Below are 72,089 nucleotides of genomic sequence, written 5' to 3'. Positions count from 1 at the left end.
AAACTTAAAATGATTAGAAATGTCATATTATTATTCGTAACATGTAGAATTGAACATTAATTATTGGAGTCCAAAACAATCAGACGTATCTGCATTTGCAAGGCAGAATATGAATTCAATGATTTCTGTGAACATTCAAATGAGAAGATATCAGATATTTCCTGTCAGTGTTGGATGAGGAATCATTGCTTGGTTTGTGGTTGTGTTGACTTGGAATAAAAGCTTCATTTTTCTTTGTAAAATTGGCAAGACGAAATAATGATTTCAATTGAAACATGAATCTCACGATATTTGTTACAAAACCTAAACGGAATTACTGTGTGATTGTTGAACTAACAATGAATTGGTAATCTATTTTAGAACACTGACACATTGAGTGATTCAATATTTCCAAATGGTTTTGCTGTGATTTTGATTACTTAATAATTCGTATCAGTGAACTGAGCATTAGAATGCTGGCATGATGTTTTGGAAAATACATTCGATATGCAGTCATTATTGATCGTTCAAATTCTCAGAAACTCCTGCAATCTGTACTTGCTGTCTCAGTTTTTCGTCTGTAAAAATACAATATATAATCCATGCAACTTTTCATGTCATCAAGATTCAGACATTTGTGTCAGCATTACAAAGAAAATAATTCAACAAGGAACATGGGTATCATAGAAAAAAACAGTCAACAGCACTTTTGGAGGAAATTTTTAAACATTGTCTCTGAGTGAACACATGAAAAAGTTTAATGGGGATCTGTTAGAATGTACTGAGCCGCAATTACATTTTTATCATTATGACTGGGGGGAACCTATCAGACAACTCGCCAATATTTAATAAAAACATTTTACTATCAGCATCCTTAGTCGTAAATAATGAAGTCCGATGAATTGGGTGGGAAAGATGTGTGTAAATTGTAAGAAGGTATCTCTTGCATATATTTGGGATGGTGTGAAAGTGTGATGTTTGCTGTGGTTATTCATCTTGAGAACAATACAATGCTGACAAAAAGTTTTGCACTGAACAGTAATTCGGTGGCCTTGAATCCCATCGTGTGGCTTTATGTGGCAGTGAGTAATTTATTTCAAGAGCTTTCAGATATTTTCCATGATTTATATATGATTAATAATTTTGTGACAAACATCCACATGTGGTCATGAGCTGGATTTAAAGAATCTACCGTATTGGTGTGAAAACCCTTCACTATTTACATTTCCAAGAGAGGTGTATAATGCTCAGGCACTGGCTGGAATTCAAGGTGTAAGAAAATCTGATTCATCCTGGAGCTGATTGATTCTAGCTGCTGTTTCATTGAGTTTGATTAATTTTGTATTTGTCCTGATTTCTCTGCCTGTAGGTGAATTTAGAACATCCAATTTCTGTCCAAGGGTCACTTCACATCACTGGAGAGTTAAAATATAATTCATATATTGCGATAACAATGACTTTTCAATTAAAGGTTGTGTTTTAACAAACAAAACGATTTGAAGTTTTCCGGGAATTTACACTGATATTGACTGGATATTTATGAAGATAGATAAACTGGGAATTATAATCTAGTTGCAGGATTGTTGAATTGTTCAACCACAGACTTAAGAGTTTTATTTTTTGAATGATTTGGAGGCGCCAGTGTTGGAGTGGGCTGTGCAAAATTAAAAATCAAACACCAGCAGGTTACTAACCAACATGTTTTTTTTGAAGAACTAGCTTTCAAAGCGCTGCTCGTTCAACAGGTGGTTGAAGGAGCAGCGGTCCGAAAGCCAGTGCTTCCGAATAAACATGTTGGACTGTACCCTGGTGTTGTGTGATTTTTAACTTTGTTTTTTTGGAAGGAATGTTTTCTTTATTCAAATCGACAGGCTATTCATGAATTCACCACGCCTTTCGTGATTTTCTTTTACAAACCACTCATGTATAAGTCATACAATTTTCACTGTAATCAGTATTTCACATTTCCATCAGATCTAAGATGAAAATGAGGACCGACAAATGAGTACTTCCATGAATGGAAAGCACAATAAATTCACTTTACAGAGGCAAGATTCAAATTTGATCTGAATAAGCAAATAAACAATTTGAATGGAAAATATCTGAAAATGCTTACATTTAAATTTGAACGAAGTCAAATTACTTTTTTTTGAAATATATGGCCTGAAAACGTGTTTGAAAACATGAACAAATCAAGACTATCAATCTGTCTTGCTGTCAGTAACCTTGGCCAATTGTCATAAAGAAAACATACCACTTTCAGCAACAAGTATAATGTGTAATTACTGAACTGAAAAGTAAGAGGATAGTTCTTGTAATTATTGGCAAGAATGATAACCAGATGTTTACTGTGGTTACTGCACTCAGTTACAATAAGATCAAGATCAATGGCTGTTAGAATCATTGGCCACTCGTAATGAAGAATAGACACTGCTTTGAGCAACAAGTATCATGGATAATTACTGAACAGAAATTTCAGAGGACACCCATTTTATTTATTGGTGGGAATGATGACCAGATGCTTACTGTGATGATTAATCTCAGGAACAATAAGACAATTACTCAGATTATTTCCTGATCAGTAATTAGATGGTCATGAAGATCATTGTGTGGCTTAATGTATCGTGCTTTGTGTGAGCATTGATTTTAATAACATTGTGATAGTATACAAGTGTGCAGCTGAGGTGAGTTGGCCATGCTAAATTGCCCATGATGCATGGATGTTTCAGGTTAGGTGCATTATATTTTGTTAGAGTGGTGCTGGAAAAGCACAGCAGTTCAGGCAGCTTCTGAGAAGCAGTAAAATTGACGTTTCGGACAAATGCCCTTCATTAGGAATACAGCCGGTATTCCTGATGAAGGGATTTTGCCCGAAACGTTGATTTTCCTGATCCTCGGATGCTGCCTAAACTGCTGTTAGTTCCAGCACCACTCTAATCTAAACTCTGGTTTCCAGTGTATGTAGTCATTGTTTTTATCTAGGTTAGGTGCATTCGTCAGGGAAAATCTCGAGTAATACAGCAAGGGAGAGTCTGGGTTGGTTGCTCTTTAGATGGTCAGTGTGGACTGTTGGGCCAAATGGCCTGTTTCAACACTGGAGGGATTCTATGATTCTATGATTTTGGATTAAATTGATAAGTGAGTGCTAAACATAATACTTAAGTCAACAAAATATTTTAAGTTTAGCAAAGTACATTGAAGCCATCACGAATGAAGTGAGATAAGTGAGAGAGAGAAAGACAAATTAAATGTTCAAATGAAAACACGCCAATAGTTTCACAGCATGTCAATCTTACGCTTAATATGAATAGGTGAATGGAAAATAAAAATAAATTCCTGACAATTCATGAATAAGTAATAAATAGAAAATAAATTTGATCTAAGCACATACCAGTATTTAGATGAATTGCAATATTTAGTTATAAATGTAAGTGATCAGCTGACCAATGAATAACATGAAGTTCCATTTGGTTATTTTGCGAAAGAGGAATTTCGACTGTTAATATTTTCCTCTTTATACTACCGGAGAATAAGTATTTATGTGCTTGAAACGTTTGAACCACGTTCCTTTAAACAGTAAAATAAATCATGATTACCATGTCTTAGACTCTTCCAACTTTAAGGTTGCAACATCATCAACTATTTTTCCAAGGAATATAGAACCAGCAGAATTAGATGCATAATTTTACTTATGAACTGAAGAAAATAAATAGGAAATATGGTGATGATTGAAATGCAGAAAAGATTGAAGAATATCTAATGTTGTTTTGAAAAGTAGTTCAATGTATACTCAGATATTTTCTAAAGAAATTTCCGAGTTGCTCTGACACATCTCCGCTGAAGGTGGAAATTGAAATCATTCCTCCTGATCTTGTCGTCGAGACACTGTCAGAGCTCCAGAAAGACCCGTCATAATGCTACCATCCGGGAAGGGCAGGTCTCCAGACACATGCTTACGGCGGCAACTCAAATGAAAATTAATCAGATGTTTCTTGTAATTATTTGAATGGGAATTAATTGCGTATTTCCTGTGTGTAATGAACTGACAAAATGAATTAGTAATTTACAGTAATGATGTAACAAAGCAATAAAGACTTTAATTAAATATGAATCTCGTGATTATTCATGATAAGAAAAAAACCTAATCATTTGATCAGTGTACACTGATGAACGAAACTCAATCAATCAAATAGTTCCATATGTTCAATGCTGTTTGTCACAGAATGATAAGAAAATTAATATGCATTTGCAACACAAATGATTAGGAAAATAAATGAATCAATCACTCAATGCGGCTATTCATCTAAAGAAAACTTCCCTTCTTTCCAGAAATGTTCAACTTCCCAAAGTTAAAAATGAACTGTGACTATTTCATGAAACAATAAAGAGATGTTATTTCTTTTGTTGCACTTCAAACAGTCACAAGAATTTTAAATGATATTGTTCCATGAAAAGTGATTAACTTGAATTGTGTTTATAAATACAGTCAATGTTAACATTGAAGTTAAACATAATTAAATCAATTCAACTGTTTCCATGGTCAAAACAAAAATTGATATTCACAATGACCACTGCAAAATCTTTACTTTATTTACTTTATGAGCCATAATTTCGTAGTCATACCCTGAACGATATTGAGCAATGATTAGATAATAGCAAAAATTGAATTCGCAAAATTATATCATTTCGTTTAAGAATACTGAGAATTCTCAGTTAATTATTTCACCGAGCAATGTGAAGAAACGACCAGGAATTATTCTAATGAATTTTAATTACAGTTCCCTGAATGTTTCAGGCTGAGATTACCGCAATCATTCAAATGAGGAATCATCAGATATTTACAATGAGGCATCGAACGGGAAGTCATTGGTTCCATTATGGGTTCGTTCACCTGAACAGTAAATTGATTTTTATGTTGTAGTGTTCGTACTAAGAAACAATTAATGCAATTAAAATGCGAATAGCACTATATTTATGAGAAAGACTAACTCAAACAACTGTGCAAATTATTGTCATGGCAGTGACTGGAAAGTTACGTTGTAATCTAAAAAAAATTCAATATTTTAAAAGCACTTTGTTGTGATGATGATTGGATATTCATTAATATCGGTAAACTGAGAAATTTAATATGGTAGCGAGCTTTATGGATTCAGAAAAATGAGCAATTCAGTGATTATTCAGCAGAATTGCTTTTGGTTCAAAAATGCAGGATTACAAGAATTACATGTTTCTATCCGTTGGTTTGCTTATTGAGATGTAGCTTTAATTTACAACTTTTTGTTCATGACCAATGTTTAGACATTCATGTCAGACGTACGAAGTAAATAAGTAGATAGTGAAAGTGCATATTGCAGTGAACATAAGATACAGGGAGCTTCCATAATTTTGTGATTATTGCACATTGACAAATAACTCGGGAGTAAAATATAATTATAAATCAACATGGAAAGCAGTTTTGTTTCTTATAACAAATTGAAAAAAATCCTTATGCGTTGCACATAGTTTGAAAACACATCAGTCACAAAAACACCAGTCAGAAATAAAATCAAGGTCATAAAAATCATCGGTTCATGACAATAAGACCCAATGAAGAGTATTCTGCTCAACAGCAGTTAGAGGACCTTGAACATCTTCATGTCGTTCTTGCAGAGAAAACTCTTTCATTATGCATAAAGAGTTAATATCGTAAATATTTTGACATGTGTATCAGAACTAGTAAGAAAATGAGAAGCAATTCACATGATTGTTTTCGTGAAAAAAGTCAAAATAAATTAAATTTACAGATCCACCTTTCAGTATTTTCTCTGAATAAGCAGGTAAAGGTTTTTAATGCGCACAATCAATAGGTTTTAGCCTACAGTTGTAGTAAGCCAAAATTAAATTATTTTGTTTTGCAATACTTCAACTGGAACCCTGATTGGCAAGCTGCTACATATGTTGATATTAGCATCCTCGGTCATTTGTAATAAATTTGTAATTTGTGTAAGGAAACCTTAAACGCATGTCACATAGTTTTTGATGCTTCAACTCTGGGAAAAACCTTCTGACCGTCAACACCATCTACGTATCTCATGATTGTAGAGACTTCCATCAAGTCTTCCCCCAGTCTCCGCCACTCCACAAAAAAGCAATCTGAGTTTTTCTCGCCTTTCCGAATCCAGGCAGCATCCTGGTAAACGCCCTCTGTACTCTCTCCAAATCCTCCATACCCGTCCTGTAATGTGGCGAACAAAAGTGAATACAATACTTCAAGTATGCCTTAACCAAAGACTTATAAAGTTACAACATGGCTTCCTGACACTTGTAACCAGTTCTCTGACCAATAAAGGCAAGCATACCATTTGCCTTCCTAACCACTTTCAGGGAGCCATGATCTTCAACACCAAGATCCCTTTGAATAATAAAGCTGTAAGGGTCCTGCCATTAACTATCTACTTTTCCTTAACATTTGAGCTTCCAAAGTGAAACACCTCCCACTTGTATGAATTAAACTTCACCTTTAATTACTCTGCCCATATCTGCAATTTATCTTTTTCCTCCTGCATTATATGACAACCCTCTACATTGTCCCCAACTGCACTGAACTTATTAACTCCCCCAATTCGATTATAATCCATTTCACTTCTATATAATTGTATCATAAACAGAAGGGTTCCAGTACAGGTACCTATGGAAAAAAGACAGGTAATGAGGGAAATGCAGAATTATTGAAGAAATGAGGTTTTTTCAATGACAGAACAATTCTGATGAATAATCTTCTAAGGTGTGATTTTTGTTTTTAAATTAATCCATTGTTTTAATTCTCAGTTTACTGATATTAATGAATATCCAGTACAAACTGCTTTGTTGATATTCAATCATTTTAAGTGTTGAGTTCTAACGTTAATTATTGTTTAATTGTTATTTCAATTCACACACCATCATGAGATTCACAGTTTAGTTGAATCCATTATTTCTTACTGCCAGTATCATAATGAAATATTAACATTCTTTTCAGATCAACTCACCTGCAATCAACCAAAGTTTTCTCATCCAACGTCTAACTATCTCATTCTCTTTCATTTGAGTTCTCATATTAATGGAGGAATCATTAAACAGTCTTATCAATTAAGAGATGGCTAACTATGTTTCACATAAAAATTTCATTTTTTCCAACATATTGCACAATTACATTGCAAAAAGGAGATTTCTCATCATTCTTAAATTTGTTATCAGCCATTTTAAAACTAATTATTGTCAATATCTAACCGGTAAACATTGTTGAAATCCAATATCTTCAGCTGTCGATGTGGATCTACGGTTCAATACATCAACTGATGTAAACAATATTGCACTCTGCAATCTCTTAATCTTAGCAAAAATAATTTTAAGTGTTTAAACTTAGCTGGATTGAATTGGTTGTGAGCAAAAATGCAGTCTGAAGAAAGGTCACTGGCCCAAAAGTATTTACACTGATTTCTCCCCACAGATGCTGCCAGACCTGCTGAGTTATTTTCCAGTAATTACTGATTTGCTTGTGCTTTCCAGCATCCACTGTTTTGTTTACATTCTTGTATTGATTGTAATTCACTTCAATTCGAACATTTCTATATACCTGATTATTACAATAAGAGCTAAGTATTTTTCATGTTAAACATTATTTGAATTTTCCGAGTTTCTTGTGTAAATAAACCAGAATTAACAAATGTTTGTTCTATGCTTTAACAATAAATCTTGAATTCTTAGCAATCCTAATTTTTTGAAAATGAGGAAAGTAGTCACATTGAATGATTAATGCTTCATTTCCATGTCATGTGCATTACAAAGCGTGTTAATTGTTATTTATGCAGATGAATAACTGCTTCAAACATATTGACTTACTTGATTATCATGAGATCTATGTTTATTTAAGATCATTGTTGCTTCGTTCCTTCATTATTAGAAATAATTAATTCTTTTTATCGATCCATTACACTCTGGAACTGTCTAATACAATCCTAGTCCAATTATAACAATAAATATCTCAGTAGTTTTCCCTGTGAATAAACACAGTAAGTATGTGATTATAGTCCTGCCCTTCCTGCATGGGAATATTAGGGAGTGCTCTGGTAATGTGTGTACTAGTCGACCAGGGGGCATGGGTTCAATTCCCACCTTGAACAGAGATGTGTCAAAACACCTCAGAGTTGATTAGAAAATATCTAAGTGTCGGTTGAACTTCTTTTCAACCAACATTGTCTCAACTTGTAACTGCTGTTCATTATAATGATCACAACATCTTGAATTTATTTGCTTCACATCACTGATTAAAGTATGAATGTTATTACACTGCTTCTAAATACCTCTCAACTTTTCATAACTTCGCAGTCTTAAAGATTCTACAGTATATATAATTTTTAAGGTGAGGGGGAAAGATTTAAAAGGGGTTTGAGGGGCAACTTTTCCACACAGTGTGTTTCACATATTTGGATGAGCTGTGAGAGGAAGGGCAGAGGCTGGTACAATTACAACATCTAAAAGACTTTTGGACAGTTTATTGGATAGAAAACGTCCAAAGGGTTATGGGACAAACACAGGGAAATGGGACTAGTTCAGTTGAGGAAACCTGGCCAGAATGCCAAGTTAGGCTGAATGGCCTGTTTCCGTGCTGTATCAGTCGAGCATTCCACAATTCAAACTTCACTGTGATTGGTAAAGGAAAGAACAAACGGGTGTTAATTCTATGTTGTGTCCATAAAAAAGTGACATGAATTTTAAATAATTTTGTCACATGAAATAGTTCGCTCCTATTGTGATTAAAAATACAATGCATGTGAGCATTGAAGTGAAATATAATTAAATCAATTCAACTGTGTTTCCATGGTTAAAATAAAAATTGATATTCACAATCATTGTGAGTTTGTACATTGTAATATCTTCACATTACTTCATGTACTGAGCCATTATTACACATTTATACCCCCAACTGAACTGAAAAATAATTAGATATTAGCAACACTCAGATTTTCGAAAATCTATCAGTACACTTCAAAGAAGGACAGATTCAATTTCGCTACATGTCTGCAATGCGCAGACATGAACAGGAATGTTTGCAGTGATAAGTAGTTACAGTTCTCTGAATTCATAAGGCTTAGATTACTGCGATTATTCAAATGAGCAAAAGTCAGTTTGCAAAGCGCGTTGGATGCAAAATGAATGGTTCCATTGTGGGATAGTTGACCTGAAAACAATAGCATTGCTGCAATGGATTAAATTAAAATATGGATTAAAATAATATATGGATCTGACGATACACGTTAGGAAGACAAACAAATTATTCTGCAAGTATTATAAGGATAATGAATTCAGAATAAATATTGTACTCTGAACAAATAAATTGACTCAATATTTTAAAAACACTTTGCTCTGATGTTGATTAGACATACACTATGATCGGTAAACTGAAGACTGAAATATAATACCTAGATTGATGGATTGAGGACAATAGATGAGCCATTCAATAGTTATTGAAAAGAATTTATATTTTTGTCAAAATGCAGACAATACAGAAGTCATGCATTTCATTCAATGAGTTTACTTGAAGAAACATGTGTTCTTAATTTATGAAATTTTATTCTGATCGATGTTCAAATATTTGTGTCTGAATTAGGAAGAAAATAAAAAGATAATGAAAGTGAATATGAGAGTGACCACAAGATACAGTCCATGACATTTGATAGAAAAAGGAATTTGCATAATCTCATGAGTATTTAATGTTAATAAATAATTAACTCCTCAGGTACTGAAGCAGTCCAAGTCCAAGTACAACAAGATCTGGACAGTATCCAGGCTTGGGCTTACAGGAGGCAAGTAACATACATGCCACACAAATGCAGGCTATGACCATCACGTGTAAGAAATAACCTAACCACCATCCCTTGACATTCGATGGTGTTACCATGACTGAACATCCACTATCAACATTATCCTGTGCATTATCATTGATCAGGAACTGAGTTGGTCTCACCACATAAACACAGTGGCTACAAGAGTAATTCAACTCCTGGCTCCTGAAATCCTGTCCAAACGCTACCAGGCACTAGTCAGGAGTGTGATGGAATACTCCCCACTTGCCTGGATGAGTGCAGCCCTAACAACACTCAAGAAACTTGATACCATCCGGAATAAAGCAGCCCGCTTGATTGGCACTGCCGCTACTGAGCATCAGTGGTGGTGGAGGTAGATGCTTGTGGATGTCCTAGCTGCAATCTCTGCTTCTTCTTATTAACAACGATAAAAGAATCTTACATTGCTCAACTTTCTCATCAAAACCAAGTACTGTATTCACCCCAACCCTCCAACCACAAGGGATGAACTCAGATTTATTCAGTTTCCTCATTTCTCCTCCCCCTACCTTGTCTCAATCAAATCCCTTGAACTCAGCACCGCCTTCCTAACCTACAATCTTCTTCCTGACCTCTCCACCCCACTCCATTCCAGCCTTTCACCCTCACCTTGACCTCCCTCCACCTATCGCATTCCCAACGCCCCTCCCCCAAGACCCTCCTCCCTACCTTTTATCTTAGCCTGCTGGACACACGTTCCTCATTCCTGAAGAAGGGCATATGCCCGAAACGTCGATTCTCCTGTTCCTTGGATGCTGCCTGACCTTCTGCGCTTTTCCAGCAACACATTTTCAGCTCTGATCTCCAGCATCTGCAGTCCTCACTTTCTCCTCCAGCCCTTATTATACCAACCAGCAGCATTTCCACCACCAATAGCAGCTCCTCTTAAAATATTTTGTCAGTAACTTGTAATAAACTGGTTACGACAATTACAACTGAAAATGTGTTGCTGGAAAAGCGCAGCAGGTCAGGCAGCATTAAAGGAGTAGGAGAATCGACGTTTCGGGCATGAGCCCTGCTTCAGGAAGGTCCTGAAGAAGCAGTGAACCACATTTTGAAATGATATTTCTAAACATAATATAGATTTTGTTAAAACTGAAGTAGGTGTTCAAATTGCTGAAAGGACACAGACAGTAGAATCTGAGGTGATCATGAGCAGGTGGAGGTGAATGTGGGAGACAAGCTGGGACTGTATTGGATTAGTCATGGTGCGAGGGAACAAATGCTGGATACAGGGTTTCAGCAGATGATGGACTGACGCTCAGGTGAGCCATTGGAAACTGAGCAAATGACCACCATCTAATAGGACAGAGAAACTGATCCATCAGCCTGAAACTGACTGACCACGTGGCTGTCAGTGACTCCAACACAAGTGAATGGAAACATTGCTCAGAGCCTGTTTCTGTAACATTTAACACAACCAGGAAATGGAAAGTGAATAATTAGCTGAAAACAAAGCCACTGCTCGGTTAGAGTCAAAATCATTCAATGTTCAGTTATTGAACATTATTGACTCAGAATATTCTAACCTGCAGAATCACAGTAAAAGGGGAAAATAAACAGCATTCTTGGCAAAGATATAATGAACCAACTGCTTGTATAAAAACAGCTCAGAACAACGGGGTTGAATCCTCTACAAACTGACAAACACAGATACCATTAGATTTATAGATAGTGATTGGAATTCTTTAGAAAAACACTTCCTTGTTTATGGTGTGTGGTAGAAACCATTCTCAGTGTGAACTGCCACTTATTTCCTTTGAAAAGAATCTCTGTTTCCCCTCAGAAAAGCAGGTGTGTCACGCACTTACAGACTGACGTACAGACAAAGGAACCCTGTTGTGAGACTCGCAGGTTAATTAAGCTATTAGTGACAGTCTATTGCACACAACAAGAGCTTAGACCACAACAGATTCTAGTGAAATCAACAATGCAATGAACAAGGTGAATTGGTTTTTATAATCTTGCAACTTCTCTCAATCAAATAATCCAAGTCAACATTCAAACATTTTAAAACTATTAATACAATGTGTACATATTTATTTACTTTCGTAATTTCCTCCAAAAATATATCAGATAATTCTCTTCAAAATATATTTGAAATGGTCAATTCATAATCACAATTCATTTCCAATTATTCTTAGAGCAGAACAAATTGCAAACTAAAATCGTTTTCACGAATCAATGACACTAGAAAATTTGATCTGTAGTTTAACCATATTTCCAAATATTGTTTTGGCTCATTATTGCAGTGAAGCTAAAATTAAACTGTATTTTTTTTCTCTGATATCCTTCCATTACTTTATTCCCTAATAACAATGTCCATGGTGCAATGGGTGACAAACATTAAATAAAATTGAATTTTCATTGCAAGAACTTGTACAAATAATCACATATTATTCAGTTCATTCATTGTCGTTGATTATCAGTTATTTTCACTGTATGATCACGTTAAATTCACTTAAATAATCACAGTACAATTTTCACCTATATAGATATGTCAAATGAATGTCAAATTATTCTTATTTCAAGTAAAAATAAATTCACATTTTGATCTGTTTTATTCCAGGAATGACAGGATGTGTTGAATTATTATGGGAAACAGGAACAAGTGAAGGTGGTGGCTCTCAGACGTGAGGCCTTAAAGCCAAAGGGCCAGGTGGTAGTTACAGTGGGGGGAGGTACCGAGTGCCCCGCTCTCCTCAGAAGGCAGTGAGGATGATGACAAAGCGGAAACGTATGGACAGAAGGGCGGCAATGGGTGGGATCACCCACCACCCTGTAAGGCCCAGTAGGCTATGTCCATGGCACCACTGGGCATCAAAGCTCAACTTGGACAGACAGTAGGGAGCAACAAAGGGAAGTGTCAGAAACCAAACATGAACAGTTCACCCGCTGAATGACAGATGTTGGTGAGTTAACACCCAGCCTGATAGAGAAATCGTAATAATGGGCCTTATTGGGAGAATATGGATGAATTAGTTGATGTACAGTATCACCGATGATGGTGTCAGGCCAAAATCTGTCAGGCCAGATACCCTGACGTGTACATGAGAACCTGTCCCTGCAATGAGAGGGTGAGGGTGTGAGCTGGTTCCCCCAGTGCACAGCCGATCAGTGTCTCCAGGCATTTACAGATATTACAGGGACACACTGGGGAGGGGACAGGCTGAATGGACTAAAATAACCTTGGTGTCTCAGGGAACAAAGGGTAATATCGAGGATCATACAGAGAGGAAGCCTGACGTGTGTAAGGACCATGGGGGATTACCAAACCCCAATCTGTGATGATGATGTCATTTTTTTGTTTTTAAACTGGGATCCTATATAACTGTAATTATATACATGGGACTCCCAGTGGGAGATCATTCTAACCACTTTCTGAATTGGACCATGAGAGCTGAGGCAAACTCAGAAACACAGGGGAATAGCTGCAGTACAGAGAGTGTAACCAGACTGGCAATGTTACAAGGGAAGCAAGAAATGTCACATAGCCAAGGAACGTAGGCAGAGAGAGGGAGATAGATGTTCACATTGTGTGTGTACCTGTGTTCACGTAGGCACATGAATATTCTTTGATGTTGTGTTTGCGAACCAGCAGAACAAATATTAATACAGGAGCATCTATATCAATGACTGATATGGATTTGCCCCTTTCCACCTCAATTACTAAAATGAGAGCAGTCGGAGAAGGAATCAAGGAAGCTGAATGAAATAAACTTCTCCCGACGCAGATCATGCATATGGAAAAATATATTCAGATGTCGGGTGTGGGAAACTGAGGAAGGGACCACTCTGGGAGTTGTCCGTTTCGAACAGTTAGGACCAACTATTGATGTAGAGACACAAACTGTAATATGGGAACAACCTGAACAGGCCTGGGACAGGAAGCAAAGGAGAGTCGACATCTCCAGAGTAGTTACCTTGCAGGGAGACTGGAACAGTCAGAGAATCTGGGGAGTTATAGCTAGGACCCAAGCAGCAGTGTGGGTAACTCAAACAGGAATGTGGGTTATTATTTGTAGATCCTGTAAAGATCAAGGGCCCTCTCACTTCCCACACAAACCGGATCCCATTAAAGCTGAGGAGGCAGTAATTGTGACAGTATCAGATTGACAAAAGCAGTGAATAGTCAGACCAACAGTATCCCAGACTAACTCACAGAAGCCGGTCGGCTCAACCCACCTCATTATTGATTATACCTCCCTCAGTGAATCCGCCACTAAAGAGTATCCTACATTAGCGAACCACACTACTGTATTTAATGGATTGAATTCGCAACAGGATATAGTCTCAGTCCTTGATATTGTGAATGGGTTCTGGTCCATACCTGTGGACCTGGAATCCCAGAATAGGCTGGTGTTTACTGGCTGAGGAAAATAGTACTCCTGGATCCAGTTACCTCAGGCATCCCACAATATTCCACTATATCCCACCAATATATGGCTGATGGAGTTAGTCACATTGATCTTTCCAACACCTCATGACCTCAGATATTAAACAGAATATAGGGTCAGGTCAGGCAGGCCGGGCTTAAAATTAACCCACAGAGACTGGAAAGGTAGGGAGAGATGTACCTGGGACATCACATCAGGGAGATCAAATCAGGAAGGAAGAGGGGACAATCCCAGCGGAACGATAGACCATGATTTCAAAATTATCCATCCCCACACCGTGAAGGGGGTAAGGCAAACTTTAGGATTGTTTAATTACTGTGGGAATTTTGTGGAGAATTCTCCAGAATTGGCAGAACCATCACAAGATGAAAATGTGTTGCTGGAAAAGCGCAGCCGGTCAGGCAGCATCCAAGGAACAGGAGAATCGACGTTTCAGACATTAGCCCTTCTTCAGGAAGGAGGAAAGTGTGTCCAGCAGGCTAAGATAAAAGGTAGGGAGGAGGGATTTGGGGGAGGGGTGTTGGGAATGCGATAGGTGCAGGGAGATCAAGGTGAGGGTGATAGGCCGGAACCATCACAAGCCCTGACAGAAGCACGGACATTAGTCAGGGGTCAGGGAGTCAACATGTACACAGACAGTCAGCATGCCTTTGGTATTGTTCATGACCATGTATTGGCCTGTGCTCAGTGAGGGTACATCACCCTGTCTGGGGGCCACATAGAGCACGAAGTACAGGTCAGAGAGATAGTGGGAGCAGCTAACTATCCCAGTGAAGCAGCAATAACGAAGATTAGAGCTCACAGGGAAGTAGAAACCCCACACCAACGGGGCAGTAAGTTTGTGGGTAAGGCGACTGAAATACTGACTGAAACAGGGCAGATATTTGGGGAAGTGGCAGTGGTAGTAACTGCAGAAGTGAGTAAGGAAAGTTTAAAGACCTTCATAAATACAGCCCCACAATTGAGAATAATTTCATCAATAGGCTTATAATTCTAGATTTGTATTGAAATCAAATTCCACATCTGCTGTGATGGGATTCGAATCAGGGTTCCCAGAATATGACCTGGGTCTCTGGATTAACAGCTCGGCAACGATACCATGGGGCTGTTACCGAGCTACCAAGGGACGGTTTTAAGGGTGGAAACCAAATCCTTGATCAAACAGGTAGAAATTAAGGAGAGCTGATAGAATGGAGGAGAATTGAAGGAAATGGGGGAAGATAATGACCAAGTTTAGGTTCAAGGCAGCAGAAACTAAAGCCACCAACAGGGAGGAGAATAAAAGAAGAAACACTCACACAGCTGGAATTGGATAAATGCAGATACCTCAGGGAGGGGTGGAACTACGCTGGGAGGACAGGGTAGGTTAAAAAGCAGTGAACCACATTGTGAAATGATCTTTCTGAACATAATACAGATCAGGTTAAAACTGAAGTAGGTGTCTTACACAACTTGCTGCAAGGACACAGACAGTAGAATCTGAGGTGATCATGAGGATGTGGAGATAGAATGTGGGAGACAGGCTGGGACTGTATTGGATTAGTCATGGTGTGAGGGAACAAATACTGGATGCAGGGTTTCAGCAGCTGATGGACTGACACTGAGGTGAGCCATTGGAAACTGAGCAAGTGACCACCATCTAATAGGACAGAGAAACTGATCCATCAGCCTGAAACTGACTGACCACGTGGCTGTCAGTAACTCCAACACAAATGAATGGAAACATTGCTCAGAGCCTGTTTCTGTAACATTCAACACAACCAGGAAATGGAAAGTGAATAATTAGCTGAAAACAAAGCCACTGCTCTGTTAGAGAGTCAAAATCATTCAACGTTCAGTTATTGAATATAACTGACTCTCAGAATATTCTAACCTGCAGAATCACAGTAAAAGGGGAAAATAAACAACATTCTTGGCAAAGACAGAATGAACCAACTGCTTGTATAAAACCAGCTCAAAACAAAGTTGCTGAATCCTCCACAAACTGACAAACACAGGTACAATCAGTTTATAGATCGACAATGAAATTCTTCAGAAAAACACTTCCCTGTTTATGGTGTGTGAGAGAAAACATTCTCAGTGAGAACTGCCACTTATTTCCTTTGAAAAGAGTCTCTGTTTCCCCTCAGAAAAGCAGGTGTGTCCCGCACTTACAGACTGACGTACAGACAAAGGAAATCTGATCTGAGACTCGCAGGTTAGTTAAGCTATTAATGACAGTCAATTGCACACAACAAGAGCTTAGACCATAACAGATTCTAGTGAAACCAACAATGAAATAAAAAAGGTGAATTAGTCTTAATAATCATGCAGCCTCTCTCGATCAAATAATTCTAGTGAACTTCCAAACATTTTAAAACTATTAATACCAATGTATACATATTTATTTCCTTTCCTAAATTTCCTCCAAAAATATATATCTGACTACTCTCTTCAAAATATATTTTAAATGGTCAATTCATAATCACAATTCATTTCCAATTATTTTTAGAGCAAAGCAACTTGCAAACTAAAATAGTTTTCATGTCAATAATGATACTGGAAACTTTGTTATGTATTTTAACCATATTTCCAAATATTGTTTTGGTTCATTATTGCAGTGAAGATAAAATTAAACTCTTTTTTTTACTCTGATATCCTTCTATTACTTTATTCCCTAATAACAATGCCCACGGTGTAATGGGTGACAAGCATTAAAATAAAATTGAATATTCAATGCAAGAACTGGTACAAATAATCACATATTATTCAGTTCATTCATTGTCGTTGATTATCAGAGTTATTTTCATTGTACGATCACGTTAAATTCACTTAAGTAATCACAGTACAATTCTCACCTCTATAAATATGTCAAAGTGAATGTCAAATTATTTCAAGTAAAACCAAATTCACATTGTGCTCTGTTTTATTCCAGGATTGACAGGATGTGTTGAATTATTATGGGAAACAGGAACAAGTGAAGCTCGTGGCACTCAGACGTGAGGCCTTAAAGCCAAAGGGCCAGGTGGCAGTTACATTGGGGGGAGGTACTTAGTACCCCGCTCTCCTCAGAAGGCAGTGAGGATGGTGACACTGACTGGAACGGGTTAGATGGTGAAGCAGCCACGTATGGATAGAGGGACGACAATGGGTGGGATGACCCACCGCCCATTAAGGCCCAGAAGGCCATGTCTATGGCACCACTGGGCATCAAAGCTCAAACTTGGACAGACAGTAGGGAGCAACAAGGGGAACTGACAGAAACGAAACCTGAACCGTTCACCCGCTGAATGACAGATGTTGGTGAATGAACACCCAGCCTGATAGAGAGATGGTAATAATGGGCCTTATTGGGACAATATGGATGAATTAGTAGAGGTACACAGTCTCACCGAAGATGATGTACGGACCCTCCCTCGGGCCAAGATGCCCTGAAGTGTACAGCAGAATCTGTCCCTGCAATGAGAGGGTGAGGGTGTGAGTCGGTTCCCCCAGTGCACAGCCGATCAGTGGCTCCAGGCATTTACAGATATTACAGGGACACACTGGGGAGGGGACAGGCTGAATGTGCTAAAATAACCTTGGTGTCTCAGGGAACAAAGGGGAATATCGAGGATCATACAGATAGGATGCCTGAGGTGTGTAAAGACCACGGGGAATTACCAAACCCCAATCTGTGATGATGAAATCAGTTTGATGTATTTAAAAGATGACATGGGACCCTATTTAACTGTAATTATAAACATGGGACTCCCAGTGGGAGATAATTCTAACCACATTCTGAATTGGGCCATGAGAGCTGAGGCAAACAGAGAAACACAGGGGAATAGCTGCAGTACAGGGAGGGTAATCAGACCCACAATGTTACATAGGAAGCAGGAAAGGGCACATAGACAAGGAATGTAGGCACAGAGTGGGAGATAGTTGTTCATATTGTGAGTGGCCTGTGGTCACGTAGGTATATGCATAGCCCATGAATATTCATTGACGTGCTGTTAAGGGGCCAACACTTGCATGATTCTAACACCGGAGCATCTTTGTCAGTTACCGATAAGGATTTACCCCTTCCCCCCTCAATTACTAAAATGAGAGAAATCGGAGAGGGAACCTAGGAAGCTGGATGAAGCACATCTGCCCCGATGTAGACCAGGAGTATGACAAAATGTATTCAGATATGGAGGTGTGAAACTCAAGAAGGGACCATTCTGGGAGTTGCTCCTATTTGTTCTCAAATGGCAACTATTGACATCAACACCCGAATTTAAACATGGGGATGCTTCGGCCAGGACTGGGACAGAAAGAAAAGGAGAGGCCACCTCTCTTGAGTAGCTACATTGTAGGGAGACTGGGACAGTCAGAGAATCTGGTGGGTTATAGCTCGGACCCACTCAGCAGTGTGCGTAACTCAAACAGGAAAGTGGGTTGTTATCTATCGACCTTGTAGGCATCGAGGGCCCTCGCACTCCCCACACAAACGGGATCTCGTCAAAGCTGGGGCTGAAGACGCAGTAATTGTGACAGTGATAGATTGACAGAAGCTGGAAATAGTCTGTGTCAATACCTGTGGACATTGAATGGCAGATGAAAGTGGTGTTTACTGACCGAGGAGAACAGTCCACCAGGATACTATTACCTCAGGGATCCCGCAATATTCCAGTATATCCCACTGATGTGTGTTTGATGGATTGAGTCACACTGATCTTACCAACACCTCATCACCTCAATCAGTGAGAAAGAACATATCCAGATATTAGACAGAGTATTGGATCAGGTTAGCCAGGCCAGGCTTAAAATTAACACACAGAGAGTGTAACTGGGAAGGTAGGGAGAGACGGAATTGGGACATCATATTGGGGAGATCAAATCAAGAACGGAGAGGGAACAGACCCAGCGGGAACAAAAACTATGATTATAAAATTATCTACCCACACACCGTAAAGGGATCAGGCAAACTTTAGGATTGTTTAATTATTGTGCGAATTTTGTGAGGAATTATCCAGAAATAGAGAACCATCACGAACCCTGGCAGAAGCGTGGACATTAACCAGGGGTGAGGGAGGCAAAATGCACACAGTCAGCATGCCTTTTGTATAGTTCATGACTGGGCTCGGTGAAGGTATATCACCCTGTCTGGGGGCCACATTGAGCATGACGAACAGGTCAGAAAGTTAGTGGAAGCAGCTAACTTTCCTAGTGAAGCAGCAATAATGAAGATTAGAGCTCACAGGAAAGTAGAAACCCCACACCAACGGGGTAGTTGGTGAGCATGGGTGCGCATACTTACTGAAACAGTGCAGACATTTGAGGAGGATGCAGTGGCAGTAGCTACAGAAGCGAGAAAGGAAAGTTTAAAGACATTTCCAGAAACAGTCCCATAGCAGGAGAAACAGGAATGGGAAAAGGGTGGGGCAGTAATAGGACATAGGATGATCCAGCAGTGTCACTGTATAAGACAAACATTATGGAAAACATATCATGGACTGGCCCATATTGAGCAGGATAAAATGCAATATTGGATGATCAACTACAGGGTGTTCTGGAACAAGAAGGTTTTGTCGAAGGAGTGTAGTCTGTACACAGTGTGAGCCAGGGTAAACAATCAGGATAAAATGGAGACAGCCGCAGGGACCCAGGGGCCCACGGGAACAATTACAGATGGATTTTATATACACCCCCATCCCAATCCCAGGGAAGGAAATCCTGCTGGGTCTTCATAAACAGGTTTACTCAGTGGGCAGAAGCATTCCCCTGCAGATTCTGACTAAGGGACACATGTCCCAGGAAACAAAGTTAAGCAGCTCTGTGGCCTGTTTGGTACTGAGCAGAAATCCCATCTCACATACCATCCCCAGAGCTCAGGGACAGTAGAAGGAATGAAGCAGACACTGAAAACTAGTCTGACTAAGGCCCTGACAGAGACAGGCAGGGATGGGTTAGTGTACTCCCCACAATCCTAATGAAACTGACGTCAACCCCAGCAAAGGGAACTGAGCAATCCCCCTTTGAATTTGGGCTATGCAGCTGCCAGAGGGTATGGTAGAGGGAGAGCAGGAGATGTACAATGGCAAGGATAGGGTGAAACAATTTGTGAAAGAACTGACAAAGCAACCGCATGAGCTGAGAGGGGAAGTTGCAGACGGACAGAGAATCAGAGACTGGGAAAGGGAGTTCATAAACATCCGAGCTGACATCCCGAACCCAGGAGATCGGATCAGCGGGGAACTTTAGTGGAATGTATGAAAGAAATACATCAAAATGCTGGACTTGGCTGGGGGAGCCACAGAATTCCAGAGAGGGCACTCTTCCATCCTGCATTAGTAAGGAGCTCTGAATAAACATTGGTCGTGCTGCTCAGCACAGAACTCAAGGCTCCTCTTTGATATTTCTCCCAGTAACAGTTGTGCAGGGGTATGTTGGTGGCTGGAGGTCTGTAACCAGTGCCTCTGTTCCAAAAGGGTCAGAGCTGGGACATCTGTCCTTTGTAATACATATAAATGATTACCCTGAAAATGTAAACGATTTAATTAGCAAGTTTATAGATGGCACAAAGTGAAGAAATTGTGAATCGTGAAGAATGTTGTCAAAGGAAACATCAAGGACGAGATCAGTTGTAAGGTTATGCGGAGAAATTGCAGATAGATTTTAATTCAGACAAGTGAAGACGTGATGCGTTTTGGGAGGCTCATTGTAAGAGGAATGTATACACTAAAAGGAAGTGCCCTGAGCAGCATTGATATACAGAGGGATCTTCAGGTGCAAGTTCACAGCTCCCTGAAAGCGGTGAAGGAGGTGGATGGTAGGCTTGCCTTCTTCTGTCAGGGGACTGAATATAAAACTGTCATTAGGCCACCTTTGCAGTATTGTGTGCTGTTTTGAGCACCGCATTTTTAGGAGGATGTGGAGGCTTTGGAGAGGGTGGAAATGGGTTTACCGGGATGTTGCCTGGATTGGGAGAGGTTGGAAAATCTTGGATTATTGTCTTTGGAAAGTCAGTGGCTGTGGAGTGATCCGAGAGGCACAGAGAGAGTTAATAATCTGAATCTTTTTCCAAGTGGAAATTACCAATTCCACAGGCCATAGGTTTAAGGGGAGAGGCGGCAAGTTTAAAGGAAATGAAAACTGAAAGAACAGCAGATGTTGTAAACCAGAAAAAAATACAGAAGTTTCTGAAAAAGATCAGCAGTTCCAGCAGCATCTGTGAAGAGAAATTAGTTAACATTTCTGTGGAAGGGGGACCGAACCCGAAACATTAACTGATTTTTCTTCACAGATGCTGCATGACCTGCTGAGCATTTCCAACAACATCTGTGCAAGTTAAAAGGGAGTTGTGTCAGACAAGTTTCTTTTGTAGGAGGTGGTCAGTGTCAAGAATGTACTTGTTTGAGAGATGGTAAAAGCAGAAACAATCACAATGTTTATGAGGCATTTGGACAGACAGATAAGCAGGTGTGGGTTGGCAGGGATATGGATCATATACAGGCAGATGGAACCAGTTTGGAATGGGATCATGATCCACAGAGACATGGTGGGCTGATTATTCCGGTGGTAAAAACAATGACTGCAGATGCTGGAAACCAGATTCTGGATTAGTGGTGCTGGAAGAGCACAGCAGTTCAGGCAGCATCCAAGGAGCTTCGAAATCGACGTTTTGGGCAAAAGCCCTTCATCAGGAATAAAAGAAGGGCTTTTGCCCGAAATGTCAATTTCGAAGCTCCTTGGATGCTGCCTGAACTGCTGTGCTCTTCCAGCACCACTCATCCAGAATCTGGTCTCCAGCATCGACAGTCATTGTTTTAACCTCGCTGATTTTAACCCTACTGTGAATCCTCTTGCAAGGATGCCTGTCTTGAAGAAGTTTTCCTCCTCTCTCTACAAGAATCTCAGGGAGTCCCTCTCCCACTGCAACTCCCAAGTCATTTCCTCTGCCCTGAAAGCTTTTATTTCTGATGAAGGGCTTTTGCCCGAAACGTCAATTATTCCGGTGCTGTACTGTTCTGTTTTCCAGGGGGGAGAATGTGTGGAGCGAGAGATAATATTTTGAGTGTAATATGTCTCTTCTTTAGAACACACAGTAAGTTGATGCATTTTGAGAGAAGCAATGTAGAAAGGGAATATATAATTGAATGGCACAGACATAGAGAGCAGGACAGCAGGAATGCGGGACAATGTGAACAAATCCCTAAAGGAGAGATAACATAAAGTGTTTTGAGTAAACGTATAGGATGTTGGGCTTCATTAATAGAGGGAATGATAACATACTCATGGAAAAGATGCTGACCGTTGACAAAGTTCTAGTTAGGTCACAGTCAATCATTGCATCCAATTGTGGTCAACAGATTCCTGGTCAGGATGAGGAAGTTAAAATACCACAGAGGGGCCTGTGCCATACTTTGCTTCTCTTTCCGGATGCATTGGCGACTCAAGGGTTAAACATTCTCCTGCCAAAGGTCTTACTGCCATATTGTAAGAGTACAAGGCCTGTACTCTTCCAATACAGACTGAACAACTCAGTAGGGGTGAGGCAGACTGTATCTTCGAAATAGAACCTCTTGGAGCCACACATGTGATTCCACCATAGTCCCAGATAGAGAAATGTGCCCTTTCTAGACAAGACTGAGAGCCCTGGGCACAACCCTGTTAAACTGCCTCCTGCTCCCATTGTCTAACTTCCCCTCCATATTAGCATAGGTAAGTGAATCCCCCATTTACTGAAAGAAGAACCCTTCTGCCTGTATCTCTTCCCATCAACACATAATCATGGATAATACGATAATCAGTTTTTGTAATCCATTCACACATTTTTACAGGACATCGCCATTCATCAAGATTTGTAAATTCATAATTACCTGCTTTAAAATATGTAATGGCAATCGCCCATGTGACTGATATGCCTTTGTCTAATTCTTACTAAATATACTGTCTCTGTGAGTAAGGCAGGGATTCATGAAGAAGAGTCTGTACAAGTCGACACTCGGCTACTTTAGAGATGCTTTGAAACTCTTGCCAGCTGTCCGATTATAAAGCTACTGCTGTTGTACAGAAAAATTGTGTCGTTTGGATTTGTGGAACAAAACAGACATTAACAAGGAAGGATATGAGTGATCTTCAGGGTGTGGAGTACAGACTTACTGGAGTGGTTTACTGATGTAGAAAATGCAGTCACTGGAATGATTTGAAGAGATTGATATTTTCTTTGAAATAAACAAGTTAAATATATTTTTGATGAAGCTGTATCAGATTATAACAGACCTAGATATAGCAGACAAAAATATCTGTATTCGATAGGTGATGGCACAAGAATTAAGACCAGATGTGAGGTTTTGAGACAGTGGGAGATGAGTAAGTATCTCTGCTGACTGTATTGGCTGGAAATATGCAGAACATGCTGCCTATTATGGTGGTGCAAGCAGAGAAGATGAATGATTAATAAAATCAATTATATCAAATCTGAGGGAAATAAAATTGCAGAGTTTGGGGGACGGATGGGGAATGAGAATGTTGGATTGTGCTACAGAGAGCCAGCCTGGATTTGATGGCCCTCTTTCTGTGCTACAATGCATTTTATTTGGACTTGCTTAACTTGCTCTGGTCACTGATTAAATTGTCATTGAGGAAAATCTGCTCAGTGTTCCTACTCAGACCAATACAGGCTGTCCCTCCACAGCAAGAGATAATGTTTACTGCGTTATACTGGATTCTGGGGGTGGTGGGGGATGGGGGTGTGTGTAACGGTGTGTATAACAGTCTGCCAGCATTTATGTGTAATGGCAAAACACCAGTGCAGCCACACTAGTGATCACCTCTGGAAATGTGGGGAATGCAAGAAGGGAATTCTTTACCCATCCCACCTGGAAACTGGCCAAACCAGTCAGACTGGGGAGAAGCTGTTCACCTGCTGTGTGTGTGTGTGTGTGTGTGTGGGAGGGGGGGGGGGGAGGGATTCACTCAGGCATCCATTCTGCTTTGACACCAGTGAATTTACTCATAACCACAAGTTGAAGGATTTTTTTTCTCTTGTTCACACCAAGTAATGAACAATGGTTTTGGCAGCTCATAAAGTTTTGCATATAGAGAACTTACTTTTGGAAATGTTCACAACATTGTTGAACATGTACAGATTCACACTGGGTAGAGACTTTTATTTTCCTTTATCCATTCACAGGATGAGTGTGTCGCTGGCCCGGTAGCATTTACTGCCCATCCCTAATTACCCAGAGGGCAGGTAAGAGTCCACCACATTGCTGTGGGTCTGAGGTCACAATGTAGGCCAGACCAGGGAAGGATGGCAGCTTCCTTCCTGAAAGGGCATTACTGAACCAGATGGTTTTTCTTTCTGGCAATCGATAAATGGTCATCATTAGATTCTTAAATTCCAGAGCTTCTTTTATTGAATTCAAATTCCCCCAAGTGCTGCAGCAGGCTTTGAACCCAGGTCTTCAGAACGTTATCTGGGGCTTTGGATGAACTGTATAGTGACAATAAAGCTCGGCCAATACTTCCCCACAGTGAACAGTGGTTTTCTGGTTCATCAGAACAGGGTAATCACACATACGTTTGCTGAATAATTGCAGGAGTTGGATGTTGATGGGCTATTGACACCCATCTCTGAACCATGTATTCTGGGGTTTGTTTCTATTGTCTTGTTATCTTTTGGGGATAAAAACAGTTCCAATTAGCTTTCTATTAAACGCATGGCAATGAAGTCGATCCAATAACTCTCAGGCAGATTAGTTTCTTTTGAAGGGCTCTCCATCTCCCCAACCTCCTCCACCCTCACCTCCAACAGTACAATAATGTCACAGAGTTTCTTTGTGACTATGAATGAGACAATCTGATCAGCTGCTTCTTTCCCAACTCCTATGTCATGTTGGATCTTAATCTCCCTTTGCTGCAGTTGTGATCCTGCCTCATTATACAGTGATGCTCGCATTTCATTTCTTGGCCTATCCGTGTTCATGATACTGCATGTAGCTTCTTGCATATATGGCTTACAGTGCAAGAGTTTAGCTCTTTCCTTCCACCAACAGCAGTAGAATTGTACTCCAAGAAAACTTACAGAATCAAGGCCCAGCATATTCCCCAACTTACCTCTTACCATCAAACCAGAGGATCAATCCTCGTTCAACTGAGAGAATTCAGGAGGGCATGTCAGTAACAGCAGCATGAATACCTAAAAAAGATGTGTTAACCTGATGAAGTTACCAAAGAGGATTACTTGTGTTCCAAACAGCATAAGCAGCAAGTGATAGACAGGCGAAGCAATCTGGGAAACAACAGAACAGATCTAAGATCTGCAGTCCAGCCACATCCAGTTGTGAATGAAGTCAGAGCACAGCTGGAGTTCTGAGGACAGTTCTCTTCAAGATATTAACCAACAAGAATGTCAGACTGGATTAATTATCAAAAAACTCAAGTCCTTTTGATATTCATATATTTACTATCAGTATTCAATTTACCAAATGTAGCTGAAGGTAAAGATAATCTTCAAGTGATTGTAACAGTGGAGACATCTGAATACTTGATCAGCAAATTAAAGCCTGTTGTGTTTAGATAATAATAATTTTAAAGAGATTTTAAAAAGTAAGGTGACTTGAATATAATGGAAGAAGTTGATTGGTAGGAAGTTGATAATCTTGTTTTAATCTGAAGTTAATTTAGGATTAGTTAACAAATAAACACATGGTAGGGAATCCCAGCCCCATGGAGTGCACATCCAGTTCCATTTGGGAAAACCAGGACACTTCTTGTCTGAGCAACAACCACAAGAACATGGAGGTGACATGGGAAATGTCAGGAACACTCGTTTGACTGCGGTTAAAGTACTGCCCACACTTCTGATCCCCACATTCCAGGGTTGATGTGAGCACATCAGAGAGGGTACACAGGAGATTGATCAGAATGTTTCTACAATTGGAAAATTTCTGCTCTGAGGAAAGGTTGGATAGGCTGGGGATGATTTCTGAGGAGGATGTGCTGAGATTTAATTGAAGTGATAAAATGCTGAGGAATCCAGATCGAGTGGATGGAAGGAGCTATTCATTAACTGAGAGGTCAGAAACTGGAGGATTTAGATTGAAACTAATTCCCAGAAAGAAGGGGAGGGGAGAATTCATTTCACTCAGAGATGGTGGGGAGCAGGAACTAATTGATGGGGTGGCAGAGGCAGTAAACAGCATCACATTAGAATAAAAGGACATGGATGTAACTGAGATGCTGGAACATGCAGGGCTATGGACTAAAGTCTGCAGAATGGGATCATTGTGATTGATTTAACATTTCTCCAGAATATTAAACTCAAATCCAATTTGAGAATTTATGAACATCAGCCGACCTGAATTCCAAATGTCAGAATAAATTTATCAGAAAGTTACAGCACAGATCGAGGCCACTTGGTCGATCCTGCATATGTTGGCTGTAATAGAATGACCCAGGCTTTACAGCGTTCTGTACTCACCAATGAGAGCAACAATTTCAGACTGCGTGCTCTGCCCTCTATGTTGTTATAATCTGTTTTTATAATGTATATCTTTCATAGCTGCACACCTTATTTCCTTGTTTCTTTCCCAGCCCTAACTCCATTCCCTGTGGCCTTGAGGGACGACCATTTCTGCTGTTTAATCTCTGCTGCCTTCCCCCATGTGCCAGACTGTATTTTTGTCCTTGTCTCACTCCCACCTTGCTCAGAACTTGTTACATTTCTGATGGTTGGCAGACCTCTGTGACTTCACTGCGCCCCCTGGGTCAGTGGCACGAGTTTTGAATTATCTTCCTCATGATCTAATTGGAAAACTTTCTGGCTGCAATTTCCCCCAGATTTTATTTTGAAAAAAAAGAGGATTTGTGTCAGAGTCAAGTATTTGTAACATGAGACTTCATCTACAATCCTGAGCACTTAGACATAATATGTGACCCTCCCACAGATGTGCAGGTTTGATGGATTGGCCGTGCTAACATGACCTGTTGTGTGTAGGTTAGATGGGTTGGGTTAGCTATGCTAAATGTGGGGTTATGCAGGTAGGGTGGGACAGCAAGTCATTGTAGACTTGATGGAGTGAATAGTCTCTTTGTGCACCTAAGGGATTCTGTAATTCTAACTAGTTGTGATTGTTGTCATATTTTCCTCAGTCCAGGTTCATTCAACTCAGGTACACATGCTGCCTTTTGTGTTTCTGTGGGTGCTGACTCAATCCTTTCATTCCGTTTTACATCAATTTCACACTGTATGAGAGGGTGGGAATGAATGTGTAAATTTAAATACTCCAACCGGAACCCGTACAGGTCAGGAACTGTTTCTGCTACTAGCATCACTCACAACCGGAAAATAAAGGTTCAGTCACAAATCTGACAGAAACACAGTGGTTATAATCACCAGAAAAGGCTTAACATCTTAAAACCCTTTACTTAAGAGGAGGCTGAGAGGCACCCTGGTACAAGTAGGAAGCTTTTCGTCTGTTTTCAGAGATTTGAGGTTGAAATCATTGGGTTGAAGCGTGTTTCATTGCCCCAGGTCATCAAAGGTGCTATCGAAATGTGCATCTTTCTTTCTGCCTATCTGTCTGAGTCAACAATCAGATGGATGTGTCATTGTCTGAGTGTTTTCCCAAATCCCTGATTGAATCTGCCTCCCCCCACAATCTCAGGTGCCAGCTGCCTCTAGTCCACCCACATGGGCATGTTGAAGAGCATGACAGGAGAATGGATTGAAACTGAGAGTTCAATGCCAGAATGAAATAGGAAGAAGGAAATAAACAGGATCTTTGGATCCCAGGGGATACAGACTCCAGGATTAGTCCTTGTGGGCCTTCCCGCAGTAACACGAGACAGCATTCCATGATGAGTGTTAAATCCGGGTGGCAGTAGAGGGAGTCACTGAACATGAGCAGGTTTAGTTCAAACACAGGAGGTTTGTTCAGTCGGTAACAGTGTGTTAGACATGGAGGTGAAGGGAGCAGTGAGGGGAAATGTTACCACAAGCTGCAGATGGATAACTTTCATTGGGACAGGAGGAAGCCATTCAGCCCTTCAACCCTACTCTGCCATTCAATAGATCATGGCTGATTTGTGGCCTAAGTTGCAATGTTCAAAACCTCCAAACTCATCAATAAACTCCTCTGCAACAGACAAGATCAATATTCAAAAACGAAACATCTTCAAATGCTGGGAAATCAGGAACAAAAACAGAAAATGCTGGAAAAAAATCAGCAGATCTGGCAGCATCTGTGGAGAGTGAAACTTTGGGTCCAATGACGGGTCAGGTGACCAGCTGCAGCTGACCATTCTGCCTTTTCTGTAACACTCTCTGGAGCAGGTTCTGGTGCGAGGGGAAAGAGACTGTCAATAACAACTGAGAAAATATGAGGATGTGCTCAATCAGAATAAAACACATTTTGGTCTTTCACTTTTAATTCAACTGTAAACATTATTCATTATCATTTCAGAAATAAGATAATAGGTCGGAAATCAACTCTTCATGTCATTGGGTCTGAGAAACTGTTAATTCTGACCTGATCCAGCCGACATGTGAATCTAGATCCTGAATAACGTGGTTGACTCTGAACCATCTCCTGGGCCGTTAGAATGGATGACAAATGCTGCCCCATCAAGCCGTGATCCCACGAACAAACAAAACAAATCCAATCACTGTGGTTACTTGTGAACTCGCTGGTGTTATTAGAATAGGACGAATGGGAAGGTTTATGGGGTAAAGGGAGAATAATAGCATTCAGTGAGGTGATCCTTTGGAGACCTGATGAGCCAATCAGCCTCCTTTTGCACAGTAACAATTCAGTAAATATTTCATTCTGAGCCCTCCAAGGAAATATCAGGGCAGGGTTTGTAAAGAGGTCAGATTGAATGAGTGTCTCGGTGAGCACAAGGGAGACACAGGTACAGAGAGCTTTTGGGATGGATTAAATTATATTTTATACATTTGCATAGTCATCAACATTACAGCAGTTAAAACTGAGAGTGTAATTAGAGCAGCAAATACATATTAAACTTTTATGCAGCTAAAGGGGATGCTGGGTAAAGATACCGTAGTTAGTGTTTATTTTATTCCAGGCACACCAGCCTAGGAGCACATCCTTCCTGGATCTATCCTCTCGAGCTCTTGAAGATTTTTGTTCCTTTGAAGTGTTTCGTGTTTAGATACTCCAGAGAAGACAACTTCAAGCTCCTCATTCTCTCCTGCCAGGGCAATGCTGCTGTTAGAATTCAATTCACTGGTGCATGTTACTGGCTGCTTCATGGACTGGAACTGGAACTGGAAATTGAGACTGAAAGGTTACTGTATAAAATATCTTCAATGGTATTGCCAGACGTGAGTGGTTTTAGGAAAATGACCTTGACTTACGGGCATTAAGCGTCAGAGCACTTCCTGTTGTGGGGCATCCTGTTTAGATTCAATCTGTTGATAACTATTAGAACTGACTTGCACTGGCTCTGTCAAAGTGGTCAGAGCATTATGGCTGTCATCGAAGCTGGTAACAAACTTCCCACGGGTTAAAAATCGTAAATGATAGAGTAGGTACGAGGTCTGATGTCACTGTTGGAGAATTGATGTTGTTGTTAATCACATTAACTCGGCTGGAGTTGACTGAATTTATATTATCTCTTTCTGAATCTCAGGATGTCTCTCTGGGCAATAAGTCTCCACAAACAGCAACGTGACAGTGAGCAGGGATCATCTGTTTTGATTTAAATTGTGACTGTAGCACTGCTATGGATCAGCCATGGGAAATACAGTGTTACAAGGGTGGAGTGCTCCAGGTGGGATGCTCTTTGGATGGTTGGCGGGGTTTGATGGGCCAATTCTCTCCTGCCACACAGTTGGGATTCTATTCTATGATTGAAGATAAAGACTATTCTATGATTGAGGATAAAGCAGGGCGACCTTGGAGAAGGAGCATGTGGTATGTGTCAATGCTCTCGATGCCTTTTGACAGAGGTGGGCATCGCAGGGTATACAGTGCTTTATCTCCACTGCTACCCCCTCACCCCTAACTCTACTTTGATTTGGTCCCTTCCCAATCTGTCATTTGTAATGGTTTGCTTTGCCCGTAATGGGCTTTGTTTGTAAATATTCAATTGGTTACATGGGTGGTTTACTGCTGGTGATTATATATTGACAAAACCCAAAATGGTGTAATGATGAATGTGGGAAGGTTACTCAGCTTGTGTGATAACATGTCTGGGTAGGAGAAAAGGGGGGAAAAAGAACACTTCATAGCTCACAGAAGGAGAACTGAAAAGCAGTGAAATCAAACCAAAAGGTTCAGACAAGGAGGGAATATTTCCCTGGAGCTTGAGTAACTGGAAAGTGATGGTGTCCGGGAATAGACAGGATCTTGTTTTACAAGGCGTTTAATATTTTTAAAAACTGTTATATTCAGATAGTTTCATTTCTTTTAGTTTTATTTATTGTGGAATAAATAGCGACAATATTTTAAAACCAAATTCACAAACCTTGTGTTAAAGACAAGTGTTAAATAAAATCCATCCAACCATCCCTCTCTGAAAACTGATGTGGACGTGCAATCTCCTGGAGAATCCCTGCCCACTTCTTCCTACCTGGTAGATCGCAGCAGGAGGCCATTCAGCCTTTCAATCCTGCTCCACCATTCAAGGGGAAACAGCTAACCATGCAGCTCTATCTCCTGTTCCTGCTGTGTTCCAATCCTCTTTCATGACTTTAACTCGAAGAACTATATCTAAGTCCCCCTTTGGCTTCACTGCCTTTTGTTCCAGTGGTGTTGTGGTGTTACTGTGTGGATGTAGGCAGGGGTAATGTGATGGTACTGCCTCCTGGAGGATGCACTCAGCATCCCTCATCATCCTGCAGTAACAGCAATTGGGTTTCCGCAACGAGAGTTAGAAACCGTTTCCAGGATATGGGCATCACTGGCTCAGCCAGCATTTATTCCCCATCTCTCGTTAGCCTTGAGAAGATGGTCGTGAGCTGCTGTCTTGTACCATTCACAGTCCATTTGGCGCAGAGAGACCGACAATGCTGGGAGGGAGAGTGTTGCAGGATTTTGGCCGAGTGATTCTCCATCTTTGGTTCATCAAATTCTGGGTAACCTTATCATGATCGGAAAATGATGTTGAGATTTCAGTCTGCATATCTTCATCTAGCACTCTGTGTAAAGGAATATGTACAGATTAGAAATTCAGAACAGACAATTCTAGTTTCTCTGGAATATCGTTTACCCCTTTCTTGCCCCAAAGCTGTAACCCTCCAGCCCACTTCCTCTCTCCCACCATTCTGAATCTACTACCCCCTCATGTACACCCTCCCCATTCTCATGGAGTTGTTGATGAACAGGTCTATGCCACCACTTCCCATCCTTGGTTAGACTCTGCACCCTTTCTGGGTTCATTTCCTTTCCCTTCAGTTGCTGCAAGTCAATAATGTAACAGCAGAATGAAATAAAATGAAACAGAAAGGGATGTGGCGGATCCTGGACAGAAGAGGAACCTTCAGTCTGGGAGAATGGGTCAGATTCTTCTTTGTTTCTCATTGGTAGATTCCAGTGTTATGACAACTTGGGAATGTAACTTGGTTCCATGTGGGTGTGGTGACACTTTGACCCTCCAACAGATCAATACTACAAGCAAATGCGTTCCTCCTCCAGACAATCAGAGTGTGAAATACTTTCCACTAGTTACCCCAAAGCACATGCTCCAAAGCTCACCCACATTCTGTACTTGTGCAGTGCCAGGCTTACCCACAGACGTGCGGTTCCTGCCTCGGAATTTGGGAGTGCGGTCCCCATGCAGCCACTGGAGCCCTGTCTCTGGAACGTGAATAAAAAGTGTGAATGGAGGATGTTCTGTATCGGATCCCCATTCAGACACACAGGACATGTGAGCTGTCACTGGGATTTACTGAGACAACCTGATTTCTGATGTAAGGAACATAGATTCAGCCAACTGGGGGATAGGGAGGTTAATAAGGTGCAGTAGGTTTTAAGCAGAGGTGGCTCAGTGGCTAGCTATGCTGCCTCACAGCGTCAGGGACCTTAGGCGACTGTGTGGAGTTTACACATTCTCCCCATGTTTGCATGGTTTCGTGCAGTTCTCCAGTTTCCTCACACAGTCCAAAGATGTGCAGGTTAGATTGATTGCTCATGCTAAATTGCTGACAGTGTCCATGCACGTGCCGGTGAGACAATTAGCCATGGGAAATGCAATGTTACAGGGAACGAGTGGATCTAAATGGGATGCTCATCATAGGGTTGGTGTGGACTCGATGGATGAATACCCTGTTTCTGCACTATAGGGACTCTATTATATTCTCATGAGGAAGAATGTACTTGTCTCGATGTGTTGGGAATCTGTGGAATTCCCCGTTCAAAATGCAGTGGATGCCAGGACAATGAGCCAATTTAATGAAGAGATACAGATGTTGAATTTGCAATGAGTTGAAGGGTGAGAGAGAGCAGGAGGGAAAATCCAGCTGAGACCGAGCTGAGCTCAATCATCACCGTATTAAATGGCAGAGCTGGTTCAAAGGGCTGCATTGCCTCTCCTGGGCCCAGGGCTTATCTTCTTACGGTAATAACTGGAAAGCTGAATCCAAAACTCACCATCATCACCGAAAGAGATTTTCGGAAAATGACAGATAGTCAGGTGGATTAGCATTCCAAGCTTAGATAGTGAGGAAGCGTGTAGGAAATCATAATTTAGCAATTTTAAACTAAGGGGAGACAGTGATTTATGGTTTTAGATTGTGTCTTACATTCACACCGTCCAGAATACTCTGTTGTGAATATCTATCCTGTACTTTATTACAAAGCCAAGGTCTCTGACAATGAAAACCAAAACTCCCAGGAAACATCGCCTCCCCTCGTAATCTGATAAACAGACTTGTGATAAGTCTGGTTGAACTTAGAACACAGATGGAAAGCTGGAAGATTAGATCCACTCCCAAGATCCAGTGCTTAAACAAAAGGAGACTACAATAGGATGAGTCAGGAGTTGGCTAATGTAGACTGGAAGCAAAGAGTTTAGGGTGGGACAGTTGACGGACAGTGCGAGAATATCAAAGCAATTTTTTGAAGTGCTCAGCAAAATTACCGATCAGTGAAAAGGAAGGACTGTGGGAAAAGGAATAATCTGACATGGGTGGCTCAGGAAATAAGGGAGTCTATCAAACTGAAATAGAATGCATACAGATTGGCAAAGACCAAGGAGAAACTAGGAGATTAGAAAAACTTTAAAGATCAACAGAAAGCGAGATGGGATTGGGGGAGCAAAGTGATGAGTAACTATCCCCAGGGCCAGAATAGCAGTTTACACTGCTAGAGGGGAACCTATTGTGTGGGGAACACATGGCCTCTGGAATTGTTGAAGCACTTAACTGTTACCATAGAGATAATCCTGATCAAGTTAAAAATCACAGCACACTCCAAAAGCTTGTACTTCCAAATAAACCTGTTGGACGATAACCTGGTGTTGTGTGGTTTTTAACTTTGCCCACCCCACCACCGGCTCCTCCACATCAGAATCCCGATAGATACCCCACTGAAACTGAAGTGCTTGTCAGATACTTGAGGGAGCCACGGGGGTGTGGGGGGGAGGGGTGTGTGGTTTAACCACAAAGTGCTGAACTGAACTAGACTTTCTAACTGTCGTTGCCATGGAGATAATACTGAGAGACAGTCTCCATTCAAAGTCCCAAACCACAATGGGAGCTGTACATCGGACAGGCGGGGAGTTACCTGATGCTGCCTGAAGGTATTTTGCATGCCCACTATCCATGTAACTACCATGTCTCATCAATACAGACTCAAAGAAGACCTCTCAGAGTTCTGTGCCCAGTTATTCCTATCCAGCAGGGTTCAGGAATATGAGTACACAGCAGTCAGTCTACACAGTGGAGGATACGAAGAACATGGCTGTAATTGATCAGGAGACTAAGGAAGGTGAGGACCTAGATAATAACCATTATCGTGAAAGAGACAAGCTGATGGAGCTAAAAGTAAACAAGTCTCATTGCCCTGATGGAATACATCCCAGGATACCAACAGAGTTAGTGGGAGAAATAGCAAATGCACTTAGAGTTATAGAATCCTACAGCAGAGACAGGCCCCTTGGCCCAAACTGTCCCATGCTGATCAGAATGTCCATCCACACTAACCCCATTTCCCTGCACTTGGCCCATCTGCTCCTGACCCTTTCCTATCCATGTATTTGTCCAAATGTCTTTTACCTGTCGTGAGTGTTCCTGCCTGAACCACTTCCACTGCCAGCTCATTCCATATACATACCACCCTCTGTGTAAAACAGTTGCCCCTCAGCTTCCCTTTTATTGTTTCTCCTCTAACCTTAAAATGATCCAATCAAGCCGTCCAATCCTTGAATTCCTGGGAAAAAGACTGAGTGCATTCACCTTATCCATGCCTCTCATGGTCTTATATACTTCTAAAAAAGAACCCCCTCAGTTTCCTCTGCTCTAAACATAAAATCCTCACTTGCCCAACCTCTCCCTATAACTCAGACCCCTGAGCCCTGACAACATCCTTGTAAATTGTTCTGCACTTCTTCCAGTTTAATAACTGAACCCTCCATTACATCCATCATATTTCCAGTGTTTCCCCGCGGTGCTGGGACCGACGGGACAATGCCAATGGATTACAATCCATGATCGAGAATGAACCCCTTTACAACAATCCCCTTTTCATAGTGTTCCCCACGGTGCAGGTATCCTTGTGTCTTTCTGGTTGTATGGTTCATTAAAGACTTGTCCTTCTACAAAGCAAAGTTGTGGCTTCATTGTTCCTGGGAAATGTGCCATGATTTTCTAGACTTTCAAAAACAAATGAAATCTCTCTCCACACTCACCACGCTGACATGGACTTGGCTGTGTCTCAGTCCTTTCCCAGTCACACTGAGATTTGAAATATTCACCCACGGACAGAATGTACACCTTTCCTTCCAGATGAAAAGGCCAATGATATTCAGATCGGCACGGATCCAGTAACCATCAGATCTGAACATGAAGTTCAATTTGTATTTCTCATCCGCAACTCCACCCTTTCAGTACCATACAACAGAGCACACAAGTTACCACTGTTAATACAAGATGGAAATTCATAAGACAATTGTAGTATTAAACTGTAGTTTCCTTGTTCCCCCAAAGCTTTAAAACTCAGTCTCACAATTTCTCTCTTCTGTGAACTGAAATCCAAACCAATCCCCCCACTCCTTTCCTCCACACCCACTTCTCACACACTCTCTCTTCGAATTCAGTTTCCTAGCTCCTGATGAGAACCATCCTGCATACACTGCTTCCTGCACACTCTGGCCAAGACCCATCTGACTAAAATGAGCCAAATTAGAATTCTAATTGCAGGCCCATCCTTGTCCCTTTCCATAACAACCCTGAATCTTCACTAAAGAGTTCTGATAACTTTCTGCAAAACGCTGCACCACTGATAGTCTGATCACATGTCAGGGTAGCAAGAAGGGGGCCATTCCTCTGGGTCCTGCTCCTAGAGGGATGAAGCTGCTAATGATAGATTAATCCCTCACACCCACAGCCTCCTTCCCAGGCACAGACCTATTCTGCGCATACTCCCACAATTGGCCAGCACTGCACCCATGCACTGGTCTCCCCTCGTACAGCACGTGCTCCCGATCATACAAGAGTCCTGGTGATTGACAGGAGCTGCTGCGCAATATATCAGAATCCCTACCGTATGGAAACAGGCCCTTCGGCCAAACAAGTCCATACCGTCCCTGCAAACAGTAACTTACACAGACCTATGCCCCCAAAAGTAACCAATACTATGGGCAATTTAGAATGGCCAATTCACCTGCCCTGCACATCCTTGCATTGTGGGAGGAAACCCGCTCAGACACGGGGAGAATGCCCTTACTCCACACAGACAGTCGCCACGGCCGGAAACGAACCCGGGTACTTGGTGCTGTGAGGCAGCAGTGCTAACCACTGAGCCGTCTCTATCGACGGGAGGGGGCGGGGCGGGAGGACTGGGTCAATGGGATTGTGAACAGTGAATGAATATGGAGGACACTGGAGGATGGACAGGTCAGTGAGGGACAGGAGCAGTGCAGCAGCAGGAGGGGATCCTGGACAAACTGAGCAATGGGAGAGTCTGACAGGAGAGAAACTACAGGAAGGTTCAGTTTGGAGACTCAGGCAGGGACAGCTGGGAGACTGTATGGCCTGGTGTCTTGGGCAGGTTTACTAATCAGCCTCTTCAAAGATGCTGTTACTCACCTCTGAGCCTCATCCTCCTAGTCCAGAGGTAAGGACACTTACACGGTTTCCTGGTGGGCAAGGGATACAGGGATTGCCTTTCAAAAGGAACTCCCCTGTGTTGGTGACATTAACAAGACTCAATACAGACTCACTGACAAAATGCTGGTGTCCTTGAACTTCATTCAGAATATTAACACCTATAACTGGGCAACGCAGACCCCAATGTACAGAGTTAAATCCTGGATACTAATAACAGCTTTGTGCATGGGAAATCATATCTCATGAATTTGACTCAGTTTTTTTGAAGAAGTAACAAAGAGGATTGCTGAGGTCAGAGCATGGACATGATCTACATGGACTTCAGTAAGGTGTTTGAAAAAGGTTCCTCATGGGAGACTGGTCAGCAAGGTTAGATCGCATGGAGTACAGAACTGGCCCGAAGGTAGAAGGCAGAGGGTGCTTTTCAGGCTGGAGGCCTGTGACCAGTGGAGTCTCAAGGATCGGTGCTGGATCCACTACTTTTCGCCATTTATATCCATGATTTGGATGTGAACATAAGAGGTATTGTAAGTAATTTGCAGATGACACCAAAATGGGAGGTGGAGTAGCAGGGAAAAAGATTACCTCAGAGTACAAGAGGATCTGGATCAGATGGGTGAATGGGCTGAGGAGTTCAGTTTAGAAAAATGCGAGCTGCTGTATTTTGGAAAAGTAAACCTTAGCAGGACTTATACAGTTGTTGTGGTTCTGTTCGCCGAGCTGGGAATTTGTCTTGCAAACGTTTCGTCCCCTGCCTAGGTGACATCCTCAGTGCTTGGGAGCCTCCTGTGAAGCGCTTCTGTGCTGTTTCCTCCGGCATTTGTAGTGGCCTGTCTCTACCGCTTCCGGTTGTCAGTTCGAGCTGTCTTCTGTAGTGGCCGGTATATTGGGTCCAAGTCGATGTGTTTGTTGATAAGAGTCTGTGGATGAGTGCCACATGCAGTGGGGGGGATAGAAAGGGGTGGCACAGAGACAGATGGGGACAGAAAGTGGGTTTAGAGAGGAGGGGAACAGACAGGGGGAACGGGGGTGGGGTGGGCAGAGACCGACAGAGGGAGGGGGGGGAAGAGACAGACTGGCAGATAAATGGGGTGGGGGGGGAGGGGGGGAGACAGACCAACAGGGGGGAGAAAGAGAACAGACCGTCGGGGGGTGGGGGGACAGAGCATGGGGAACAGACAGAGTGGGAAGATGGAGAGTTATTTTGTAGATCTAAAACTCAACCCGGTTCCTGTTTTCTCATCCTGACCTTAATTCCCTCCGAAGAGCTCAGAACAACTGCTTAGTTCTTGGAAAGTAGAGTTTCAGAGAGATCAGGTGCTGAACATGGCATATGGGACACTAACATTTAATGGAATGTGCTGACCAATAAATGGACTCTGGTTCGATTCCACTGTCTGGGTGGTGTTTGCACATTCTCCCTGTGTGTCTGCGTGGGCTTCCTCTGGGTGCTCTTAATTTCCTCCCACAAATCCAAAGCCATGCAGGTTAGCTGGATTAGCTTTGGGTAATGGTAGGTTACAGAGTTAGGGTGGAATGCTGTTCCGATGGTTGGTATGGTCTCACAGGCCGAAAGGCCTGTTTCCACACTGTAGGGATTCTGTCACTGAGTATAGGGATTAGGAGGGCACGTTGTGGCTGAGTAGGGCATTGGTGAGGTCAGTTTTAGAATACTGTATTCAATTGTGGTCTCCCTAATTTCAGAAAGATGTTACCAGAATAGGACTCAACCTCTTAATGACAAGTTCCTGGGAAGTGTTGACAGACAAACAGACCATGCAGTGTGGGTTGATAGTTCCTTGAAAGTGTGGTTGAAGGTAGACAGGTCGGTGAAGGTGGTGTGCGGTATGCTACCTGTTATTGGACAGTGCATTGAGAATAGGAGTTGGGAGATCATGTTTACGTTGTACAGTTTATTGGCTCGGCCACTTTTGGAATCCCCAGACTGCTTTCAATTCCAGTCTCCCTGTTATAGGAAAGATGTTGGGAAACTTGCAAGAGTTCAGAATGGTTTTACTAGGGTGTTGTCAATATTGGAACACGTGAACCATAGGGAGAGGCTGAATCGGCTGAGGCTATTTCCCTGCAGCACTGGACACTTTAGGTGGCTTTATTGAATTTTATAAAATTATGAGGAGCAATGATAGGGTGACTAGTCATGGTTTCATTCTTCCCAGGGTAGGGGAGTCCAAACAAATGTGAATCTTTTTTCCAAGGAGGAAATGACAAATTCTAGAAGAGAGGGGGCAAGTTTAAAGGATATGAAAACCGAACCAACTGAAGATGCTGTAAACCAGGAAGAGAAACAGAAGTTTGTGGAAAAGCTCAGCAGGTCAAGCAGCATCTATGAAAAGAAATTAGGGTTAACGTATCTGAGGAAGGGTGACCAGATCCGAAACTTTAACTGATTTTTCTTCACAGATGCTGCATGATCTTCTGCGCATTTCCAACAACATCTGTGTAAGTTTAAAGGGAGTTGTTAGGAGTATATACCTGAGAGTAACTTTATAAAGTGCGAGTGAGACCACATCTGGAGTAATGACAGAAGTTTTGGTCCCTTTATTTAAGGAAATACATCATTCCATCAGAGGCATTTCACAGAAGATTGACTGGGATGAACCATGGTTTGCAGGGAGTATCTTTTAAGAAAAGGCTGAAGACGTTGGGACTCTACTCACTGGATTTGGGAAGAATGAGAGGGGATCTCATTGTAACATGTAGGATTCTTAAGGAGTTTGACAGGGTAAATACTGAGAGGATGTTTCCCATCATGAGGGAGTCTGGAACCAGATTCTGGGTCAGTCACAGAATCACGGATTCTATTTTGGATTCGTCAAGTTTAAGGCAACACCAACACAGGTGAGGGGTTTCAGTAGCAATGGAGCTGGGGTGTGGTGGAGACAAGCAACATTTCAGAGATTGGAATTCCTGGTGTTTGTGATTGTGTAGATGTCTGATCAGAAGTTCACCTTGGGGTCAGATATGAGAGCAATATTGTCAAGAGTGTGGAACTGCCTCAGACAGTTCCCAGGGAGAGGGTGGGGCTCAGCAGTAAGGGAAAGTGATTTGTAATAGCAACTGAAGGCAATGGGTTTAACCACTGCAACATCCGTTGCAGGAAATTGCAGCCAATCCCGTAGTGGGAGTGTGATGAGCAGTTTGATAACTGAGTAATGGAGAGGGATGATGGGGAGGGAGAGCTGGGCATTGTCAGTGTACATGTGAAACCGAACACGGTGCTTTTGGACAATGTCACCTCCTGGCAGTATGTAGGTGAGAAACAGGAGGGACCAAGGAGAGATCCTTAAGGGACACCAAGTACAAGGAATTCAGAAAGGAAAGGGAGAGTCAGGATGGAGTAGGTTTTTGCAACAACGGTGGGGTCAAATATTAGTTTGTAGCAGAATGGGAGAGAAGGACATAACCAGAAAAGACAGACAGGTAGAACAAGGAACAATATCTGTGAATCGGTGAGGGGGAGTGATGAGGAGCAGCAGCCCACTCCAAAAGCACTATTCCTACATTAGTGACATCACCCAACTCCACCCTAGTCTCAGCTCATTTACAGAAATACTCGTCCATCCCTGTGTTATCTCCAGACTTCATTATCCAAACACACTCCTGGCCAGCCTCCCACATTCAACTTAAATGTAATCTCAAGAGTATCTAAAACCCTACTGCCCAAGTACTCACTTGTACCAAAACTTGTTGATCCATCAAAAGGCTCCTATTAACAAGCAACAATTTAAAATTCTCACCCTTGATGTAATTCCTGGCTGTGAACATCCCTGGCTCCCTGCAGCACACAACCTGTGAGACCCCAACAACTCATTTTCTTTCAGACTCCCAACGATGTGTCTATTCATTGCTTCACCTGTCTGGCTGTTTCTACTGTTGCCAAGGCAACACGGTCTTGAATTCCCACCCTAACCCCCTCAGACCTGCTTTCCTCCTTTAAGGTATTCCTGAAAACCTGCTTATTTGGCAATTCCTTTGATCACCTTACCTAATATCCTCATCTGTTACCTTATTTCACAAGTTCTCAATCATATGTCTATGCAATTATAAACATGATAAAAAAAACAACTGTTGTTGATTTGCACACATATTGTCAATTCTTCACTGTCGCTGAGTGAATAATCTGTAACAGCTCTTACCCAAACACATTGTGGGAGCACATTCACCACACGAACTGCAGCTGTACAAGGAAGTCAAACATCACCTTCTCCAAAGGCAATGGGGCTTTGGCACTGATCACTGGTATCTGTGGAGGGAGAAACACACAGTTAATATTTCAGGGAGTGCAAAATGCATTATAGCGAGGGAAAATGGTGCAGAATTTGGGATTTTTAAATTTGTGTTTTACTACGTGCACTAAGTTCTGTAAAACCTCTTATCCCATACCATGAAAATTTCCTCCTCTTCCTGGTCAATGTGCCTTTCCTTCCCCCTGCCCTTCACCTTCACACATTTCCAATGCCTTGGTCACAACAACACTGTGCTGTCAGTGAAGTTTATCACGTGGTTGAGTATTGCCCCGCCCCTCATTCATTCTGATTGGTTGAAGGACCAACCAGCACCTCTTGCCCCCTTTCCCCCACTCTTATTGGTGCTGCGCTGACATCAATAATCCGAGGCCCATTGTGGGCTGGAGCATGCTCAGTGCTTCCTGCTTTTGCTGCTGTTCATCAGGTATGAGAGAGAGAGAGAGAGGGCTCATTCCTGTTTCTCCAGATGTCAGACAATAACAACAACTACCTGCATTGTATGGAGCCTTTCACATTGACAAATCTCCTAAAATGCTTCACGAATGATGGAAATGTTGATTAAAGAGAACGATTTTTAGATACATCTTTAAGGCGGAGAGAGGGAGTTAGGGATGATATTCCAAAGGTTTGTGTCCTCGGCAGCTTCAATCGTGGAGTGATATTGGTGGGGAACAGCTCACAATGGAGAGAGCTAGTGGCTAACCATAAGTTGGATTAGTGGTGCTGGAAGAGCATAGCAGTTCAGGCAGCATCCAACGAGCAGCGAAATCGACGTTTCGGGCAAAAGCCCTTCATCATTCCTGAAAGGCCTACTTCAAGGACCGTAATTTTCCTCTGACTTGATCAACAATGCCCTCCAACACATACCCTCCACTTCCCTCACCTCCGCCTTTACCCCACCCCTGCAGCCACAATAAAGAATATAACCCTGCGGTCTTCACCTTCCACCCCACTAATCTCCAGATACAGCGCATTAACCTCTGTTATTTCTGCTACCTAAAACCAGACCCCACCACCAGAGACATATTTCCCTCTCCAACACTATCTGTGTTCCGCAGAGAGCATTCCCTCTGCACCTCCCATGTTCGGTCCACACCCTCCCACCAACCCATGCTCCACACCCTTGACCCTCACTTGCCACCATGGGAAATGTAGAACGTGCGGCCACACCTCCCTCTGACCTCTGTCCAAGACCCGAAAAGGATCTTTTCACATCAGGCAGAGATTTGCCTGCATATCCCAAAACCTCATATACCACATCTGGACACTATGGGAAATTTAACGTGGTTTAACTAACCTACACATCTTTGGACTGTGGGAGGAAACTGGAACACCCGAAGGAAACCCTCACAGATACTGGGGAGAATGTGCCAACTTGAACACAGACAGTTGCCCGAGGCTGGAATCAAACCCAGGTCCCTGGTGCTGAGGCAGCAGCGCTAACCACTGAGCCACAATACTGTGGGATATTTGGTGCTGATGCGCTGCCCCACTGATACCTCAGTCACTCACCCTGCCTCATTTCCTAAGAGGCAGTGATGACGGAGTGAAACTAGACAGTTAATCCAGAGACCCAGATAACGTTCTGGGGACCCGGGTTTAAATCCCATCACGGCAGATTTTGGAATGTGAATTCAATAAATATCTGGAAAAAAATAATCTAGTGACGACAAGGAATCCATTGTCAATTGTTGGAAAAACCAATGTGGTTCACTAATGACCTTTAGGGAAGGAAAATGCCATCCTTACCTGGTCTAGTCTGCATGTGACTCCAGATCTAGAGCAACGAGGTTGACTCTTAACTGCCCTCTGGGTAAACGCAGCAATAAATGCTGGTCGAGCCAGTGACAGCCTCATCCAGTGAATGAGTAAAGAAAACAGGTCAGGTTTTGTTCCTTCTCTAGTAGGTACATCCTACAAACTGAATCTGAAATGTTCTCGTACACACTGAACAAATACCTTTCCATCCAAGCCCTTAACGCTACAGCACTCATAGGCCACGTTGGTAAAGTTAAAGCCACTTGTCATTGCATCCATATTATTCTTACAGATAATGGAGGTCTCCTGGTAAAATTGTGTCTCAATTCCCTGCTGAGTATTGGGAGAGAGTCTATAATACAATCCCAGTAAGATGGTCATCCCTTTCTTATTTCTCAGTACCAACCAAATAACTTGCATGGAGGTACTCCCAGGAATATCCTCCCAAAGCCCAGACATAATGTTATCCCTAAGCAAAAACACCTCTCTCCCTGTTCTGTTGGCCCCTTTCTATCCTTGCTATAGCATCTATATCCTGGAACATTAAGCTGCTAGTCCTGTCCATCCCTGAGTGATGCCTCTGTAATTGCTGTAATATTGCTGCCATGTTCAAAACCATACCCTGAGCCCACCTGCCTGACCTGTCAGGTCTCTTGCACTGAAATAAATGCAGTGTAACTGGTCCGTCCCACCTCATTCTGTGACTTGCTCTTGCCTGCCTTGACAGTCTGACTGGGGAACAATACCAGTCTCAGACTCACCTCTTTTCTCACTATCTCTTCAGGATTACTCCGGCTCCCTCATTGGTTTAATGCCTCCCCAGTAGCACTAGCAAATCACCCTGCTCGTCAGGACCCCATGCTTTCCCCTTCCTATGCCATTGGTACCAATGTACAATGTCCTCCCACTGGTTATTTTCCCTTTTGAGAATATTCTGCTCCCTTTGAGAGACATCCTTGACACTGGCACCAGGGCAGCACCACCCAATTCTGATGTCTCACTGTCAGCTGCAGAAACGGCAGACTGTGCCCCTGACTAGAGAGTCCCCTATCACCATCGATCATGTGGAACTGGATATACCTCACATTATGTTAGAAGCCAGTCTTCGTACCAGTAACTTGACTGTCAGTGCTACATTCCCCTGAAAGTCTGTTACCACCTACATTTTCCAAAACAATATACTTGTCTGAGATGGGGATAGCCATAGAAGACTGCTGTACTACCTGCCTACCCCTCCTAGCTTTCCTGGAGGTAACCCACCTACCTGACTGTATCTGCAGTATCCTGCATTCCTGAGACTGCCCCTTATCACACCCCCCGGCTCCTGTCAATTCCTCACTGTCTTTAATCACTCCTCCACCAATCCATGTGATCCAATAGGATTTGCAATCACACTTCCTGCAAACAATCATCAGGATCATTGAAACTCTCCCTAATCTCCCACAACCGACAGGAACAGCACGCCACTCTACAACAGGCCATCTCTCCGCCTTAACAATCTACAGACCAAGACAAAGGCACAGTCTTACTGCTCGAAAAATACTGCCCGAGAATAACTTAATGCTTACGGTTCATATCTTAAACATTTAATCAAGAGACCGTAAGACATTAAAAAGAAATCCTCACCTTACTCACTATTGTAGATTTAATAAAATTAAACCGACTAAGATTGATATTTGAAGAGACTGAAACTCACTGAGCTGATCCCCGGCTCTGAATACTTCCAAGGGTGAGGTCTCTCTGAGGGCAGCTGTGAAATGTCTCTGTTCTCTTCTCTGCCCACTCCATTTCCAGAGAAATTTTTAACTTCATAGCAAGTCAGCTCAGAGAGGTCACTGCTTGGTTTTATTCACTGGGGGTTGCCTTTGCTGCCCAGACCAGTATTGATTGGCCACCTTTACTTGTCTTGGAGAAAGTGGTGGTTAACCGCCTCCCTGAAATGCTGCAGTCCATGTACACCACAGTGATGTTTGGACAACAATCCCCCTCTGGCCCCACAACCCTCCCTGTCTCTGTAATCCCCCTCCAGCCTCACCACCCTCCCTGTCTCTGTAATCTTCCTCCGGCTTCAGAAATTACATGGCCGTGGCATAAGATTTTTATTTAGATTCATTTTTGTTTAATACACTGGCCCAAAAAAGTGAAATATTTCGCCCCCAAACAAATTTCTGTTGATTGACCTTTTGGAGAGGCTGACACATGGAAGTTGCAGTATTTTATCTCACATTGTACACGTAGAATGATGGAACTTTCTTTTAAACATTGTTAAAAAGGGAGGCAATGGCTTAATGGTATTCCTGCCAGATGAGTGATATGTACAGTGTTCCGAGGATTTGGGTTAGAATCCCGACATGGCTGATGGCAGCATCGGAATTCAATACAATCTAGAATGGAAAGGAGAATGATGACCATGAAACTATTGTTGATTGTTAGAAAACCCATCTGGTTCACTAATGTCCTGTAGGGAAGGAAACGGTCATCCTCACCTGGTCTGACCTACATGTGACTCCAGACCCACAGCAAATGTGGTTAACTCTCAACTGCCCTCAGGAAAGTACTTTAAAAACTGTTAACAAATATTCTGCAGGTATCACTTAAAAACTGGCTGTTCCCATTGGGACTGTGAATGTCTGAACAGCCTGAACTAAAACAGAGTTTCAGCTTCACCTTCTCCCTGTCTCCCCTCACTGTTTACACCCAACTCCAGAACACTCTCATTGAGCCAAGCAGCCCTCACAGTGCAGCCCTGTCATTTTCATTGTCTGCTCTCACCTACACTGCCCTCAGCCTCCTGTACTGTTCCAATGTATCTCAATGGGAGCTCAGGGACAGCACCTCATCTTTCAATTCAGCCCTTTGTAACCCCAGAGTCAACATGGACCTCAGCAGTTTCTGAATGAACAGACAGTTGTCAGAAGCTGGAACATTCCACCTGAAAAGGTACTGGAATTTGAGTCCAAAAGGATTTTTAATGGGAAGTTGACAGCTTAACATCATAAAGTGGGTGATTGGGTCTAAATCTGAGAGTTCTTACAAAGAGACGAGGTGTAATCTGGATAAATCTGTGCTCCCTTTCAGGCCAATACCTCCTTCCTCTGCTGCAGAGCCCAGAACAGAGCACATACCCAAAGGGTGACCCAACCATGAATTTGTACATCTTTCTGCTTAACAAAAATATTGGAGATATTTTCCCACAAACAGATCAGACAAACCTTTCTCCTTCCACAGTTAAATGCCAATGATATTCAGATCCTGATGACTCCATTGACTGTAAAAACTTGCTTTTGAGATCCCAGCCTCAATTAATCTGATTTAATATCCTATGAAATGAATTCACAAAACAAAACTCACAGTCAGTGCAGGAAGATTATAAAGACATACTTTTCTCTTGGTATGTGCTTGATGTGTAAATACCTCTCTTCAAATCGCACCCCCCCCCCCCCCCCCAATCCTAGGAAGGGAACATGCACATGCGCCTCACTGTACCTTGCCCCCAATAAAGATGGCAGCCATATCCCAGGGCCTATCACTGCCTAAGGGCCGCAGCCATTTTCCCATCTGCTGCAAACGCAGGACTAAGAGTTTCTAATTCAGACTTATGAACCGCACAGAGTGTAATTAAAACTTCCCAGTCTCAAGTGACTCATTATCTCCCTGTCCCCGAGGCCACTCTCCCCTTCCCTGTTTGCATCTCCCACATTCACCAACTGCAGGATCATGTGGCACTGCATCGGCCGAGTTACTGGTGACGTGTCATCCCATTGGCCACACCCCTCATTCACTCCCATTGTTTGGATGACCAGCTGGTTCCACTTGGTCCACCAGTCCCACCACCTTTTCCTATTGGTCTGAAGCTGCCATCAATCAGCTGGACCCCATTGTGAGGTCACTGGTGGGATCCTCCCCCTGTCTGAATCAAACCCGGAAGGTGTATGGATGGGGTCAATCAGGAACAACAAGCAGAAGGTGCTGGGAAATCTCAGCAGGTCTGGCAGCATCTGGGAACAGAAATCTGTCCAGTGGCCCTTCCTCAGATCCAATGGGAGCTGGGAAAATTAGAATCTTGACAGCATGGAAACAGGCTATTCAGCCCAAAATGTCCACAGCGTCTCTCCGAAGAGTATCCCACCCAGACCCATTCCCCTACCCTATTACTCTACATTTCTCCTGACTAATGCACCTAACCTACACATCCCTGAATATTATGGGAAATTTAGCTTGGCCAATTCAACTAACCTGCTGATCTTTGTATTGCAGAAGATAGGGGTTAAAGAGTAAATAACAGGGAGGGACAGAACCCAAAGAGAGACTGGAGCATTTGGAAAGAAAAAGGAGTGGATTACGATCTGGCTGGGAGTGTGCATAACTGTTAATGGAGGGGACAGGAACGTGTGTCTGGCAGCATCTCAATGGAGGTGGCGGAAAAGGCGACTGGTGATCTATGTTCTGCTGCAAAAATAGACCCTGAACATCTCTATGTCATGCTTTCCGCTGTGTTCCAGTGAGGCCAGAACATACCAAATGGCCCCGTATTTCAAAGACTGCAATTTCCCCTCCCATGTGGTCAATATCATCCAATGTATCTCCTCCACTTCCTGCACGTCTGCCTTTGAAACCCACACCTCCAACTGCAGCAAGGATAGAACCCCCCCCCACCCCCCTCCAAGTCCTTACGTTCCACCCAGATACAACACATCATCCTCTGCCATTTCCACCACGTACAATCAGACCGCACCATCAGATTCTTAAGGGGTTTGACAGAATAAATACTGATGTGTTTGAGGGTAAATACTGAGAGGGGAGTCTGAAACCAGATTCTGAGCCAGTCACAGAATCAAGGATTCTGCTTTGGATTCGTCAAGTTTAAGACAACACAGACACAGGTAAGGGGTTTGTGTAGCAATGGAGCTGGGGTGAGGAGGAGATAAGCAACGGTTTAGAGATTGGAATTCCTGGTGTTTTGGATTGTGTAGATGTCTGATCAGAAGGTCAGCTTCGCGTCAGATATAACTGCAATACTGTGAAGAGTGTAGTTCTGCTGCATAGTTCCCAGTGAGAGGGAGAGACTCAGCAGTTAGGGAAAGGAATTTGTAAGGCAACGGGTTTAACCACTACAATGTTTCATTGGAGGAAACTGCACCTAATCGAGTAGTGGGAATGTGGTAAGCAGTTTAGTTTGATAACTGAGTAACAGTGGAGTAATGGAGAGGGATGATGGGGAGAGCGAACTGGGCATCGTCAGTGTACATGTGAAACCCAACATGGTGCTTTTGCACAATGTCACCTCCTGGCAGTATGTAGGTGAGAGACAGAAGGGACCAAGGATAGATCCATGAGGGTCACCAATTGCAAGGAATTCAGAAAGGAAAGGGAGAGTGGAGATGGAGCAGGATTTTCGAACAACATTGAGGTCAAATGTCAGTTTTTCACAGAATGGGAGAGAAGGACCATACCCAGAAAAGACAGAACAAGAACAATGTCTGTGAATCGGTGAGGGGGACTGATGAGGAGGAGGAGGAAAGGGAGTTGGAAAGTCTATGGTTTAGTGAGATTAGGGTAAAGGGTCAAGATGAGCTCTGATAAGGCTTGACATGAGATGAGATTGGAGAAAGATGTAGGTTTGGACAAAAACCGGGAACATCACGTGAGACAGTTTGACTCAGTGGGCTAGTGGGGAAGCTACAGATCGGATTATCTCAGTCTTAGTGACAGAGAAACTCCATGTGCTCCAAACTCTTGTTGTTGGAGAGAAGGATGGAGGAGACAGGATGATGGACAGTGTTTCACAAAGAAACAAAACCTGGGTAAGTGATATTTAAAGCGAGTGAACAAACCTAATGTATTTAACGTTTATCCTAAATATTAAAACAAACGACTGAAGTCCTGGTTCGAATCCCATCTTGGCCGATGGTGGAGTCTGAATTCAAGAAAAAATAACTGGAATTAGGAATCTCCTGATCTCCATGGAATCATTGTCAATGGCGAAAAAAATCCTGCCAACCTGACAGTGGCCCAGGAAGCGACTCACTGTATTAATCACTGCAAAGTCTCAACACAGGAATGAAACTGGATGGACCACTCGGCATCTAAGAAGGCACCATTTAAAACAACCACAGAATCAGCCCTCTCAATGGTGCAACGTCCTCCAGACTAACATCCGGATTTTGGTGCCAAAATGTGCAGAGCTGTCTCACAGACCAATCAAGGAACAGCCTGACATACTCATACTCATGAAATCAACCCTTACAGACAATGACCAGACACCACCATCACCATGCCAAGATATTGAGATTGTGGTGATGGAAAAGCACAACAGGTCAGGCAGCATCCGAGGAGAAGGAGAATCGATGTTTCGAGCCTAAGCCATTCATCAGCCTGACCTGCTGTGCTTCTCCAGCACCAGACTCTTGACTCTGATCTCCAACATCTGCAGTCTTCACTTTCTCCTGAAATTTCTGGATATGTCCAGCCCCACCAGCAGGACAGACCAGGCAGAGGTGGTGGCACAGTGGTGTACAGACAGGGAGGATTTGCCCTTTGACTACTCAGCATTGACTCCGGACACCAGGAAGTCTCATGGCTCCTGCTGATTACCACGTACCGTCCTCCCTTGGCTGATGGATCAGTTCTCCTTCATGTTGAACAACATTTGAAGGAAGCACTGAGGAAGTAAAATGGTGTCAAACGTACTCTGGGTGCAGGATTTCAATGTCCACAATCGAGACTAACTCTGCAACAGAATTACTGACAGGGCTTGCCAGGTCCTGAAGGACATAGCTGCTCAACTGATTCTGCAGCGGGTGGTGAAGGAACCAACAAGAGGGAAAAACATACTTGATCTCATTGTTATGAATTGACCACCTGCAGCTACATCTGTCCATGATAGTATCAGTACGAGCGACCATCACACATTCCTTTTGGAGACAAAGTCTTAGCTTAAAGTTGAGAAAAACCTCCATCGTGTTGAGTGACACTATCACCGTTCTAAATGGGATAGACTTTGAAGAGATGTAGGATCTCAAACTGGGTATCTCTGAGGCACTGTGGGACATCAACAGCAGAACTGTACTCCAGCACAATCTGTAATCGTATGGGTTTGTAAATCCCGCTCTCACCCATCACAATGTACACTAAAGGAGGGCATGCCAAGAGCAGCACCAGGCATACCTAAAAATGAAGTGCCAACCTGGTGAATCTACCAAACAGGACCATCTGCATATCAAACAGCATCAGCAGCAAGCAACAGAGCTAAGTGATCCTCCATCCAATGGAACAGATCGGAGCTCTGCAGTTCTGCCACACCCAGTTGTGAACGGTGATGGACAATTAAACAACTCACTGGAGGAAACATCTTAGATATGCCCACCCTTATTGATGGAGGGGCCTCACACATCCATGCACCAGATAAGATGACAGCATTTGCAGCAATCTGCAGCCAGAAGTGTAAAGCGTGATGATCCATCTCAGCCTTCTCCAGTGGTTTCCAACATCACAGATGTGAGTTTTAAGCCTGTTCGATTCAGTTTGAATAACATCAAGAAATGGTTAAGTAGTGCAAAGGCTACGGGCCCTGCCAATATTCTGGCAATAATACTGATGGTTTGAGCTCCAGAACTTGCCACCCACCAAGCCAAGTACCGCTCCAGCACTGGCATCTATCGACAATGTGGAACATTGCCCAGGGATATTCAACACAAAAACACAGGGCAATCCAACCCAGCCAATTTCCATCTATCAGTCCACACTCGATCAGCAGTAAAGTGATGGAAGATGTCATCAACTGGGCTACCAAGCAGCAGCTGCTCAGCAACAGCCAGCTGAGTGACACTCATTTTAGGCTCCACCAGGGCCACTCAGCTCCCGATTGTGTTACCGCCCTGATTCACAATCTGGCAACCAGCTGAATCCCAGAGGTGAGGTGAGTGTGATAACTCAGTCCCATTCCAAGATCACTAATTCGAGCTGATTCCACCCTCTTCTCAGCTCATATACTAAAACTCTCATCCGTTGTGTGTTATCTCCAGACTCCATTTTCACACTCAGGGCCAGCTTCCCATATTCAACCTTCCTGTAATCTCAAGAAAGTCTCAATCTCTGCTTGTTGATTCATCAAAAGGCTCCTAATTATAATCAACAGCATACTGCCATAGAGATGTACAGCAAGGAAACAGACCCTTCGGTCCAACCTGTCCATGCCGACCAGATACCCCAACCCAATCTAGTCTCACCTGCCAGCACCTAGCCAATATCCCTCAATTTAAAATTCTCACACTTGATTTAATTCCTGGCTGTGATCATCCGTAGCTCCCTGCACCACACACACTTTGAGACCTCGACAACCCATTTTCTTCGAGACTCCCAACCATTTGTTAATTCATCACTTCAACTGTGTGGCTGTTTCTACAGTTGCTGAAGCAGCTTGGTCTGAAATTCGCAGCCAAGACCTCACAGGTCTGCCTTTAAGACATCCCTCAAAACCTGCTTTTTGGCAATGCTTTTAGTCACCTGACCTAATATCTCCATCTCTGTCCTTATGTCTAAAGTTCTCAACAGTATTTTTGCGAAATTATAAGCATGATAATAAAAATACAAACTATTATTGATTTGGACATTATTCTCAAATCATCACTGTTGCTGAATGAATAATCTATAATGCCACTTACCCAACCACATTGTAGGAGCACCTTCACCACACAAACTGCAGCTGTGCAAGAAAGTCAAACATCACCCTCTCCACAAGCAACAGGGCTTTGGCATTAATCACTGGTATCTGTGAAAGGAGAAACACAGTTGATGTTTCAGGGAGTGCAAAATGGATTACAGGGAATGAAAATGGTGCAGAATTTGATCGTCAGAAATGGAAGGAAAATACACTTGCTTGTTGGAAAAAAGAATTCTTGACTGTCAAAAATATTCAAGAAAAAAGTAATCTGATAATAGAGCAGAACATGGTCAGGGGCTGGGCCGCAGTGAAAAACTCATTTACAAAGGGTCTATAAAAGTAAGAATACAGGAGTAAACAGACCAAAAATACACCCGTGTTTCGATACTGAGGAAGCTAGATATTGACAAAGTGGTCATGAGGGAGCCCAGAGGTGAATCAGAGCAGTCTTGGCTGTTATGATCACAATGACTCTGGACTAGAGAAAGGCTGCACATGCGCCTGGCTGCACCTTGCCCCCTACAAAGATGGCGGCTCCGCACGTTGTCCCGAATAAAGATGGCGGCGCTCACTCAGGTCTGCAGCCGCGCTGAGGCCATTCCGAATTTACTGCGAACTGAGACGTTCAAGTTTGTGTTTTCCGACGTGCACAACTTGTTTGTAAAACATCTCCGCTCATAGCAACACAGTTTTTCTCCCGTTTCCCTGTTTATTTCTTTCATTACCATATCCTTTCTCTCCAAAACTTGCCGAGCATTCATTACGGCGACTCTGCGCCGCGCGCGAGGGTGATCACATGGTTTAGTTTAGCTCCGCCCTTCATTTACTTTGTTTGGTTGGAGGACCAACATCCCGCTAGGTCCTCCAGATCCGCCCACCGTCCTTTCATTGGTCCGGTGCTGATATCAGTCATCCGCGGGTCACTTTGTTTGCTGAAGCATGTGCAGTGCAGCCTGCTTTTGCTGATATGTTGGGTAATGTGATGGGTGAGTTCACTGAGGGAAGGAATTCCCTTTGTGTGAGCTCTGCAGTAGATTTCCTTTATTCATGGAGGGAATTGCCTTCCCACTCATGACTGTACAGCTGTGATTTATGAATCAAGGCCATTTGAATTAGTACATAAACACTCCATTTTCACAACATCTGAGATCTTTAGCACATTGTATCACGTTCTTCTTTGGAAACAAAAAAAAACATGAAACGGAGCCTCAAGGAATCGGAGCAGGAGTAGGGCATTCATCGCCTTCAGCTTGTTCCCCCATTCTATCAGATCATGGCTGGGTCAACCCAGATCTCAACACCTCTTTTATGCTTGATCCGCATAGCCCTCAACTGCTCAATATTTCAAAAATCTATCTGCCCTCTTTTATAATAATTTGAGACAGAATCACAGATTCCCTACTATGTGGAAACAGGCCCTTCAACCCAACAAGCCTTTGAGGTCTTGAACAAGTACTTCTCTTCACTATTTACGAACGAGAGGGACTGTATTGTTGAAGAGGAGAGTGTGAAACGGACTGATAAGCTAGAAGAGATATCTGTTAGGAAGGAAGATGTGTTGGACATTTTGAACAACTTGAGGATAGACAAGTCCCCCGGGCCTGACGGGATATATCCTAGGATTATGTGGGAAGCAAGAGAGGAAATTGCAGTACCGTTGGCAATGATCTTCTCGTCTTCACTGGCAACGGGGGTGGTACCAGGGGACTGGAGAGTAGCGAATGTTGTGCCCCTGTTCAAAAAAGGGAATAGGGATAACCCCGGGAATTACAGGCCAGTTAGTCTTACTTCTGTGGTAGGCAAAGTAATGGAAAGGGTACTGAGGGATAGGATTTACGAGTATCTGGAACGGCACTGCTTGATTAGGGACAGCCAGCACGGATTTGTGAAGGGTAGGTCTTGCCTTACAAGTCTTATTGAATTCTTCGAGGAGGTGACCAAGCATGTGGATGAGGGTAGAGCAGTGGATGTAGTGTACATGGATTTTAGTAAGGCATTTGATAAGGTTCCCCATGGTAGGCTTATGCGGAAAGTCAGGAGGCATGGGATAGAGGGAAATTTGGCCAATTGGATAGAAAACTGGCTGACCGGTCGAATTCAGAGAGTGGTAGTAGATGGTAAATATTCAGCATGGAGTCCAGTTACAAGTGGAGTTCCGCAGGGATCAGTTCTGGGTCCTCTGCTGTTTGTAATTTTTATTAATGAGTTAGATGAGGGAGTCGAAGGGTGGGTCAGTAAATTTGCAGATGATACAAAGATAGGTGGAGTTGTGGACAGTGAGGAGGGCTGTTGTCGGCTGCAGAGGGACTTAGATATGATGCAGAGCTGGGCTGAGGAGTGGCAGATGGAGTTCAACCCTGCCAAGTGTGAAGTTGTCCATTTTGGAAGAACAAATAAGAATGCGGAATACAGGGTTAATGGTAGGGTTCTTGGTCAGGTGGAGGAACAGAGGGATCTTGGGGTCTATGTACATAGATCTTTGAAGGTTGCCACTCAGGTGGATAGAGTTTGTAAGAAGGCCTATGGAGTATTATCGTTCATTAGCAGAGGGATTGAATTCAAGAGTCATGAGGTGATGTTGCAGCTGTACAGGACTTTGGTTAGGCCACATTTGGAGTACTGTGTGCAGTTCTGGTCGCCTCACTTTAGGAAAGATGTGGAAGCTTTGGAGAGGGTGCAGAGAAGATTTACCAGGATGTTGCCTGGAATGGAGAGTAGGTCGTACGAGGATAGGTTGAGAGTTCTCGGCCTTTTCTCGTTGGAACGGCGAAGGATGAGGGGTGACTTGATAGAGGTTTATAAGATGATCAGAGGAATAGATAGAGTAGACAGTCAGAAACTTTTTCCCCGGGTACAACAGAGTGTTACAAGGGGACATAAATTTAAGGTGAAGGGTGGAAGGTACAGGGGAGATGTCAGGGGTGGGTTCTTCACCCAGAGAGTGGTGGCGGCATGGAATGCGCTACCCGTGGGAGTGGTAGAGTCAGATTCATTGGCGACCTTTAAGCGGCATTTGGATAGGTACATGGATGGGTGCTTAATCTAGGATAGAAGTTCGGCACAACATCGTGGGCCGAAGGGCCTGTTCTGTGCTGTATTGTTCTATGTTCTATGTTCTATAAGCCAGAACAACCCTCCAAAGAGTAACCCAACTATTCCGCTCCCACATTTAACTTTCACAATTGTTTGGGCGAGAAAATTCTCGCCGTTCACTAAGAAAAACAAATTCTTTCCTTTTTCTAAAATGAATGTTCCCTTATGTAATGTCCCCTGGTTTGAGACTTCACTGGTGCTAGAAGATCTAGTCAACATCTACCCTGTCAAGCTCCTCATAATCTTGTTTCCATAAGATCACCCCTGCTTATCTATTCTTGACAGGTCAACCCTTTTGTCCTCAAAGCAGCTAAGTGAATCTTTTTTGAATGGTCTCCAATGTTAGTTTATCCTTTATTAAATATGGGAGCTAACACTGTATACAGCACTCCAAGTGAGGACTCAACAACAGCCAGTGTGGTTAACCAATCCTCAGTCCATACTAATACATTTCGCCGATACCATGAGCTCCTAAATTGTGCAATTAACTTTTATGAAGCACCTTATCATTTGCATTTTTAAAATCCAAATACAGAACATCATTGGATTGCCCTTTATCACCCTGTTTGTTATCTCCTCAATGAACTGTCACAAATTTGTCAAATATAGTTTCTCTTTCACAAAACCCAGTCTACCATGTTTAACGATAAGCTTTTCTAAATATCCTGCAATTTCTTTCTCTAATATTCGACTCTGTAGATTCTTTCAGTAGATTTGCTAAGTATGATTCCCCTCTCTTAAATCCATGTGGACTCTGTCCAATCCTGTCACTGTTAAGTAAGAAACTTGACTGTACTCCAATATACTTAGTAAATGTATCTGTATTTATTTTTAAAAATTGATTACTTATAAATGCTGGATCCATGCAATATCAATGAATAAGTGACTCTGAATTTGGGTTATAATGTTTTTTCTATTAATTCCTTTTCGTACTGTGTTATGCAGACAGCACCAAGTGATCACTCTTAATTGTGAGTAACTTTGAAAATAATATATTTTTAAAATGACATCCCAAAATGCTGCCTCATTATTGTGAAAGGAGGATTTCGCATTCAATAGTTTGCAGATAAAATTGAACAGATTTTTGCTGCAATTTGGCCAGACTGCAGGTTACACCAAAGTGGCAATTCTGCTCTCAAATTCTTACTTGACACTGCCCAAGGCGATACTGATGGGACTTCACTTTGCCATTCTTGTTCACCAGCTTTATTTCCAGGTTTAATCCTATAATCATCCGAGAGCTTGTAATTTTAGACAACTTCTCTTTTAGGTACATATGTAAATATCATACTGAAATGTTGCACTGAATGATACCAAATCTGAAATTAGTCTCTAATCTGACCCTTCTACAAATGTATTAGCATAAGTCTATGCCAGTTATTTTTCTGAAGCCTGTGATTCCTGATGAAGGGCTTATGCCTGAAACATCAATGCTCCTGCTTCTTGGATGCTGCCTGACTTGCTGTGCTTTTCCAGCATGACACTTTTCGACTCTGATATCCAGCTTCTTTGGTCGTCACTTTCTCTTTTGAGAAGTTTAAACCAAGAATAACTTTTATTGATCAAAGTGCAATAGGAAACAATTCATGAAATTCAGATATCTCACATTTACCTTAACTATGGGAAGGCTAAGTCATGACTAAATTATTGTCAGTAATTGAAACCATGCTGACAAACTTGTGCAGTATTAGTGCCTCACCTTTACAGTATTCCCAGATATCGCACAGCTGCAGTATTTTGTTTTGCACTGAGCTATATGTTGTTCTCACTTTTTTCTTTGAGAAAGATTACAAAATTAACTTGGATGAATGAACTTATAACTTCTTTAACCAATGTTGGGAGAAAAAAAATGTCAGTATTTCAAGTGCTGATAAAGTAAAATAAACTGAATCAGTAGAAAGGGTTTAAGATGGATATGGAACAAATGCTGGCAAATGGGACTAGATTAATTTTGGATATCTGGTCAGCATGGGCAAGTTGGACTGAAGGGTCTGATTTTGTGTTGTACAACTGTGACTTCATTCTCTTAATTATTCAAGAAGTTGAATACTTCGAGGAGGAAAAGGAGAATTTATTCAGAGAATGCACTTGAAATGATGATCGAGGTATATCAAACTCACATTGTTTCATGACCTTTTCCTCTGGGTTCTTCAATGAACAAACTTGTTTGGTTATCTGAATAAATATGTATCATGTAATTTGTTTCACATAAAATATTTCATTAGGATCTTGCGAACTATTAAGAAGTGTTCATTTTTAAAATTTAGGTAGCTTGATTATTAAGCAAGAAAAGGTTAGCGTTTTACTCCCACTGAATCATTCCTCTATAAAAGGTAACAAGCTTTTTATTTTTTCTGGACTTTGAATATATGGAAGTCAATTCTGAAAGAAAAAATTCCTCGTTGGTAATGTTCCCACATATGTGGAGTAATTGCTTCTGGTCAGTCTTCAGGTTATAGAGGCTCGGAAAGAAATGAGTTGGTCAAAGTAAGCAACATCATTTGGATGGACAATGCTCATTGGGGAAACTTGCAGGATCTGTAGAAGGAACACGTGTTTCAGAGTGTATGCAATAAACCTGAACATTGTTATTTTTTTCACAGAGCTTGTGAACCGAGTGGAGCAGCAATGAAGCTCGACTTGTTTTTTAAATTTCCGAGCTTGCCAAATTATTGTCGGTAAATGCAGGTGACTTTATCAAAGCACATTTCACACTCCCCAGCCAGGAATTTGGTGCCAATTCTGTCAGTCCATCCATTCCTATGGATAACAGGTATTTTAAATGTGAGCACTCCATTTAACTATTTGAATTGAATACTTCAGTGGTTACATCCTCTTGGATTCTTAATTTCAAATTACTCAATGTGATTTTTTTGTCCCCCCTGAATTTGCCAAGCACTGGGCAAATCTGGAATACTCCAAACATTTACAATAGATGCATTCACACTATTGAAGGCAACCTGGCAGATTTGAATACCATTCAGGTAGTCAACAACAATACATAAGTAACTTTATGAATTGCTTACTATACACCAACAACGCAAGCCAAGTATTAGTGAAACCAGAGATTCTCTCCCAAGGATTCCAAAATCTAAACAGTGCATTCCAAATATGCTCACTATCACCATCTGGGAGCAGTCTCCCAAAGTGCACCCAGAATTTAGAAAGCACATACACTACCCTCCATAGCTAAATCTGCTGTCACAGGCTTCACTCTTATTGCCTACAATGACATTTATTGTTCAGTTCTTTAACGTGACAAATGATTTTACAAACAATTTATAAAATACTTTAAATCCTGAAGAAATGTGATGTCAGCCCTTTGTAGAAGTGAATGGAAAGTGTGATGTTTGCTTGACCTTTGGCTCTATGTATCAGACTGAACTGAACCTTTAGCAAGATGTGGGATGTTTCCCACACACTTTGTTTAAAAAAGCAAAGATTATGCTCTGAGATTTAAATGTTCAATCAGGTTTAATAAAAATCCTTCCAAAAACTGAGTTTGACTTCAGCTCCTTTAAAGAGACATGCTTTTGGCCTTCAATTTTGTGACATGTGATCATTCTTTGGTAAAGGTGGCTGTGTGCAACACTGCAGGATGTTATGCTGAAGTGCCTCATTGGGTGGATGAGCTTTATTACTGGTGTAACTTGGTTAATTTTGAGATGGAATATTATTGAGAGTTAAATCTTGTTTTTAAACCGAGACGTGCTTGTGTAACTCAAGTGTGGAAACTATGCTCACGTTTGCAATGAACCTTTCACTTTTGGCGATTAGTATTTTTCTGATCGGTTTTGTAAATAAAGTTCACTATAGAAAGCACAGTGCTGGAGAACTGCAGGTCCAGCAGCATCTCTGAGGGGAATAAAACGTTGGAAACTCCAAGTCTCATGACCATTTGTCCGTTCAGACGAAGAGTCACTGAAATTGAAATGTAACATTATTTTTCTCTTCAGCGATGCCCTCAGAACTGCTGAGTTTCTTCAGCACTTTGTTTCTGGGATTCAGATCTCCAGCACCTGCAGTTTATTGTTTTGTTATAGATCCAATGATTTGACTTGGGGAGCGAGAGGCAGCAACTGTGATCAACTCGGATAAAACTCTCCAACAATGGAAAACAAACACATAGTTCTTTATACTTTGCAAAACACGACTGTAAATAAGAAATGTAATTAAGCTAAGTGCAAGGCGGCATACCACCTGCCTTGTCTCAAACTTGCTGCTCATCTTTGAGAACTAATCTGTCAGAATTGTATTTGCTCCCTTCCTTTGAGATCACAGTCCACAAATGTCCCAGTTTCAATTCCTGGGCCGGGCCCAGTTACCACATTGCAGTGGGGTGGGGAGCTTTGTGTCAGCCTGAAGTTTTTGTTAAGAGCAACATAGCGGGTTGAAGTTGACGGTTTTGGCGAATATTGCGTCATCAAACTTGGAGGAAATCCTTCTTCCGAATATATTGATTAACTGGATTGAGCCTGTTTACATGCTGCCCTGTTAGTAGTGCGGTCATATTCTCAGTTAATAATCACACAACACCAGGTTATAGTCCAGCAGATTTAATTGGATGCACACTAGCTTTCGGAGCACCGCTCCTTCATCAGGTGATTGTGGATGGCACAATTCTAACGCACAGAATTTATGGCAAAAATTTAGTGTGATGTAACTGAAATTATCCATTGAAAAATACCTTGATTGTCTGTTGAGTTTTTCATCTGTTCGAATACCATGATAGTTTCACTTCTTTCATGTGGAAATAACAAAACCTTTTTTTAAAAGTTGCATTCCTGACAGTGGCCCATCAAATCACTCATTGTATTAATCACTGCACAGTCTCAACAAAGGAATGAAACTGGATGGACCACATTACATCTACCAATGCACTGGAAAATACAACACAATCAGCCCTCTTGACCCTTCTGTCTCACTGTGGGCCAAAACAGCAGCAGAACTGTACTCCAGCCCAATCTGAAATCTCATGGCCTGGTATATTCCCCACTGAACCATTAACATCAAGGCAGGGGATCAACCCTAGTTCAATGGAGAGTTCCGCAGGGCATGCCAGGAGCAATACCAGGCATAACTAAAAATGTGGTGCCAACCTGGTGAAGCTACCCAACCTGCATGCCAAACAGCGTAAGCAACACCAAATAGAACTATGTGATCCAACAACCAATTGTTCAGATCTGAGCTCGGCAGTTCTGCCACACCTAGTCAGGAATGGTGATGGACAATTAAACAACTCACTGCAGGAAGCATCACAGATATCCCCACCCTTACTGATGGAGGGGTCTCACACATCCATGCAACAGACAAGACAACAGCATTTGCAGCAATCTTCAGCCAGCAGTGCCAAGTGGATGAGCCTTCTACATTGGTCCCTGACATCAGAGACATGAATCAACTTGGTTGAAAACTTATTTCAAATCAGATCAAGAAATGGAGAAGTAGTGTAAAGACTGTCAGCCCTACCAAAATTGTGGCAATCATACTGATGGCTGTGCTCCAGAAATTGCTGCCCACCAAGACAAGTCCAGCACTGGCACCGACTGACATTGTGGAACATTTCCCAAGGATGTTCAACACAAAAACGCAGGACAGAGCCAACCCAGTCAATTTCCCTCCATCAGTCGACATTCGCTCAGCAGTGAAGTGATGGAAGGTGTCATCAACAGTGCTGTCATGCAGCTGCTCAGCAATAACCTTCTGTGACAACCAGTTTGGGTTCTGCCAGGGCCACTCAGTTCCTGATCTTGTTACAGACTTGATTCACAAACTGACATACAGCTAAATTCCAGAGGTGAGGTGAGGGTGATCGTCCAGTCCCACACCAAGACCACTATTTCGACTTCAATGATGTCACCGGACCTCACCACAGTCTCAGCTCATTTACTGAAACTCTCATTCATTTATTTTGTTAACTCTAGATTTCATTATCTAAACCCACTCCTGGCCAGCATCCCACAATCACCCTCCCTATAATCTCCAGAATATTGAGAACTCTACCGCCCAAGTGCTCACTTGTACCAGAACTTGCTGATCCATCAAAAGGCTCCCATTTATAAGCAACAATTTACTTTCACACCCTTGACTTAATTCCTGGCTGTAATCATTCCTATCTTCCTGCACCACACACCCTTTCATATCTCAATAACTTAGTTCAGACTCCCAATGATGTGTTTATTTTTGAGTTCAGCTGTGTGACTGTTTCTATTTTTTCCAAGGCAACGTGGTCTGGAATTCCCACCCTCTAAGATCTGTTTTCTTCCTTTAAGGCATTCCTGAAAAATTGCTTATTTGGCAATGGGTTTGGTCACCGGACATAATATTCTCCAGCTGTGGCCTTATGTCAAAGGTTCACAATATTTTTGTGAAATTAAAAACATGTTGAGTTGTACAGATATCTTCTACTTTTCACTATCACTGAGTGAATAATCTGTAATGTCTCTTACCCGACCACATTGTGGGAGCGCCTTCACCATTCAAAATGCAGCTGTACAAGGAAGTCAAACATCACCCTCTCCACAGGCAACAGGGCTTTGGCATTGATCACTGGTATCTGTGGAAGGAGAAATACACATGATGTTTCAGGGAGTGCAATATGAATTATATGGATTGAAAATGGTGCAGAATTTGACTGTCAGAAATGGAAGAAAAATCCACTCACTATTGAAAAAAAAGAATTCTTGACTGTCAAAGATATTGTGGAAAAAATAACCTGATAATGGAGCAGCATACGGTCAGGAGTTGGGCAGCAGTGGACAATCCATTTACAAAAAGGTCTGTGAACGTAATAGTAAAAGACTAAACATGAGACTGAGGAAGCTAGATAATGAACAAGTGGATATCAAGGAGCCCAGAGGTGAATCAGAGCAGTGTTCCCTTTTATGATCCCACAGTCAGAGATGTCGAGCACAAAAACAGAATCTTCAGTCCAACCCATTTATGCAAACCACATATTCTAACCTGAACTATTCCCATTTGCCAGCACTTGACTGACATCCCTCTGAACCCTTCCTATTCAAATGCCTTTTAAATGTTACAATTTTGGTTGACCTTTAGGCTCCTTTTGAATTTTCCCCCCTCACCCTAAATCTATATCCTCTAGTTCTGGGCTCCACCACACCAGGGTAAACACCTTGTCTATTTACGCGATCCATGCCCCTCACGATTTTATAAACCTCTTCAACATCACACCTCAGCATATGACACTCCAGGGAAAATGGCCCCAGCCTATTATGCCTCTCCCTGCAACTCAAATCCTCCAACCCTGGCAATATCCTTAAAAAATCAATTCTCAAACCTTCCATGTTTCAGTGCCTCTTTCTGATATGAGGGACACCAGAATTCCACACAATATTCCAAAAGTGGCCTAACCAATGTCCTGTACAGCTCCTTTACTCAATGCTCTGACCAACGAAGGGAAGAATCCCAAACAATTTCTTCACTATCCTATCTACCTGTGACTCGACTTTCAACGAACTATGAACCTGCATTCCAAGGTCTCTTTGTTCAGCAAGACTCTCCAAGACCTTACAATTCAGTGTGAGTCCTGCTCTGATTTGCTTTTCTAAAGTGCAGCACCTCACATTTATCTAAACTAAACCCCATCTGCCACTCCGCAGCCCATTGGCCCATCTGATCAATATCCCATTGTATTCTGAGACAACTTTTATCACTGTCCACAATACCTCCAATTTTGGTGTCATCTGCAAACTTACAAACCGTACCGGCTCTATTCACATCCAAATCATTTAAATGGATGAAGAAACAAATCCAAGAAAACAAAACATCCATTTCTCTGGGTTTGAATGTGCACTGGGTAAATCCTGCCCTATGACTCTCTACCAGGGAGGGCTGCCCATACACACCACTGAACTTTGCCCCCAACAATGCTGGCAGCCGCGCACGTGTCCAGTGAATCTTTGCCCCGAATAAAGATGGCAGCGATCACACAATGAGGTTATTTACCAGTTTACTGCAAAAATAGGACTGTAAGTTTCAAATTTGTATTTTCCGATGTGCACCAAATGTTTGTAAAACCTCTCAGCCCATACCAACACCATTTCCCTCCCACTTCCTGCTGTTTATTTCTTTCCTTACCAACAGCTCTCCATCCACACGTCCCGCACATCCACGCCCACTGTGAGGATGATCACGTGGTATAGTCTAGTCCCGTCCCTCATTTGCTCTGATTGGTCGGAGGACCAAATGCCCCACCAGGTCCTCCAGCTGTGCCCCTGCCTTTCCATTGGTCTTCCGCTGACATCAACCACCAGGGGCCCATTGTTGCCTGGAGCATGCGCACTGCTTCGTGGCTTTTGTTTCTGTTCATCAGTTACAAGAGTGAGACACAAATTTAAAAATCACACAACCACCTGATGAAGAAGCTGCAAAGCTAGTCCTTCCAAATAAACCTGTTGGACTATAACCTGGTGTTCTGTGAATTTTAATTTTGTCCATCCTAATCTAACACCAGCACCTGAAAGTCAAGAGTGTGGGAGGAATGCAAAATATAACAACAAAAGAACTAGGAACAGGAGAAGGCCGTCCTGCCCTTTGAGCTTGCTCTGCCATTCATTAAGATCATGGCTGATCATTTTGTGGACGCAGAACCATTTACCAACGTTCTCACCATATCCCTTAATTAATTAATTCTTTTTAAAAAAGCTACCATAGCTTTAAAAACGTTTACTGAACTAGCATCAACGAATTCCCTGGGCAATGAATTCCACAGAGGTCAAGAAGTTCTTCTCAATTCAGTCCTAAATTTGCTACCTCTAGTCTTATGGTGATGCCCTCTTGTCCTAGCTTCACCTGCCAGTGGAAACATTCTCTCTACTTCTGTTTTATCTATTCCATTCATTATTTTATATGTTTCCCATTCTTCTGATTTCCAATGAATATAATCCCAATCTACTCAGTCTCTGTTAAGCTAACCCCCTCAACTCCGGAATCAACCTAGTTAACCTCCTCTGCACCCCCTCTAGTGCCGGTACATCCTTGAGCAAGTAAGGAGACAGAAACTGCATGCAGTACTCCAGGTGTGGCCTCACCAGCACCCAATACAGCTGGAACATAACCTCTGCTTTTAAACACAATCCCTTCAGCAACGAAGGCTAAAATTCCATTTGCTTTCTGAGTTGATTGTTGTACCTGGTGACCAACCTTCATGCACAAGGATACTCAGGTGCCCCTGCACAGCAAATGATGCAACTTTTTAAAACTCAAGTAATAATCTCTTTTTTAATGTTACTCCATCCAAACAGTCGGACTTTACATTTATGAACATTCTATTCCAAATGCCAGACCATTGCCCACTCACTCAATGTGTCTCTGTTCCTCTGCAAAGTTTCACAGTCCTCCACACACTTTGTTCTGTGACTCATCTTAGTGTCATATACAAACTTTGACACCCTACATGTGGTCCCTAACTCCAAATCATCTGTATCAATTCTAAATAATCGCAGTCCCAACACTGATCCCTGAGGCACACTATTAGTCACTGATTGCCAGCCGGAATAGTACTCATTTATCCCCACACTTTGCTTCCTGTTAGTCAACCAATCTTCTATCCATGATAATACTCTACTCCTAACACCATGCACCTTTATATTATGCAACAGCCTCTTGCACAGCACCTCGTTGAAGGCCTTTTGGAAATCTGGGTACACCGCATCCACTGGGTCCTTGTTGTCCACCTTGCTCGAAATGTCTTCATAGAATTCCAAAAGATTTGTGAAGCATGACCTGCCCTACATGAACCCACGCTCTGTTGTCCAATGGGACAATTGCTATTAAGATTCCCTGCTATTTCTTCCTTAATAATAGACGCAAGCATCTTTCCCACGACAGAGAATAAGCTAACTTGTGTATAATTCCCCACCTTTTGTCCACCTCCTTTTTAAAAACGTGGCGTCACTTTTGCTGCTTTCCAATCTGCTGGGACTGCCACAGAGTCCAGTCAATTTTGGAAAATTACTGCCAGTGCATTTGCTATTTCTCCTGGCATCTCCTTTAGTACCCTGGGATGCATTCCATCAGGCTCAGAAGACTTTTCTGTCATTAGCTCAATTAACTCCAACAGTCCAACACTAGCTGTTCCGTAATAATGACAGTTTCCAAATCCTCACCTATCTTTGTCTCTTTGCTAATTATTGGCAAGATATTAGTTTCCTCCACTGTGATATCCCATAATTAAATGTTCCTTCTCATTTTCCAAAGGACCAACATTTACTTTAGCCACTCTTTTCTCATTCAAGATAAAATTTTGTTTTCTGTCTTTATAGTCTGTTTTCTTATGTTCTATCTTACTTTTCTTTATAGCTCTTCTGTGGCTTTCTGTTGACCTTTATAGTTTTCCCAGTTCTAGTTTCAGGCTGTTTTTGGCCACTTTGCATGCTTTCCCTTTCAATTTGATTGCTTTCCGTAGATACCCATCACAGAGTATGCCTTTTCTTACAGTCCTTCCTTTTCACTGAAATATATCATTGCTGAGCACTTTGTAAAGTGCCTCTGAAAATCTTCCACTGCTCATAAACTGTCCCACCATAAAATCTTTGTTTCCAGTCTACTTTATCCAGGTTCTCCCTCATTCTATTGTAGTTCCCTGTTTTGAAGCACAGGACCCAGGTGTTAGATTTTATCTTCACACTCTCCATATGTATTCTAAATTCAACCATACAGTGATCACTTCTTTCAAGAGGATCCCTAACTCTGAGGTCATTAATTATTCCTGTCTCATTGCACAGGGCCAAATGCTGGATAGATTGCTCCCTTGTCAGTTCCATTTCATACTGTTCAAGAAAACTATCATGGATACACTTAATAAACTCAAGGCTACCCTGACTGAGCTGGTTCGACCAAACTACATGTAGATTAAAATCACCCATGATAATAGCTGTACCATTTTACAGGCAATAGTTATTTCTTTGTTTATTGCCCATCCCAATGTGATGTTATTATTTGGTGGCCTGCACACAACATCTGTCAGTGACTTTCTTGTTGGAATTTTGAATGCATCATTCCAGTTTCTCCGAATGTACAGCAATAACAACAACTATTTGCATTGAATGGAGTCTTTTACAATGGCAAATCCCCTAAGGTGCTTCATGGATGATCAAAATATTGATTAAAGAGAATGATTTTAAAATACATCTTAAAAGGAGGATAGAGAAGGTGAGGGAGGGTATTCCATAGACTTCTGCCCTTGACAGCACCATTCGTGGAGTGATGCAAGTGGGATGGGTTGGAAAGGGAATGTGCAAAGGGGAAATGGAGGAGCACAGACAGAGCATAATGTCTTAAGGACAGAGGAGATTCCAGACTGAGTCTGTCTGTCAGAGAGTATGGCTGCCTCATGGAGTTTGAAGCACTGCAATGGGCCCATGCATGTCACGTTAGTCGAGGAGAGTATAACGGTGGCTGAGAGAACTTTTGATGAGGATTAGTCTCCTGAGGTAGTGTGGGCTGAGGTTAGAAACAGAAGAGGAGAGGTCACACTGCTTGGAATTTTTTTTTATATATAGGCCTCTGCAGAGTTCCAGGGAGGTGGAAGAGAGGATTAGCAAAATTATTCTGGATAGGAGTGAAAGTAACAGGGTGGTCAACATGAGGGACTTTAACTTCCCCAAAATTGACTGGACATGTTATTAATCTAATACGTTGGATGGATCGGTTTTTATCTAATGTGTACAGGAGGGTTTCCTGACACAGTATGTTGAAGGGCCGACAAGAGGGGAGGCCACATTGGATCTGGTCCTTGGTAATGAACCAGACTAGGTGTTTGATTTAGTTGTAGGTGAGCACTTTGGAAAGAGTGACCATAATTCAGTTAATTTTAGTTTAGTGATGGAAAGGAATTAGTACATGCCACGGTTCAAGAGTTATTGATCAGGCAAGGGCAATTATAATGCTATTAGGCAAGAATTAGATGCACAGAATGGGGTAGCAAAATGCAGGGAATTCAGACAATGGAAATGTGGAGCTGGTTTAAGGAACAGATATTGCGTGTCCTTGATAGGTATGTCCCTGTCAGGCAGGAGGAAGTGATAAGGTAAGGGAACCTTGGTTTACTGTGGAAACTGCATCTCTTGTTACGAAGAAGAAGGAAGCTTTTAAATGTTGATGAGGCAAGATGGTTCAGATGAGGAGATGGAGAATTACAGATCAGCTGAGAAGGATTTAAAGAGAGAGTTAAAAAGAGCAAAGAGAGGACACGACCAGTCTTTAACATATAGAATAAAAGAGAACCCTTAAGCTTTCTATAGGTATGTGAGGAATAAAAAGATGATTAGGGTAGGAATAGGGCCAATCACAGACAGAATGGGAAGATGAGTGTTGACCCTGTGGAGATCGGAGAGATGCTAAATGAACATTTCTCATCAGTTTTCACTCAGCAAAAGGAGAATATTGTAGAGGAGCAGAATGAGGTATGAGATATTAGACTAGAAATCATCAAGGTTAGTTATGAACAGGTGTTATCAATGCTGGAAGGAGTGAAAATGGACAAGCATAGCCTTTGGCTTGGATATTTGAGTTGTCATTGTCTGCAGATTTCATACCAGAGCAGTGGAAGATTGCAAATGTTGTGTCCTTGTTCAAGAAGGGCAGGAGAGATGATCCAGGTAATTATAGACCAGTGAGCCTTACTTCTGTTGTAGGAAAGGTTTAGGAAAGGATTATAAGATTTAAAATCATCTGGCAAACATCAATTTGATTTCAGATAGTCAACTTGGTTTTGTCAAGGGCAGGTCATGTCTCACAAACCTCTGAGTTTTTTGAGACGGTCATCAAGCTTGTAGATAAGGGTAGGGCATTTGACGTGGTATACATGGACAAAAGTAAAGCCTTTGACAAGGTTCCACATGGTAGGCTGTTGGAGAAAATGCAGAGGCATAGAAACAAGTCTCACTACGAGAGCAGATTTGTTCAAGCAAATTCGAAGGCAGGTTTGCAGATGGGAAAGCAAGCAAGAAAGCTCCGTTCTTGTCCATGTAAAATTCTGCAGTTGAATAACAAAGCAGTTTCTGCCCAGTTTCAAACTGGGGACCTTTTGCGTATGAGGCAAACGTGATGAGTCCAGTTACTGGTCATGTGCCACCAGGATCTGTTTTGGGACCACTGCAGGTATAGGTGAATGGATTAGGAAATTTGCAGATGACACTAAAGTCAGTGTAGTAGTGGACAATGTGGAAGAATGTTACAGGTTGCAAGCGGACTTGGATAAACTGCAGAATTGGGCTGAGAGTTGGCAAATAGAGTTCAATGCAACTAAATGTGAGGTGATGCACTTTGAGAAGAATATCAGGAAGGCTGAATACTGGGTCAATGGAAAAAATCTTGGTAGTGTGGTGTGCAGAGGGATCTTTGAGTCCATGTACATAGATCCCTGAAAGTTGCCACCCAGGTTGATAGTGCTGTTAAGGCGGCAAACGGTGTGTTCGGCTTCATTCGTGGAGGGATTGAAATACCATACTGCAAGTATACAAAATGCTGGTGCAGCTACACTTGGAATATTGTGTTCAGTTCTGGTGCCCATATTTCGGGAAGGATCTGGAAACATTAGAAAATGTGCAGAGGAGATTTACCAGAACATTGCCTGGTCTGGAGAGAAGGTCTTGTGAGGAAAGGCTGAGAGACTTGAAACTCTTCTCATTGGCAAGAACAAGGTGAGAGGGGATTTGATAGAGATATACAAGATGATCAGAGGATTAGAAAGGTAGACAATGGAGGTATTTTTCCTAGGATGATGACGTCAGCATGGGGGGAATGGGGGTGGAACCCTGCTCATGACTCCACCTCCATTTCCCCCACTCCAGTTACAGGCTCCGCCCCCACTCCCAGCTCCACACTCACACCAGATCCCAGCTCCCAGACCTGCCGAGTTTTCACCATCCCTCCAGACCTTCCCCTCACTGGGGACGAACGATCAGTCCTCAGCAAAGGACTCATCTTCATCCCCCTCCGTCCACTCATCAATGAATTTAATACATGCCGTGACGTCGAACAATTCTTCTGTTGCCTCCGTCTCCGAGCTTACTTTCACAATCAAGACTCCGGCCCACCTTCCGAGGACCCCTTTGCCCATGTCCAACACACTGCATCCACCTGGACACCTCGCGCTGGCCTATTACCTGCCCTCGACCTCTTCATTTCCAACTGCCGCCAGGACATTAACCGCCTCAACCTGTCGTTCCCCCCTCCCCCACTAAAACCTCTCACCCTCACAACGCGCAGCCCTCCAATCCTTTTGCTCTAATCCCAACCTCACCATCAAACCAGCAGATAAAGGGGGCGCAGTGGTAGTCTGGCACACTAACCTTTACACCGCTGAAGCCAAACGCCAACTCGAGGACACCTCTTCCTCCTGCCCCCTCGACCATGACCCCACACCCCCATCACCAAACCATCATCTCCCAGACCATGCAGAACCTTATCGCCTCAGGAAATCTCCCAGCCACAGCTTCCAACCTCACAGTCCGGGAACCCCGCACTGCCCGGTTCCACCTCCTTCCCAAGATCCACAAGCCTGACTACCCTGGCCGACCCATTGTCTCAACATGCTCCTGCCCCACTGAACTCATCTCTACCTACCACGACACTGTCCTATCCCCCCTAGTCTAGGAACTCCCCACATACGTTCGAGACACCACCCACGCCCTCCACCTCCTCCAAGACTTCAGTTCCCCCGGCCCCTAATGCCTCATCTTCACCATGGATATTCAGTCCCTCTACACCTCGATCCGCCATGACCAGGGCCTCCAAGCCCTCCATTTTTTCCTCTCCCGACTTCCCCAACAGTACCCTTACACCAACACTCTCATTCATTTGGCTGAACTGGTCCTCACCCTTAACAATTTCTCCTTTGAATTCTCTCACTTCATCCAGAACAAGGGGGTAGCCATTGGAACACGTAAGGTCCCCAGCTATGCCCGTCTCTTTGTTGGCTATGTAGAACAGTTGATCTTCCATAGTTACACCAGCACCACTCCCCACCTCTTCCTCCGCTACATTGATGACCGCATTGGTGCCACCTCGTGCTCCTGCGAGGAGGTTGAGCAATTAATCAACTTCACCAACACATTCCACCCTGACCTTAAATTTACCTGGACCATCTCTGACACCACCCTCCCCTTCCTACACCTCTCCATCTCCATTAATAATGATCGACTTGACAATGATATTTTTTACAAACCCACCGACTCCCACAGCTACCTGGATTACACCTGTTCCCACCCTACCTCTTGCAAAAATGCCATCCGGTATTCCCAATTCCTCCGCCTCTGCTGTATCTGCTCCCAGGAGGATCAGTTTCACCACATAACACACCAGGTGGCCTCCTTCTTTAGAGACCACAATTTCCCTTCCCACATGGTTAAAGATGCCCTCCAATGCATCTCGTCCACAACCCGCACCTCTGCACTCAGACCCCACCCCTTCAAACATAACAAGGACAAAACGCCCCTGGTGCTCACCTTCCACCCTACCAACCTTCGCATAAACGAAATCATCCGCCGACATTTCTGCCACCTCAAAACAGACTCCACCACCAGGGATATATTTCCCTCCCCACCCCTTTCTGACTTCCGCAAAGACCGTTCCCTCCATGACTACCTGGTCAGGTCCACGCCCCCCCACTACCCACACTCCCAATCTGGCACCTTCCCCTGCCACTGCAGGAATTGCAAAACCTGCGCCCACACTACCTCCCTCACCTCTATCCAAGGCCCTAAAGGAGCCTCCCAATTACCTCAAAGTTTTACCTGCACATCCAGTAATATCATTTATTGTATCCGTTGCTCCCGATGCAGTCTCCTCTACATTGGGGAGACTGGACACCTCCGAGCAGAGCACTTTAGGGAATATCTTCGGGACACCTGCACCTCTCAGGCCTCTCGATCCAAGATTCGGGATAGTTTCAAGATATCACAAGGCATCGACTCTAACTTCCCTTGTCCCTGAGCCTGCTGAGTCACGCCTGAATCAACTCTGCAATTGGGAGGAAGGGGCTGGACTGGAGGACCGAGCAGCGGCCGGTCCGCCAACCAGAGTGAGTGAGGAGCGGGGCCAAAGCATTCTCGGGGTTGAACGCTTCAGGATTGGTCAGAAAGCAAACTATTTTGCAGAATTGATCATCCTCACGACACAGTGGAGCATGACACCTCTCCCATGAATCAATGTGAGATTTTTAAGAAATAGTTGAGATGTGAATCTGATAACGTACATTAGGGAGATTTAAACAATCCTGAGAGAAACACATGGGTGATTTTGAAATAGTGTAGGGGGACGAGCTGAGAATAATTCACAGGTCGGTTTACACAAGTCGAGTAAGAAACTTATTTTGAAACTCCAAGAACAATTGGTAATTTACATACCTGGCTAGCATGGTTAAATTGGATCGATCAATCTATTTGCATACAAACCACTCAATGATTGCAACTCGACAGAGCATTTGTTAATGACTAATATTTCACCCATAATCCTGTGCAGTTATGAATATTGTCGATAAACTCACTGGCAATCTCAAACGCACGCGCAGTTTGGTTTCCATACAGAGCATGCGCAGTGTCACATTGATCAGGTCACGGAGAAAGATAGACATGGAGCTGCTTTCTCCGGCAGCGGCTGCGATCAGCTTCAGAGAGCGGCGCTCAGAGTTGTTGTGTGGGAGCCAAGCTGGGAGAAAGGAGCGGAGAGATTTCACAAGTCCTGGAATCAGGTTAAAAATAACTCGAAAAAGACCCTCCAGGCCCGGGTAAGGAGGTGGCGGTCTCTGATCAGGGAAGTGGCCCAGAGTCACGGTCGCCATTTGTTTGAGGGAAGAGGGAGCGCGGGCCTCAGGGCCGCCATCTTGAGAAGGTCAAGGTGCAGGAGGGCGGGGCTCTGGGGGTCTGTAGAACAATCAGAGGAAAGGGAAGCCCCATTGTTATTGATTAATTCCACGAACACAGCGTCACTGGGCGATCCTGCAGGAATATCCTCTCTCAGTCCTGCTGGGATGTTTCACCCAATCAGAACCAGCAGCTCTCCTCCTCTCTCAGCTCCCCTTCTGTCCTTCCTGCAGCATCTGTCCCCTGGAACATTGAGCTGCCTGTCCTGTCCCTCCCTCACCTGTTGTTTCTGTAAAACCTGTGATATCCCAGTCCCATCTTAGATTACTTCACTAAAGACAGGAATGCACCCGATGGATTTTTATTAACATCAGCAATTGTTTAATACTCACTTACAGGTTTTTAATTACATTGTTTTGAAGCATTTACTTCACATTCAATCATTTGCAATGTTGGGATTTGAACCTGTGTCCAGAGAACACTTGCTGAGTTTCTGGATAAATTCTCACACAATAATGCCTCTAGGCCATCACTTCGCCTGCTTACAGTTTGTATATCACAGTGCAACATGAATCAAAACTCTTTCTTCCTGCACAATTGTTTGAGCCGGCACTCTGGTGATGTGACTCAGTACCTCTCCATGTGGTATCTCTCACTGTGTGGGTCTAATTGCTGCCTCTGTCAGCGTCTCTCACTTTTGAAGCTACTCCAGATCATGAGCCAACAAAATTCTCCACTCCAGAGAGATGAGGCAGCACAGGCCAGGAATGGAGACTGGGATTTTCCAGATCTCTGTGGGCTCAGTGCCATTCTATATGTGTAACCCTCAAAGCATTCGTCTAATTGCCCATTCTGCCTATTTCTGTGTCTTCTATAGGTACTCATGAAGTTCCAGACTCAATAGACTTGCCAACTGCTGGTTGGGATGATGGTTGGTCAGCCAGAAAGACAAAGTCAGGGAGGTCGGGAGTCTTCAATAAATCCTGCTGCCAGGTAA

The 72,089-nt window shown here is 42.7% G+C and overlaps 2 long non-coding RNA genes across 2 annotated transcripts; both read right to left on the bottom strand.

Annotated features, from left to right (window-relative positions):
- Positions 1–31,314: 31,314 nt before the first annotated feature.
- Positions 31,315–37,529, bottom strand: LOC140487215 (uncharacterized). Its single transcript, XR_011962772.1, has 3 exons — positions 37,161–37,529; positions 31,945–32,013; positions 31,315–31,355 (listed from the first exon to the last, which is right to left on the bottom strand). It is a non-coding gene; the product is annotated as an uncharacterized lncRNA (long non-coding RNA).
- Positions 37,530–51,176: 13,647 nt separating this feature from the next.
- On the bottom strand, positions 51,177–62,572 carry LOC140486875 (uncharacterized). The gene is made up of 3 exons (XR_011962658.1): positions 62,364–62,572; positions 60,713–60,819; positions 51,177–51,278 (listed from the first exon to the last, which is right to left on the bottom strand). It is a non-coding gene; the product is annotated as an uncharacterized lncRNA (long non-coding RNA).
- Between the last annotated feature and the right edge of the window lie 9,517 nt (positions 62,573–72,089).

This window comes from Chiloscyllium punctatum, chromosome 16, assembly GCF_047496795.1.
Source record: "Chiloscyllium punctatum isolate Juve2018m chromosome 16, sChiPun1.3, whole genome shotgun sequence".
In the NCBI taxonomy this organism is placed as follows: Eukaryota; Metazoa; Chordata; class Chondrichthyes; order Orectolobiformes; family Hemiscylliidae; genus Chiloscyllium; species Chiloscyllium punctatum.
This window is presented reverse-complemented; position numbering and strand designations above follow the sequence as displayed.